Below are 71407 nucleotides of genomic sequence, written 5' to 3' on the forward strand. Positions count from 1 at the left end.
TCTGCTGTTTCAAAGTCGAGTTCCAAACCTAAGACCCTTTCGGGGGAGGGGGGGCCAGATCAAAATTATTTTAAATATGTAATAATACTCACCCTTTCTCTGTATGTGTGTCCTTTAAGACTCTCACTCTCTGGGGAGTTATCCAGAAGCTCCTGATATGTGGGGAAAGAATCACCAGTGGGATGTGTGCTTCTGTATTCTTGTGTTTTACTGTTTTCCTCAGCTTTAATTTCTAATATGATAAATATTGATAGATATAACCCACATAACCAAAAAGCTCAATAAGTTTTAGGAGTGTAGAGGGATCATTAAGACCAAACACTGGAGAACCAGGGGCCCAGATGAACCTCTAATTGGCAACAGTGACTAAGTGGCTAATTGGAGACATGCGTGGGGGCTGCTCAAGGAGGGGGAGGAAATGAGGGAGGGTTGAAGGGAAGAAAGAGCACAGGAAGGGGAACCAGGAGGATGGGAGGAGATGGGGGTAGGCATGGAACAACGAGAAGGAGCGAGAAGGGAGAAGGGGGACATAGGAAGGGGAGGGATGGTGGACAGATGGAGGAAGCAGGGAGCCAACCCTTGTTGAAAATAAGCCAAAGACTGAGGACGGTGCTTTATGTATTTCAGTGCCGTCCCTCCACACGCCAGTGAGCTGAGGCTGAGAGGGCTTCAGATATCACGTAGGCTAGAACTGGTAGAGCTGGGTCGGAACCTAGGTGCACATCGTTTGGGCCCACGCTGTCCCCCTCTAACTTGCAGCAGAGTCCGGGTATCAGCACTGCCCCCTGCTTGCTCGCTGGCCAAGCAGCCATGAGAGTCTGGGATCCAAACCCCTTTATGACCTTTCGCCACCTTTAGGATGGAGGGAAGGTGCAGAGGAGGTCACAGGATGGAAGAGGGGAGTGGGTATGGAGGGCCTGCCTCTGGCTCATGGCAGGGTAGGGCTGGCAGCCGGGCCCCACGTCCGTGATGCCGGCCGCCCACTCCAAAGCAGCTGCCTTGATTTTGGTTCACAGGGATTTCCCATAAATGCCCATCACTGCAGCCCTCCTTACCTGACCCCCGTTCCTGCCCATGCTTGGTCTTCCCTGGCTGCGCACACCTGAGAGTGCGTCTGTGTGGACCCTCCACCATAGCTGGTTTGGTAGGTTTGCCCCCAAGTCCTCCAAAAAAAAGAAAAACTGACTACAAAACTCCACTCAGCGTTATTTTCAATATGCAAAATAAAATTTATTACCTGGAGTTACCCTTGGAGTCTCCACATGGTGTGGCATATTACAAACCAAGTGTTTCACGGATAAATACTAAACAACACCCACTGTGAAATCAAATGCTTCCAGGGGAGGTGGCTTACTGCCCATGGGGATAAGTGAGTGTTCTAGGGAATACTTCACAGGTTTTTTTTTTTTTTTCCCGTAGCTTTTTTTGATTGGAAAGTTATAGGACTGTTTTTGCACATATACTGAAGATGCTCTCTGCTTCTCCAAACATCTAACCTTGAATTTGCTTCCCTTTAGTCTTGGTGGGTGACTTTTCTTCTGTCCTGTCTTCCTTCACTATTGGAAAGTCCAGATCAGAGTGCAGAGACACTAAAGGGTCTGTAGGGGAGAGGAAGACCAGGAGCAAACTCTGGGACCTCCTGGGAGTGGAGCTGGGGAATCCTGTGAGAGGCACCCTGGGACCTGATTCCTTCAGCAGCTGGCTGGAATTGGGGAGATCCTGTGCCCATTTCCTCGAGCCCCTGCCCAGCCTGGAATCCACCGGGGGAGAGGAGAGGAATGGCTGAAAAATGGACCCTTTGGACCAACTTCCTCCTTCCCTCTGGGCTCTCTGGAGTTAAGCAGGGGCCTTGTACATTTCTCTCTCTATCCCAGGGCGCGCTGTGTAGTAAAACCCTCATTAAAACGTTTGCTTGGGCTGGATCTAATCACCATATTTACTTAAAAGAACTGATGGAAAAGCTAGCCTGGTTTTTTATTTTTTTTTTTGAGGGACTTGCCCATTAGGATACCTGCACAAGTCATTCTGAGGGTGGGCCAGGGAACACGTCCTGATGTTTGCAGGAGGCCAGCCAGGTCTAGGCCTGTCTGCTGACCAGGCCCTGCGGCAGCTCTGGACGGTCTCTCTGAGCTGCAGGGCCTGGAGCTGGGCCCACAGGGCCAGAACCACAATGAGGAGTGGGGGCAGGCTGGAGCAGGGCCCAGAGAGGAGACTGGATGATCCAGGACTTATGGGCACCCTAGGAGCCCAGAACACCCACAGGGCAGGCCTCAACCAGGGAAGACTTCCAGTGTGTGAGCTGACCTGCTATTTCTCCAAGGAATGCATGCTATCTTCATGAACAAGGAGTTTTCTAAAACGAAGAATAAGCCTCAATGCCTTAAAAATGAGGAAAAGAAGGGATCTTAAAACAAAAACACTTGATGTCTTCCAGGAGGAAATGCTGATTTTCAAATAAAGACAAGTAGTTTGTGTGTTATTTTTTTCTCCATAGAAGAGAAGCAAAGACATTATCACCTGGGACCTATCAACTAATTCATGTAATTATATTTTCAATGCAATAAATATGAATATGCTTCATATGGATATGATCTACGATGACACTTGTAGTATCCTGAGTGGATACTACTAATTCTAATACATCTAATACTATGAACAGGTTTTTAAATAGGTTTACTGTCTGTGTTCCCACACAGAAAGGTTTTGCTCTGAGGAGCCTTTGTGTCACAAACAGCATTCAGCTTTTCACTCAAATGACAGGAAATATCCCGTCCAAGGGAGCCGTCACATCATCACGGAAGTCCTAAAGCAAACATCCCATCTACTCTATGTGCATCTCTCCTCTATTTGTGACATTCACACAGAAGGAAATATTTGACGTGAAAAAGACAATGCGAGACTGAAAAAGAGACTTTTAAAATAAAAACATATTTTCAAAAGGGATTGTGTCTGATTATGTTCAGAATTTGAATTTTCTTTTATCACAGACCCCTCAACATGGTCTGCCTCGTGTGGTCCGTTAAGGTCAGCACTTCTAGAGGAAAGTTCCAGAAGGCACAGGGCACCCTGAGAGGAATCAGATTTTAGAGTGCTCTGAAAACAAATGTGGTTCAAGGAAGTACTAGGGGATTTATTAAATGCTGAATCCGTGTGGTAATAGAACGCGTGGAGACCATATAATTAGAATAACCTTAAAAATGGATACATTTTAAAAAGTGTTCAAAATGCAAAACACTGGACTTGAAGGTGTTCTAGTGCTGAAGGCCCACACCAGGATCTTTCCAGGGGTGGTCGTTTTAAAAGTAATATCGGTCCGGGCTCCTTTAAGCTACATTGCAATAACCCTCAGGTTCTCTAGAAGAAGATCTATTTCCATTTGGCGGTTTCAAATTCTACCCTCAGATGCCAATGTGTGCATTGTGAGGAGATGATTAGGCCCAGACCTGCAAAGCCACAAAGAGATAATTGTTAGTCCCTTTAGTTAAGGACCTGTGAAACTTGAGTTTAAAAAGATAAAATCAAGGTCAATCTCACACATACACCCCAAAATGAAGCACACACATTTCTTGGATGGTAACACCTTACTCCTGGCTACTCAAAGGTGCCTCTTCGGCCCTGCCTCTTCCCCTAGCTCTGCTCAGTCATCCACGGGATATCTGCGGGTGACACAGGCTGAGTACCAAAACCAAAACCATCTGTACTCACAAACATCCTTGAGTCATTCACGTGACTTTACTAACTCAGGAAACTCTTGCCCTGGAAGAGGAGCTCACAGATAATTTTGTTGTTTATTTCAGGAACCTCACAGAAATCCTTGGTTTATCCCAAGATTAGACCACTCAACTACTCTCTTCAGAAAAGACACTCACTTCTCAGGCATACACAGAGCATCACAAATGATGGTTACTTTTCAAGACTGTCTTCAAAATCCTCTCCCTCCCCCAACTATGTGTCCAGCAATCTTTTTTTTTTTTTTTTTTAAGATTTTATTTATTTATTTGAGAGAGAGAGCATGAAAGGAGAGAGTTCAGCGGGAGAGGCAGACTCCCTGCTAAGCAGGCAGCCTGATGTGGGACTTGATCCTAGGACTCCAGGATCATGACCTGAGCCGAAGACAGTCACTCAACCAACTGAGCCACCCAGGCATCCCTGTGTCCAGCAATCTGAAAACTACTGTGCCACAAATTTGTCTAAGCCTAATTCAATCCCTCCAACTGGTTAAATCAGACCCCCTCCCCAAACCTCATAAACATCTCTCTCTGCTTTCCCCTTCTGAGATGCCACTGAGACTGTCAAGTTTGTGCTCTGTCCCCAGTGAGGTAAGAAATACACTTAGCTTTGCTTTATGAACAGGCATTTTGGAGGCATTTCTGGGGAGCCAACAGCCAACAAAGTCATAGAGCTCTTTGAGAATCTGATGAAAGCCATGAGGGCACTTTCTCCAGAAAAATGGATATAGGAAATGTGAGTGACCTATAATTTCAGGGGCTTCACGGATTCCCTAAAGCCCCTCTGTGGGTCTCACAAAAGTATGTCACCACGGAATAGGAATGTCCCACCATTGGGAGTGAGATAGGCACCCTGTGGTTTGCCAAAAGCTAGAGTCAGCAGAATCCTACTTTCAGGATCAAAGGGGGCTGTTTGGATCACCTGGCCCCATTATTACCTCAATTACATGCTGATACATGGTTGTTTCAACCTATGCTTCAATACCTGCACTGATGGGGGACTCACGGCCTCTCCAGGGCAACGCATCCCTTCTGTGGCCACAGACAGAGCTGAAATTAGAGCTCTGTCTAGCTGATGTCACCCAGGCTGACTCTGAGCCTCTGCTTTAAGGAAGGCCAATCACTCCTCTCACACACACAGTCAAATAACAGAATTTCTCTTACTCTTAGGGTATGATCCCATGATCCTGAGCAAAAAGCAGTCCCATCAGGGGAGACTCGGAGAGTACTAATGCGGTTTTCATGTCCGAACAGGATGGAGACTCGGGACCCCTTCAGAACATCCCAGACATTGATGGTATAATCATTGTATCCAGCGAACAGCAGGCGCCCTCAAAGCAGGAGGATAGGATGGTTACTGAGCCAGTTCTTCCCATCCATTTTTCTTTTTGTGACGTTCACTCACACAATCGGCAGTCGCTTGCTCATTCATTCAGCCCACTGTGACTTAGTGCCCCCTGTGTGCCAGGCACTGTGCTTTGTCCTGGGGCTTCAGAGAAGAGAGCCCAGTCGCTGCCCCTCGAGGAGGGTGCTGGGGGGCAGGCAGGCAGATACGTGAAGGGACACACGGTAGCCCATGGAAGAGGGACGGCAGTGGAAGTGCTTAGCTGTGTGAAATGCTATGAGATCACGGAGGAAGGAGGCTCGAGGAGGGCACTGCACAAACGTGATAGGAGTTGGCTCTTGGGGGCTGAGGAGGAGTTCGCCAGGCAGAGAAGGGAGGCAAGAGAGGCTGTAGGCAGCGGTAGCAGCATGCAGGCAGAAAAGCACAGATTTAGACTGGGGGGGCTGGGTCTGGGGAAACTGGTCCTGTCAGAGCAGTCTTAACTTTTACTAGCAGCCTCCCCAGCAGTGAGGGCAGAGAGGCCATGAGCTTCCAGGCATTACGAAAGGGTCTCTTGCTCCCCTCCTCTGGAAAAGTCCCTTTTCAGGGATGAAGGGGAGGCCAGCAGGCTGAGGAGGAAAGCCTGGGAAGGGCCCCCGCAGATGTGAAGCTATGTGCATCACTGAAGAACAGCAGTAGGCGGCTCAGCCTTCATTTCCCATAAAATGAAGGGGGTGGGGAGGCTGCTTCGGGTAGGGTGACGTGGGGCAAGGGATCATGGAGGAAAACCGGGGCAGACGCAGACTGCTTAATCTGCTGGCTCATGGGGAGTTCCGCTGAGGGAAAGCTTGATCAAGAGCTGGGTTTCGTTTAGGTCCCGGCATACGGTTTCTGAAAGAAAATCTTACCACTGAGGGAGAAGTCCACACTGGATGCTCCAAATATGATACTGTCTTTGGAGTAGACGGCGACTTCCCTGTCTGCCCGGAGGTCGTAGAGGCGACACTGGGGTGACAAAGAAGACAAAGAAACACTTATTTCTTCTTCTTTTTTAAAAATTTATTTATTTGACAGAGATCACAAGTAGGCAGAGAGGCAGGCAGACAGAGAGGGGGAAGCAGGCTTCCTTCCCACTGAGCAGAAAGCCCGATGTGGGGCTGGATCCCAGGACCCTGAGATCATGACCGGAGCCGAAGGCAGAGGCTTAACTCACTGAGCCACCCAGGCGCCCCAAGCAGCACTTATTTTTGGCTCTGGGTTGGGGAAGAGAGGAGCACGGGGCTATTGGCAGGGGCTGCTGGCTTGTGAAGTTTGGGGGATGAGGGAAATACCTCGAGTTTTCTCCCCTAGTATTTTCTCCCTTCATCCCAACTCTCAGTACTCTGCACAGATCAGTGGATATTCAAAGAAACAGCAAATACAGAAGATTTTGGGGGATACAAAAACAAAAATGAAACTCCTCTTTGTCTTCTGAGAAAGGATACACATTCATTGTAGAAACTACAGAAAAACTCAGAAATGCCCAAAGAAGGAAACAAAAATCACCCTAAATCCTAGTACTGACTAACATCTAGGCTATTTCCATCAGTTTTACTTCCATTTGATGTTTGTCTTTACATGGAGTGGATATTTCACAAAGACTTCTATTAACATCAGGTTATGAGCATTAAATAATCTTCAGAAACACATGACTACCATGGTTGTTGAATATTCCTTATGCAGATATATTAAATCTGTTTAGCCATACCCTCTTAAGAGTTTTGCTTGTGTCTCCTTTACAAATAAAATTTTGATGACTGTTCTTACATATCTCTGATGTTTTCTTCAGAATAGTTAAGGAACAGAATCCCTCAGAATAAAATTGTTTTAAGAAACAGTATGACTGAGGGCGCCTGGGTGGCTCAGTGGTTTAAAGCCTCTGCCTTCAGCTCAGGTCATGATCTCAGGGTCCTGGGATCGAGCCCCACATCGGGATCTCTGCCCAGCGGGAAACCGCTTCCTCCTCTCTCTCTCTGCCTGCCTCTCTGCCTACTTGTGATCTCTGTCAAATAAATAAATAAAATCTTAAAAAAAAAAAAAAAAGAAAAGAAATAGTATGACCAGATCAAAGGGAGGTATATTTTGAAAGCTCTTGGATCATATGGCCAGACTGTTTTTCAGAAGGATGGAACCAAAAGGCCTAACTCTTTAACCACATCATGTCCACAATGTAGCATTTCACGTCTAATCCTTAAGCTTGCAGTTATTGGATTACAGGTGATCTGAAAATGTTTTCAGGTGTTTATTTGCCATTTTGGATTTCCTACTTTGTAAACAGTCTAGATTTTATCAAACTCTTTCAAAAAATTGGAGTGTGTATCTTAGTGATGATGCAGCCTCATTCATATCTAAAGGATTTCAATTTGGTCTGTCATATAGATGGCAAGAACTTTTCATAGATGTATGCTCTTATATTTTGTTATACGTTCTTTGGCAGATGGAAGTTTTACATTTTCATTTTTTAAAAAAGATCTTATTAATTTGGTATTTGTCTTCTCTCTGGCAAACCCTGAACCAACCACTTTCCCCAGGCTGCCTGGGGAGGTATAGGAAAAGGAACACATAGGGCATGGAAGAAATAATAAGTACTAAATATTTACTTACAGCAGTATTTCTTAACAGGAAAAAACACCCTGAATCTAAACTTTCAAAAATTAACTAGTTAAGTACATACTAGCCCGTCTATAACATGGAATACTATTCAATTGCTAAGAAAATAAAATATAGATTGGCTACACTGGCATCGGAAAATGTTCATAGTCTATTGCTAAGTGAAAACAAATTATAAAGCATTTTGTTTTAAAATAAAAAAGAGAGGAATTCATCCAGCTGTGACTTTACTTGGGTTGGGAGATTAAGATATTTAATCTCCTACCCAAGTTTTCCTCAATGAATTCACTTTATTATGGTAATCAGAAAAACATTTATTTTGAAAAATAAAATTAAACCACTACATTTCTCTTTCAAATAGGAAAAGTTCTCATAATTTAGAAGCATACCGTAGCATCATCTGATCCTGAAGCAAAGGCATCTCCACTTGGGTAGTACCTGCAGAGAGATAGTTTGGATAGAAAGCACTTTATCTAGAGTGGTGATTCTCAATCCTGGATGCCCGTCAGAATCATCTGGAAATCACCGGGAAAGTAGTCCCATGCTGGGCTTGTGGAATCAGAGTTGGCATCTCCACTGTGACATAAGAACCACTCATTATAGAGGTCAGAAGGGGAGGCTGATCTGGTTGGCCCACTGGCCTCTAGTTTTCTTTCCTGTAAGTAGGGGACAGTGACAATGGCTTTGCAGAGTTTTGGTGAGGAGTGACTGAGATAATGTGTGTATTTGCACCAGGCACTGAACACAGAGCGGGCTGCCTGTAACAGTAGTTTCCACTGATCTGGGACTTGGCTCAGCTCTGGGATAAGAAGTGATTATCTGCATAGACACTGGGGTTGCAAAGACAAAGCCTCATGCAGATCTCTTCATGGACCACTGCAAGTCTCCATGTGATACTTCTGGCAAAGGGCTTCCCCTTGCCCAGCCTCAATTTCCTTATTTGAAAAGTGAGGATGATAATGCATTTTCCCTGTTGTAAAGACTGAATAAGATAATATGGGCAAAGAACTTGGCATGGCCAGATGGAAAGCATTCAGCAAATTATACTTATTACTGTTATGTTCATTCTCTTCTCGGTTATCAGGCTTCAGAGGGAGAGAGGAGTCTACCCTGAGACCGAACGGATGTTGGAGAAAGAGGGATTGGGGTAAGGGCAACAGCACAGGTGAGAGAATGTGCATTTTAAGGAGTGAGTATATAGAGGTTTAATTTATTTTTGTGGCTTTATATTCTATCCCGCATCTTACCAACTTCACTTAATATCTGTATTAATTTCCTTTGATTTTTCTAAGTAATTATTGCACATTTGTCAACAGCTACAGTCTTTTTCCTTTTTCACTATCCTACAATTGAGGGCAAGGACCTAGAAATTCTTACTAACATTTCTACTGCTAATGTAAATAAGCACTGCTACCTTATTCTTCCTTTTACGGGGAACAGGTCTATTGTCTTTCCCACTAAGTATAATGAAGATTCTTGGATGATTATATTTCAAATACTGTCTTAATAATGCCATTTTCCAAATTTACATGTCAAGTCCTTGCCTCTCTCGGGAACCAGTTCATAGATCCTGCTACCTACTCAATTTCTACTTGTGTATATAATAGGCATCTCAAATGTAACCATCCCAAAACAGAGCTCTGGAATGCATGTGCGACAACTGCCTCCTACCTCTAATTCCTCTAGCCTTCTCTGTCTTAGTAAATGGATCACTGCTTACTGCCCCTTATAAAAGCTTTGTGTTCCCAAGCTCAGGGTTCTTCTTCTGTAATGGAACCTCTCCATTTCACCCCGTGGAATTGGGGCTCAGGCAACCGGCACAAAAATGCTGATACTCTGGCTGCTGCCATTGCTAGGAGTAATAAACTGTCCTTCATCTTGAACCCAAGAGTCTCATGTCTTCTACCAGCAGCTATGAAACTGTGGCAGTCTAACTTGATAGCTTGTAGCTAGGGTAGAATCTCAGAATCCTCACAATTCTGGACATTTCTGTCTCCACGCTGTCTTTAGTTCCAGCCACTATTACCTTTTTCTTGGACTCATGCAACTTTCTAATTGGCCATCATACTTCCATTCTTGCTTCCCCACAATCTGTTCTCCAAACAGCAGCCAGAGGGATCTCTCAAGGGCAAAACAGAGACGATGTCAACCACCCCTCAAACTGGCCTTTGGTTAGGTCCCTCCACATCTCATCTTAACCCAGCTCTCTGCAAGCCTGGCTCTTTCAAACATCGTTTTCTCAGAGAGGACTTCCCTGACTATCCTAAGCAATAACCCACCCCATCCCATCCGCCTGTTTTACTTTGCACATAGCACCATCTTAAATCAAACTGTACATTTATTTGTTTGTGCTTTGTCTTATCTCCTGCAAGAAAGTAGGGACCTTGTGTATCTTGTTCACAAAGTTCCTGGAACAATGTCTAGCATATACATCTCAATAAATATTTGCTGAATAAATGAATGAGAAATACTGACTCTGCTTAGGGAGGATAATAACACTTACTCTAAGTGCCACTGAATTAAGTATCTCCAAGAGATCTGCAGCGCTGTTCAGGGTTACCACAAATCAGCCTTTCTTGCTGGGGGGACCTCCCTCAGCCAAGTGAGATGAGCCTGGAGGTGGTTCCTGGGCTGAGCATTATTACCCCATGCCAGGGACTGCCCGCAGAACAAGGAAGTTACTTGAACATTCTACTCACTGACCGGACACTGTTGATGTCAGATTCGTGTGTTTCAAAGGCCTGCACGCACTGGCCGGAGCGCATGTCCCACACCATGGCTTTCTTGTCACATCCCTACAAATGCAAAGTTACCCAGAGTTATGGTCACTGCAAGGCCTGTCTGCAGTCGGGCATGAGCTCTCGTTACGTAACAGAGCCCTTTACCTCCCATGGGTAAATGGCTCACAACATGCTTTTCTGAGACTAGCATCACCTAAGGCTGCTTTCTTCAACCAATAATCCCTGAGAATGTGAGATTGTCTTGAGGTGTGGGGAGCAAGAAAAGGCTCCTGGCTGTCCCCTTCAGCGTGTTTTCTTCTTTTGCACCTTTCCAAGTGTGGGTGCAAACCCTCCAGAGCCTCCTTGCTCCCCCCTGGGCATTTCTCTTTGTTCTGTCCTTCCCTTCCTCCCTCCTCTTCATTTCTGCCTCCCTAAGCCCAGGGGGGAAGGGCAGGCACACACTGGGTGCACAGTGGGGCCACCCCGCGTCTCAGGTGTATAGGACAGCCGGAGGCAGAGGGAGTGCCCCAGGAGCCGCTGGGTCATCTATGCCTCTGCTGCGCAGGTTGGCTGGGGGTCATGACCTTGCCAGCAGCAAGATGCGGGTCTCCAGCAGGTCGCTGTCCTGGGCTTTCATCTCGCCATCTGTAAACCCTCTCTCTGGGTTGCTGACGTGACCCAGGGGATCCTAAACATGAGGTTTTCACATTATACTGTCCTGGCTCCAGGAGCATTTGACACATTCTTGCTGAGCAATGCTGTTATTGAACTTGGGTAGGAAAATGTGAACTCTTAAATAGAAGACGTAAAGGCTTAAAACTGGTGTTCGAGTTGCTGGTTTCAACCTCAGAGAGAAGAGAGGGATGAAGCACCACAACTAGTACCTCAGAAGCCCCGCAGTGGGGGTTCAGCACTCCAATCATCTTTAATGAGAATGCAGACAAAGCAGGTGGGAGCGTCTTCTCTTCTTCTGAGGACACTAAGTCAAACGGAGTTTAGTGCTCTGAAGGAGACAGTATAATCTACAGTGCTATCAACTATTTGAAAAGGCAGTGGAGTTGAGGAGGCACAGATACAGCTATTCGAAGGCCCAGAAATGAAACATACACAGGTGGGGCCAAATACCCAAGAAGAAACTGGGGTTCCTGCTGGTTACAGGCCACACAGTCCCTGCCTAATGCCCAGCACCAAGACGCTGGCAGCTCGGAGCCAAGGGCCCTTGCATCCTCCAGCTGCAAAGGACACGTGATGGTGTGTCCAGGGCCTCCTCTCCCCCCTCTCCTGACTAAAGTGAGACAGGACTTGAGCCAAATCAGCCGGCTCAGTTCCCCACTCTTATTCCTGGCCGTCCACAGAAACACTCGCCCCTGACATCTGTCTGACCCGCTGTTGGCTCCTCCACCTAATATATTCCACAGCATATCCTGGGGCCGTGGAGTACTGGTCTGCATCATGCCCAATTTATAGATGAGGAAATGGAGTCAGAGAGCAAAGCCGTGACCACAGCATCCTAGTCTAGTGCTCCTGTGTGCCACCATGGGCTTGTGTCTGACCCTGAGCCTTCAGATGCTCTGTTCCCTGTGCACTGGGGTGGGAGGGTGCTGGTGATGCGCAGGGCTGGGGCAGGAGAGTGTCTCGCGAGCCCCAAGCCCTGATCACACCACAATGCTGCCTCACCTCAGCAGCCATCTGACCAGCTTGGTACCCTTATGGCTCATCTCCAATGCTCTCAGCTGCTAACTCTGCTGTTTATTTGAGGAATAACATTTTCAGGGCACCTGAGTGGCTCAGTTCGTTGAGCGACTGCCTTTGGCTCCCGTCATGATCCTGGAGTCCCTGGGTTGAGTCCCGCATAGAAGAAGGGTCTTCTCTTCTCTCTGACACTCCCCTTTCTCCTGCTCTCTCTCTCTCTCAAATAAATAAATAAAATCTAAAAAAGCCCTAAACGTGTTCAAATGCAGCAGATATGCACCTCAAGTCACAGCATTCGCATGAGGAGAACATTCCAGATCCCTCTGCAGACTGAATGTCAGCAGAAGAACAGAAGACCCTCACAGCCCCTCCCCATAACCGCCCACCACTTGCTGCCCTTGCTGTGGGAGCAGGGGATGTGACAGAGAGCTGAGGACAATTCCTCCCAGAGAAATGTCTGGTCAACTCCCTTCTATGACAAGAATTGCCACCATCACCCTCCCAAGGAGAGGAAGGACCCCGAGGGATTTTGCTTGGGCCTTTACCCCAGACACGAAGGTGTTGCCCGTTTCTGAGGGGGCCAGGTCTAAGCAGAGCACGTCAGCCCCATGTCCGTGGAAACTCTGCAGCAGCTGCCCGCTCTCCACGTCCCACAGTGCACACGTCCCATCGCCGCTCGCTGTCAGGATCTGTCCCCAGAGAAGGGCGGGAAAAACACTGGCATCAGGATCTGTGCTGGGGGAAAGTCACTCAGATGCTGAAAGCTGACTGAGGAGAAGGAGGCTCTTGGAACACACACACGGATACATGCCTTGCTATACCTGGATTCAAGCACAGACGTATTTCTCCTGTCCTATGAAAACAAAGTCCCTTTGCAACATGCTCACTGTCCTCGAGATGTGTGTTTATGTGTCTGTCTCCAGGGGCACAAAGTCGAGCAGAGCCTCTGTGCCATATCCACAGAGCTCTGTGACGGCCCGGGGTCATGGAGGGAGTGCTCCGTGAACGTCTGGGGGAACAGAACTGGCGCAGCCCTCATGAGCAGGCCAGACATCTCAAGTGCTTCTCAGATCTTAACATGCTCCCCAGCCATGGGGCTGCCTGCTAATATCGCACCTGGGCTGGGGCCTGGGACCATCCCACCCCCTCGCCCTGCTCACCCCCCAGCCCTCACAAACCCTCACCTGGTAGCAGTGAGGAGCACTGCACCCCACCAGGCAGCATTTTGTGAGATACGTGCCCCTGTGGCTGCTTCTCCTCAGAGCAGGGCCTAGATGGTCCTAGGGCCCCCCCAAGAGGGCCACATGCATGCCCTCACAGACTCAACAAGCCTCTGCTGGGTGCTGACGACATTCAGCTGCCCTGCTAGTAGGCATTAATTAGGGTTTGCACAAAGACTGTGTCTTGGTCCCGGCTCTCCACTCTCCTGGAGCACAGTTGAACAGAACTGGCATTACTAAGACCTAACACCAACCAAATTCCCTGCCCCTGTGTTGAACCATTCCGAGCCCAGGCACACTCTCCTGGTGTTCTGTGAGGCAATACTGAGAACACGTGAAAACAATCTAGCGGCTTGCTTCAGGACACACCTGCTCCTGCAAGATAAGACTGTGAACCAACAAAACAACTTATTTACCAAGACAAACAGCTTGCTCATCCAGACTCACTTTAAAGAACTTCATCTTGTGGGGCTCCCTGATCCAAAGCTAGTAATGTTGTAGCCAGTTTCCTGCCTCAAGACACCCACCTTAAAAATCACTCAGCCTGGACCCCCAAACCCTCCAAGTACCCTTCCTTGATTTCTTCATTTTGAGATGCTATGGGATTCTGGCAAGTTGGGGTTCTCCTTTGCTGCAGGTCTAAGAAGGTTTTGCTGGAGGAATGCCTGGGTGGCTCAGTGGGTTAAAGCCTCTGCCTTCAGCTCGGGTCCTGGTCTCAGGGTCCTGAGATTGAGCCCCATGTTGGGCTCTCTGCTCAGTGGGGAGCCTGCTTCCTTCTCTCTCTCTGCCTGCCTCTCTGCCTACTTGTGATCTCTCTCTCAAATAAATAAATAAAATATTTTGAAAAAATAAAGGTTTTGCTGGACAGCAAGTTTTTTCCGAGGATCTCAGCAGACAAGACTGTGATGACTCATGATCAAGTGAGAAGCGCTGAGATCCGGGTGGGCCCATGGGAGGGACCACAGACCCACCCCAGCAACATCTGAGCGGCTCTCCAAGGATGAGTGAGTGCTGGCTGGGTGAAGGCCCACCTCAGTGGGAAAGGAGAAGTGTGAGGACTTTAGCCTGTAGGCCAGACTGAGTGGGGGATGGGAGGGGGTAAGCTTCCAAGGGAGATAAGATCAAGGGCAGATTTTAGGAAAACGTGTCTAAGGTCTGTGCAGCCACCCCTCAAGCTGCTTCTGTAAACTGACAAGTACAAAGGCCACACAGACAGTGAGAGGAACGCTGTGATGCCTGGGGGAAAGCATGGTGAGTGGAGTTAGGGTCACAGTAGGTGGTGGGTGGGTGTCTATGTGTGTGTGTGTGTGTGTGCCCACGCGCACCCACGGCTTGGGCTTAGGCTTAGGCTGAGCACAGCGCCCTGTGTCTGGGGGAAAGGCAGCGGAGATGCAGGTCTCACAGCCTCTGGGACCCAGCTGACCATACTGCAGAGCCCAGGCGGCCCGTCCCGAGCAGCCATGGGCTGGGGGATCCACAAGGGCTAAAAAGCTCTAGACGCACAGCCTCCTGATGCCCCAGCTTCCTGCTGCTCCCAGGGTCTGGATGAGGTGATAAGACCGCACAGGAAGGGGCTCTTGTGGCATCACAGCAAATACCACGGGGCCCTCTGTGGGTGGAGATTACCAAGGAAAGGAAATGAGCGAGTGCTGGGCTTAGGGACTGCAAGCCTTCAGTGCACCCATGGACCGTCCTGTACCTCCAAATTCCTCCTGCTGCTGGTTTTCTCTTCTCTTCCCTCCTGTTCTTGCCCCTTCTCTTTTACACGCTGGGCCTAGCACTTATAAAGAATCTCCTTTTCTCTGCAGGAGGGAAACCACATTATACCCAGGGGACTCTACTCCCACCCTGGCCTGGTGCCTAGCTGGCTGCAGCATGTCGGAGTGTGTTTCTTCCCAGACAGTCTGGGGAGGCCCAGACTCTCCTTGCAGCTAGGAGAAGCGGCTTTGGAGCTCCTCCCTGGAGCCAGAGCTGCTTGAGCTCCAGAGAGCTTAGGGCTCTCTGGCACAGTCCAAGGCCCTCCTCAGAGCTCCCACTCATGGGCAACTCTCAAATGTGGGGACTCTCTGAGGCTGCAAAGCTCCTGCCGCTGTTTGTGGGGGTCTCCACGCTTGGTTTCCTTCAGGTGGCCCGGTTCACCCAACAAGATGACCTAGGCTGGTAGAAGTTAGTTTATGAACACACAAGACTTGGACTGGGTCTTAATTTCTGTACTTATATTTTATAATATGCTGTAATTCCCTTCAATCTCTCCAAGCCCACACCTATTCCTGTCCTAACACTTACAAAGGGCCAGTAATCTCCCATCTTTTTTGGGACACCCAAACAATCTGCTTTAAATGATTACCTCAGTCTAGCTCTTTAATTTGCATATTTTCGGGGCACCTGGGTGGCTCAGTGGGTTAAAGCCTCTGCCTTCTGCTCAGGTCATGATCCCAGGGTCCTGGGATCGAGCTCTGCATTGGGCTCTCTGCTCAGCGTGGAGCCTGCTTCCTCCCTCTCTCCCTACCTCTCTGCCTACTTATGATCTCTGTCAAATGAATTAAAAAAAAAAAAAATCTTAAAAAAAAAACTGCAGATTTTCCATGCCATATTCTTCAACCAAAGAGATGACTATTTTTTAAAAGTTACAAGTAAGTTCTTCATAGTAAAAAATATTTTAAAAATACTTTTAATATTTTTGTGATCTTCACTACAATATAAGTAAAAATTGAAATTAAAAACCAAACACTCAATCACGATAAATGCACGAAACAGAACCTCTTACTCGCGGTCAGTCATTTATTCTGGAATGTAGGGATTTTGTAGGTTAAACACCAGTCTTCTGCCAGCCTCTTGACTTTTTTTTTCCATCCTTGATCACCAGAATGGAAGGAAGCTCAAGGTTCATTAAGGTATCCCAACCAGGCCATGCATCAGAATCACCTAGGAAGCTGTGAGATACTATTAACATAATAAAGTAATAAAACCTAACATTTATTGATATTTACCAGGGGCTGTACTATTTTACACAAATCATCTCACTGAATCCTCAGAAAACCTTATGAGAGAGGAATTTACTACCATTCTCTCCTGAAGGTGAGAAAAAGAAAACAGAATAAAACTTTGTTTGGGACTGACCAGCTAGGATACAGTGAAGCCGAGATTTGATCCCAGCAGTCTGACGCCAAGCCAAGACCTTTGCCCTGCTCTGTTTCCCAGACCACATCCCCGCGGAAGTGGCCCGCAGGACCTTCTCTACCCGGGGCTGGCGGCTTATTTGGAGGAAAGCACTTTCTCCTTCACAGGTGCCCCTTTGATTTCCACCTCCAGCACCTGCGGCAACACAGAGGTGGTGGGTAGGGAGGGGGTGGTGATGGGACCTCACCAGAGGGACTTCAGATGTCTGAAGACTCACTGTTCTTGCATCCCTCTGAGCCTTCCTTCATCCACACTAAATGTCCTCTGTTACTTTGTTCTCAGCCCCAAAGACGGCGGGTTCTGGCACCACAGCCAGGCCGGGCCACAGCGCCCCCTACTGAACAGGTCTGTGAGAATCCTGGTGGCCAACGACGGGTGCAAACACTGCGTGTTTCCAAGTCCCAACACCCCTCTACTCAGCAATTAAACAGTTACCCAGTCCTCTGGTCTCCCTGTCGCCTGCCTCACCTCCCCTTCCGACCCTAGTGAGATGAAAACACAGTGGGCCACGGAAGGCTTTCATCTTACTCAGAAGCTCTCCTGCTTAAAAGAAACCCAAATCTGACCTAGCGTCTGCAATGGCTGAGGCCAGACTCAAGGGCCCTGTGATTCGGCCCTGCCCACCTCTCAGGCTGCATGTCTCCCTCTGGGGTGCCCTCACACTTCCCTGGCCACAGACCCTCCCTCCAAGGCTGGCTCAGGCAGCCCTTTGCAGCAAGTTGGAGACCCCCCCTCCCATTCCCAGCTCTCAGCTTCCCCCGCTGTTCAGTCCAGACAGTTTCCGTGAAGGTCCTGAGAACAGAGCCTGAGTGTGAGCAAGTCCACCCCCGGAACTGGTGGTATCTGACAACGTGGGTGGTGGGCACCTACGAAGATTTGCTAAGTAGGCATGAATGAATAAGCCAAAGATCTTTTTATGATGTGTTAAGAAACTTAGTCAAAGGGTTGAAGTTGTAATGTTTTCGCCTTGTAGTTTATTCAAAGTGGGATCAGGCTTACTAGTGAAAGACTTTTTTTTTTGCTATTTGAGAAAACACAAGTGTGAGGTGTATAAAATGCACAACTCTGAAGGTGTATAAAATGCACAACTCTGAAGCACAGCAGCTTTACACACGTAAGCACATGCAGACTCAGACTGCAGGATAGGAATTTCCACACCCTCAGAAGGCTCTCTGTTCCACTCCCACGACCACCAAGTTAATTAGAGGAGGATGTTTTATGTGGTATGCATTATCTCAGCTCTGTCATTAATCAATGGCCCTGACTTTCCCCATTTTTGATTTATTAAAAATAATAATGATAACCAATGAAAAACAACAGGAGGGCCCTCTTAGAGCCAGCTGCTAGAGCATATCTCTCCTTACATACTTAATACTTAACATTGCACGAGACAGGCTTTCAAACAGACTGTAACAAGAGACAAAGAAGGGCACTACATAATGACAAAGGGAAAAATCCAATAGGAAGATAGAATGATTGTAAATATCGATGCACCTCACATAGGAGCACCTAAATACATAAAGGAACTATTAACAGACACAAAGGAAGAAACTGACAGAAGTTTAATAATAATATGGGGCTTCAACACTCCACGTACATCAATGGATAGATCATTTAGACAGAAAACGAACAAGGAGATAGTGGCTTTGAGTGACACATTGAGCCAGATGAACTCAACATATATTTAGAATATTCCATCCCCAAACAGTGGGATACACATTGTTTTCAAGTACACAAAGAACGTTCTCCAGAATGGATCACACGTTAGGCCACAAAACAAGTCTCAGTAAATTAAAAAAGACTGAAATCATACCATTCATCTTTTTAAGCATCACAGCTAAGCACAATCACAAGAAAATACCTCGGAGGAATACAAACTACCCGGAGGCTGAATAACAGGCCACTAAATAACAGATGGGTCAACTAAGAAATCAAGGAGGAAATAAAAATACATGGAGACAAGTGAAAACAAAAACCTAAAGTCCAAAATCGTTAGGATGTGGCAAAAATGTCCCCTAAGAGGTCCAGTTATAGCAAAATAGGTGTACCTCAAGAAGCAAGAAATATCTTGAATAAACAACCCAACCTTATACCTAAAGGAGCTAGAAAAAGACCAAAGGCCAAAGCCAGTAGAAGGAAATAATAAAGATTAGAGAAGAAATAAATGACAGAGAGACTAAAAAAAAAAAAAACCACACACACACAATAGAGCACATTGATGAAACTAGGAGCTGGTTCTCTGAAAAGATCAACAAAATTGACAAACCTTTAGGCAGACTCATCAAAAAAGAAAAGAAAGAACTCAAATAATATCAGAAATGAAGGAGAAAAAAATAAAAGCTGACACTAGAGAAACACAAAGGATTATAAGACGATATTATGAAAAATTATATGCCATATCCAAATTGGATAATCTAGAAGAAATAGATAACTTTGTAGAAACACATAACCTTCCAAAACAGAATCAAGAAGAGATAGAAAATTTGAACAGATGGGTTACTAGCAATGAAATTGAATTTGTAATTTTACTTTTTTTTTTAAGATTTTATTTATTTATTTGACAGAGAGAGATCACAAATAGGCAGAAAGGCAGGCAGGGTGTGGGGGAAGCAGGCTCCCCGCTGAGCAGAGAGCCCGATGCAGGGCTCGATCCCAGGACCTGAGATCATGACCTGAGCCGAAGGCAGAGGCTTAACCCACTGAGCCACCCAGGCACACCTTGAGTCAGTAATTAAAAAAAAAAAACTCCTGAAAGACAAAAGTCCAGGACTAGATGGCTTCACAGGTCAATTCTACCAAATACTTAAAGTAGAGTTAATACCTATTGAATCAAATTGTTCCAAAAAATAGAGAAAGGAAAGCTCCCAAATTCATTTAACAAAACCAGCATTTTACCAAATATACTAAAGACACTCCAAAAGAAGAGTACTACAGAAGAGTACTCTGATGAACATAGATACAAAAATCCTCAACAAAATATAAACAAACTGCATTTAACAATACATTAAAAAAAATCATTCACCACGATCAAATAGATATTTATTCCAGAGATGCAGGGTGGTTCAATATTCACAAACCAACATGATACATCACATTAACGAGAAAAAGGATTAAAAACCTTATAATCATCTCAGTAGATGCAGAAAAAGCATTGGACAAGATTCAACATCTATTCATGATAAAAACTCCCAAAGAAGTAGATTTAGAGAGAACATACCTCAACATAATAGATAATAAAGGCCATAAGTGAAAACTCACAGCTAACATCATAGTCAATGGGGACAAACTGAGAGCTTTTTCTCTATGATCAGGAAGAAGACAATCCATTCTCACCACTTTTACTCAACATAGTACTGGGAGTCTTAGCCACAGCAACCAGTCAAGAAAAAGAAAGAAAAGTCATCCAAATTGGTAAGGAAGAAGTTAAAGTGTCACTATTTACAGATGACTTGAGAGTATATAGAAAACCCTAAGGATTCCAGCAAAGAAACTACTAGAACTTATAAATGAATTCAGTGATGCTGCAGGATAAAAAATGAATACACAGAAATAAGTTGCATTTCTATACACTAATAATGAAGCAGCAGAATGAGAAATTAAGAAAATAATCCCATTTACAATTGCACCAAAAAGAAGAAAATACCTATGAATAAATTTAACCAAGGAGGTTGAAAGACCTGTATTCTGAAAACTATAAAACATCAATGAAAGAAACTGAAGACAACACAAACAAATGGGAAGATAGTCCATGTTCCAGAACCAATATTGTTAAAATGTCCATACTACCCAAAGCACGATTTAATACTCCCTACTAAAACACCAACAACATTTTTCACAGAACTAGAACAAACAATCCTACACTTGTATGGAACCACAAAAGACACCAAACAGCCAAAGCAATCTTGAGAAAGAAGAACAAAGCTGAAGGTATTCAATCCCAGCTTTCAAGATATACTACAAAGCTGTAGTAATCAAAGCATTATGGTACTAGTACAAAAACAGACACACAGATCAATGGAACAGAGTAGAGAGCTCAGAAATAAATCCATGCTCTTATGAATTAATCGACCAGGAAAGGAAGCAAGAAATATCTAATGGAAAGAAGACAGTGTCTTCAACAAATGGTGCTGGGAAAACTGGACAGCTACATGCAAAAGAATGAAACTGGGCCACTTTCTTAGACCACACACAAAAAGTAAACTCAAAATGGATTAGAGACTTAACATGAGAACTGAAGCCATAAAATTCCTAGAAGAAAACATAGGCAATCATTTCTTTGACATTGCTGTATAAACATTGTTCTAAGTATGTCTCTTCTGCTAAGGGAAACAAAAACAAAATCAAACTATTGGGATTACACCAAAATAAAAGGCTTTTGCACAGAGAAGGAAACCATCAACAAAACAGAAAGATAACCTACTGAATGGGAAAAGATATTTGCATATGACATATCTAATAAGGGGTTAATATCCCCAATTCAGAAAGAACTTATACAACCCAACACCAAAAGAGGTAAATAATCTAAGTTAAAAATGGCAGAGGACTTGAATAGACATTTTTCCAAAGAAAACATAGAGATGGCCAAAAGAAACATGAAAAGATGCTCAACATTATTCATTATCAGGGAAATGCAAAGGAAAATTACAGTGAGATATCACCTCACAACTGTCAGAATGGCTAGTACCAAAACATAAGAAAGAATAAGTGTTGGCCAGGATGTGGAGAAAAAGAATCCTCTTGTACTGTTAAGGGGAATGCAAATTTTGGTTCCTCAAAAGTTAAAAACAGAACTACCCTATGATCCGGTAATTTTACTAGTGGGTATTTTACCCAAAGGAAATAAAAATGCTAATTAAGAAAGATGTGTGTACCCCACTGTTTATTGCAACATTATTTATCATAGCCAAATTATGGAAGCAACCCAGGTGTCCATCCATAGATGAACGGATAAAGAAGATGTGGTATACAGATCAGATATAGATATAGATAGAAAGATACACACACACACACACACACACACACACACACACACAGGAATATTATTCAGCCATAAAAAAGAACGAGATTTTGCCATTTGCAAAAATGTGGATGGAGCTACAGATTATAAAGCTAATAAGTGAGATAAGTCAAAGAAAGCCAAATAACAAGATTTCACCCACATGAGGAATTTAAGAAACAAAACAAAGAAAAAAAAAAAGAGAGACAAATCAAAAAGCAGACTCTTAATACAAAGAATACATTGATGGTTGCCAGAGGGGAGGGATGGGTGAAATAGTAAAGGGGATTATAGATGAATAGCACATTTATCACAACGAGCAGTGAGAAGTGCATAGAACTGTTTACTCATATTGTGTGTGTGAAACTAACAGAACACTGTATGTTCACTATACTTGAATAAGATGATGATGATGATGATGATGATGATAATGATACTAATAATAGGGGGATACTGCAAAGCTTCCTCTCCTTGCCACCCCTCCTTGATCCTCTGTCACTTCCCTTGCTCCCCGACAGGCTGAGAGCCACCACACGGCCGTTTACTGACCTGCATGTCTGAGTTGGTGAAGCTGCAGGCTGACAGGTAGTTGGTGTGCATAGCGACGGACTTCTTTTTGGCAGCCATGTTTTCATTTTTGTCAAACGTCAGTGGATACACAGAACACTTATTATCCAAACCACTAGCATGGAAAGAAAGAAGTGTCAAATGCTAATATAAGGCAACAGGATACAAGTACACATTCTCCTTCAGGCAAACTTTTCAAAATGTTTTCCTTTGGCCACATCTTGTGTTGTAAACTTTTCCCCCCAACCTGGAAGATTTTCAAATGTACCGCAAAATTGAAAGAAAAATGGTACAGTGAGCACCCAGATCCCTTCACCTTCACCTACATTCACTAACTTTGTCTTTTGTCATATTTGTGGGAGCAAACTCTGAACCCATTTGAAGGTAGATGTAGACATGACATGTTACACCTAAAGACTTCAATTTGTAAATTTACATCTTCTTAAAAAAAAAAAAAAGAAGAACATTCTCCTAGGTAGACACTAGATCACTATCACATCTGAGAAAACAAACACAGATTCCCTAACAGTATAATCAACCATCTGTATTCAATCTTCCCCAGTTGTCCCCAGGATCCAGTGCCCCATCAAGGTTCACACACGGCATTCGGTTTGTTGTTTTTTTTTTTTAATATTTTTATTTATTTATGTATGTATTTGACAGACAGATCACAAGTAGGCAGAGAGGCAGACGGAGAGAGAGAGGAGAAAGCAGGATCCCTGCTGAGCAGAGAGCCCGATGTGGGACTCGATCCCAGGACCCTGAGATCACCACCTGAGCTGAAGGCAGAGGCTTTAACCCGCTGAGCGACCCAGGCGCCCCAGGCATTCGGTTTTTATAGCTTTTTTGAGATCTTTTAATTTAGAAAAGAACTTCCACCTCTGTTTTAGTTGTTCAAACAAGAGATCTTAGGCCAACGGTCTTGTAGAATGTCACATATCCTGGACTCGTCACATTGTTTCACAATGGTTATGTTCAAGTATAACATTTTCGGCACTACTAGTATACAGGTGATACTGTGTATTCTTTCTCTTTCTCCTGCTTCACTTCAGGAGGTTTGCGATGCCTACTGTCTCCAGACTGGTGATGCTGACTTTGATCACTTGGTCAAAGTGGGGAGCACGACATCACAGCACGGCAAATGTGACTTGCTTGTAATTAGTAACTAGGGTTTGCCACTTCAAGACCATGTGAAGATCCTGCTTCCCAACAACCTTTCACACAATGATGTTAGAATGATTATCTTGTTTGAATCAAATGTTATTTTAGGAGAACAAAATGGTGACCTTCCGATTCGATCATGCCTTCTGCATTTACTAGCTAATGTTTTTCGGTAAATAAAAATCCCCCCCCTTACTGTATATACCTGTAGATTCTTTTTTTCTCTTCAACTCTGTTATGAGCCATTACTATCACTATCCCAAGTGAGGCTCACATTGTCCCATATTTGGACAGTGGAGGGCCCCTTCAAGCAGCTCCTGTTTCTGTTGGGTATGACCCCACTGATCCCTGCATGTTTCCTTGCTTTCTGGAACAAGAAAATATCCTAGGCTCACTTTATCCTTTTCCTGCCCCAGACCTACAATCAGCCTTACTCCAAGGAGCCCTGCTTCCTTTTAGTGGACAATGACATTGGGGGGGGGCACTCTCTTCTGATGCCCTGGGGATGCTAGGGGAAACCTTAGCTTTTCCAACTGCTCAAGGGGGCAGGTGTGGACTTGGGATGCCTCTTACCATATTATTCATAAGCTTGTGGGTGAAAACAATTTCCAGTTAGGCTGTGGCATTGCACCAACATGCTCAGTTAAGTTTTTTTTTTTTTTTAAGATTTTATTTGAGAGTAAGAAAGAGAGCACGAGTAGGGGAGGGGCAGAAGTGAGAGGGAAAGGGAGAGAGACAATCTCTCAAGCAGACTCAGCCCGAGACAGGACTTGATCCTACAACCCTGAGATTGTGACCCCAGCCAAAACCAAGAGCCGGATGCTCAACTGACTGAGCCACCCAGGAGCCCCTGCTCAGTATAGTTTTGGATGCTCTTTCCTCGTTCACTGGACCCCATATTTTAAACATTTGTTAATATTACACCAATATTTATACCTTGAACTCCCTTTGCTTCTTTTTCCTAACAAGGTGCAAGGCAGCCGGTGCAGTCAGTCCCTGACCGTCTACCATGCACCAGGGCCAGGAGACAGATACAACAGAGAGGAAGGCACGAGCCGTTCCTCCTCTCTGAGGAGGCTGTCACCACAAACCTGTCTTCCTGGGCCTTGTAAAATTACTCTCTTCACTGCTTGGCCCCTGCGCTCATGGAAATCTTCCCACTGGGTTCAAACAAGAAATAGATAACAGAACCATTCTCCAAACTACTAAAGACACTGTTCACACGCCACCTGGGTGGCTCAGTTGGTTAAGCAGCGGACTCTTGATTTTGGGTCAGGTCACAATCTCAGGGTCAGGAGACGGAGCCCTGCCTGCATCAGGCTCTGCGCACAGCAGGGAGTCTGTTTGAGGTTCTCTCCCTCTGCCCCTCCCCCCACTCGCTCATTTTCTCTAAAAAAATAAAAACAAACAAACAAAAATAAAGACACTGTTCACTATGTTATTATATCCATTGCATATTGCGGAAGGAGCTACTCGATATATTGAAATACAAACCCAGCTAGTGGATATCTGAGTATCAAGTATTGAGAAATGATGTAACTTCTTCAGCTCTATGCATCTGCTAACATTAATGCCCAGTTAGAAACATACTACCCAGAATTTTAAAAAAATATAGAGAGTATTTATTATTCCTAATGAGTAAGAACTGATCTTCCCTAAAGAGAGGTCAGCTTTTGCCCTCAGCTGCTGGGAGGTCATCTTTGAGCCTCTAGAATGGCCCCACTGATGGGAGAGCAGACTTGGCTCAAAGATTGTTCAACAGTGTGATTTATGATGGGGCTTTAGGGTATGCACTGTGAGTTCTGACCTCCCCACAGGACCCAGAAACTAAAGGTATTAGCCTAAACCTCTAGGACACACTGGAGACTGAGGGTCAGCTACATGGGCCGTACGTGATTGAGTCCCAGGAAAAACTCTGGACCCCAAAGACTCAGGCAAATGTCCCTGGTTGCTAATCCTCTGTATCGTCACGCACGGTGGCCAGAAGGAGGTGATGCCATCCGTGACGCCATAGGGAGGGGACGACTGAAACTCCAGGTTTAGACCTGGCCTGGACTCTGTCCTGAGTACCTCTTCCTTTGGTTGGTTCTAATTTGTATCCCTGCACTGTGAGAAAACTGTCAACCTAGGCAGACAGTTCTGTGGTTGTTCTAGCAAATTATCAAACCTGAGGGTGATTGTGGGGACTCCCAAGTTTGTGGCTGAGAGCCAAAATGACAAGTTTTGTGGGGATGGTGCCTTCTTTTTTTGGTGGGGGGGATGGTGCCTTCTAACTATACAGCTGGCCGAACTCCTTTACACTTATCTTATTGTGCGTGTGTATGTATACACACACACAAAATAAATGTATTTACACACAGCATATACACAAATACATATATACCTATATATATCATGTGTGTATGTCTGTCTCGTATTGTGCTTACCTCATATCCTGGCAAGAAGTAAATGGGAATGGATTTTATATAAACATTACCATTCAGTTATAAAATGGCAATACAACCTACTTTTGCATTATTTAAAAAAAATTAGAAAATATGAAATACATGTATGTGAACATGGGTTCCAAAGGCACACGGGGTCTAGGCAAGTGGAAAGTGAATGAAAAGATGCCCCGGGGGCACTTGGGTGGCTCAGTGGATTAAGCCTCTGCCTTAGGCTCAGGGTGATCTCAGGGTCCTAGGATCAAGTCCCACATCGGGCTCTCTGCTCAGCAGGGAGCCTGCTTCTCCCTCTCTCTGCCTGCCTCTCTGCGTACTTGTGATCTCTCTCTGTCAAATAAATAAATAAAATCTTAAAAAAAAAAAAAAAAAAAGATGCCCCAAATGGCCCTTCAAAGGGAGGGATGTTGAGGATGACCATTGGTGTGACTCTGGCTGGAGAAGGCTCCAAACTTTTTGCTTAGAGGCCGAGGGTTTTCATTTTTGAATAATTTCCTTTGATGGACACATTATTCCTCCCTACGACTCCCTTTCTTTGCTTTATTTTAGATAATGCTACAGTAAATATTACTGCTCATGTGGCTCTTCTATATTTTGGATCACTCCTTTCAAGCAAGTTGTTAAGATGTGTGGAATCACTAGATCGAAGGTCATAAATTTTTCAAGGCTTCCAATACACCTCACCAACATGTTCTCCAAAATGTTTACAGCAATTTATAGTCCCAGCTGACAGCATTTGAGAATAGAGGAGGCAGGTTTAAAACTTAAGCTCCTGTCAGTCTGTAATGAAAGTAAGTATGAAAGAGAGTTTCGTAGTTTCTTTTTTGACGGAGTTCAGGGAGGAATTTAACACGCTGCCTAACCAATGAACAAAAACAGTAAGTTCGGGTTGCTTGCTTGTGTTTGCCCATCGAACGGTGTTTTGTGGCAGACGGGAGATCAGAAAAGCTGCTTGACCCCTACTTACCCACATGCAATGGCGCATCCGGACGGGGCATACGCACAGGCCATCACCCACGTGCAGGGCATGGTGACGGCGTGCTCCTGAAACAGAGAACGTGAGCCTCACAGAGGGAACGAGCAGCACTCCTACACAAACATATTAAGGTGTGGAGCCCAACGTGGGGCTTGATCTCACGACTCATGAGATCGTGACCTGAGCGGAAACGAAGTCGGATGCTCCACCCACTGAGCCACCCAGGTGCCCCGACTTCTTTCTTAGTGTGATACTCCCCTTGTTCTTCCGAACGAATATTGGGGCTCACTTTCTGTGAAAGGTCTGTCGGAATTTCACTTCAGTTATACGCTTTACCTTATTTACTCAGATTCTCCCTATTTTCAAAATCTACTCGTAAATGATCCTTACATATATGCTGTGTTTGCTGCCCTGTGAGTCTCCAAGGGCCTCTGTCCCCTGTGGGTCCTGACACCTTCCTGGGAAGGTCAGAACGAAAGCGGGCGAGGGCAGGGTGATCTTGAGAGACCCCATAACGTGGGAGTGATGAGACCTAGAGGTAGCAGTTCCTGCTCCTGGCTGGTGGTTGTGTCACCCACATTCTCCTGCATGCGGACAGGGAACAAAGCCACAATGCAAAAACTTCTGCGTCCGTGGGCTTTTTTCCCTGAGAGACATAGGCCCCGGGTCCTGGCTCCAACACCAGCAACATCCAAGCAGGATGACTACCTGCCCACCCTCAGTCTCTCCCCGTCGGTGAAGGGAGAGGACGGGACTAGATGGTTTCAGTACCTTTCAGTGCTGGTCTTCTTTCCTGTTATGATCCTCTGTGTTTTTGTGGGGGAAACACGGGCCCTGATACTGCTCACAGAAATTCTGTCACTCTCAGTTACAGCCTTTCGGATGCCTAGAATAACCCACGGCAGCAAACGGCCACTCCAAGCACAAGGTGCCACAGGCCCCGTTCCTTATAAGTAATGGCTATGTTCCCTGTCAGGGGCCACAGTGGCAACACCACGGCTCCCCAGGAATCAGGCAGTGTGTGCTCTATGACATCCTAGGGCTTTTAAACAGAAGAAACAAAACCACACACACTCTTGAAGACACTAAGGCGCGCTGGCTGAAGGAGAGGACTCCATGGAGGGAGGTGCTGGAGAGGAAACCCCCAACAAACTGCTAAGCTGCCATCTTTACTATTTCCCAGGGGCCTGATCATGAGGGACTCTGCTCCAGAAGATGGTTCTGGGCCCCCCTTGATCAGGCTGTGTGCACCTGTCTGCGACAACACTTACTAAACACGTTCCCTCATGCAGAATGTGGATGCTGCTGGGTTTGAGGCACACAGAGGTCTCTTTGTCTCATATGGTGAAAGAGAAGACCTTCCCCATATAAATGACAGAACTACTATGGAATACATAGCAGTTGTTACGGTAAAAGGCAACACAAGGCAGGCTTGTGAGCACACCTCCACAGAGATTTTCGCCTTTCTCTCTAGTTAAGAGTCTAAATGTAGGTCAGATTTGGAGCTGAGCATGCCCAGGCCCGACTTGCAGGCTATCACTGGCGAGTCGGTTCAACTCCCTGCATCCTCAGCTTCCCCCTGCCTCTGCTGTCTGCTCATGTCCACGGTGCTACAGAGTCCGGTCAAAGACACCTGGGAGGCTCAGTGGTTAAGCATCTGCCTTTGGCTTAGGTCATGATCTCAGGGTCCTGGGATTGAGCCCCGCACTGGGCTCCCTGCTCAGTGGGGAGTCTGCTTCTCCCTCTCTCACTCCCCCTGCTTGTGTTCCCACTCATGCTGTGTCTCTGTCAAATAAATGAATAAAAATGTAAAAAAAAAAAAAAAAAAAGACACAGAGGGCAGAGAAGGCTGGGGGCTCAGGAACCTCCTACCAGCCCTCAGGAGAAAAATAATATATGCATATGTGAATGTGCTGAGTTTTCCAGGCCAGGCCCTTTCTGGCGTGTTAGTGCCCTCTTTGGGGGCTCTGTGTGCTCCTTCCTGGGGGAGGGGTTTCAGCTCAGGATGGAGATGGACACAGCCATGGGCTACTGAGCTGTCCCAACACAAGATGGGCTTTCCTGGGGTTTCCAACCCCAGACAGGCAGCCGAGGAGCTGGATGACCATGCCTGGGGGGATCCTGGGGTTTCCAACCCCAGACAGGCAGCCGAGGAGCTGGATGACCATGCCTGGGGGGATCCTGGGGTTTCCAACCCCAGACAGGCAGCCGAGGAGCTGGATGACCATGCCTGGGGGGATCCTGGGGTTTCCAACCCCAGACAGGCAGCCGAGGAGCTGGATGACCATGCCTGGGGGGATCTGGCGGGGAAGAGGACAGGGCTGGGGCTCTGAGGTGCTGCTCAAAGCCCCAGGGACAACCTCTTACCTTGTTAGTAGTGAAGGAATCCCACACAATCACCTTCCCATCCTGGAGGGAAAAGAGTCAACAGCTTAGGAGTTGTCAGCCAGTCCTGACAGGGAGCTGCTGAGAACGCTCGGGAGAGCTGTGTCTGGCTGGGCAGCGTGCAGGAGACCTCAGAACCTCCAGCCAATCTCTGAACCACAGGGAGGGAATGAGGGGCTGAACTGTCCAGCCCGATTACAGGCTCAGTTCTCAATGGGACACTGCTTGTGGAATACAAAGCAATGCTCAGAGACTTCTAGACCATTTAGAAACCAAGCACTGATTGTTGGTATCTTGTCATCGCCCACACGTCCTGACAAGAAGCTAGACAGGGGTGAGACAGACCCGAAATTACCTCGAGGCACTTGCCAGGGTACTTCCTCCCTCCCCACCCCTACCAGCCATCCTGGCTTCTGTGCCCCATGCTCCCCGCTCTCTGGGCCAGAGCTTTACCAGCACGCATTCCAATCTGGGCTGCGCAGGCCTGATATCAGTGTCACTTCCCCACCCAGACGTTTCACATCTGTGCTGAGAACAATGTGCAACTCCAGTCTGTCACGGTGGGGCCCCTCCGCAGAGCACTCGCTGCCAAGGGTGGGCTCAGGGCTGGCGAGGCTACTTTCACCGTGACGGCTGTTGCAGTCACACTGGGGCTGTCGGAGGTCACCACAAAGTCGTGTCTGTGTCATACAAACCCACACGAGCCCTGGTCCCTACAGGGCAGCCACCTGCCCGGCATGTGGTGTGCGGGTCCTCTGGGCCCCCTGACTCTGCCTGACAGAGGAAGAAGATGGCCGGGTCAGCCGCCTCCACGGCATGCTTGGTTTTTGTAATCACTGAAGCTGTTTGGCATTAAATGTGAACAATGATGTAAGGGTGGTGGGGAGAGATGCCACTCAGGGACACAAGCAAGGTCTGACTATCCAAAGTGACATGGTTGCTTTCCTTGCACGATCCACTGGAAGACTTCCGTATTCTTGCTGCATGTGGCTAAAAGGCCCAGGAAAAAAGTCGAAGTGGGCCATTTGGGCCCCCCCCCTCACCTGGAGCCTGGCTCTCCGTGTGCTGTCTGAGCTGGCCTTCCTTCTGGAGGCTTCCTCCCCAACACTGCCTGCCTGCCAGCCCCACTGCCCACCCACTGTGTGCTCTGGAGAGAAGAAGGCACCCAAGAGGCTAAAATCAGCCATGACACCAAAAGTGGGCCTCTCCAGAAGCCCAGATTTATACACCAGGGGCCTGTGAACCTGGAGAGACCACCTCCACCCCAAGCCCGACCCCACGCAGTCAGGCTAATTAATCTCCTGCCTGCGAAGAGAGAAGGGCTGCTCTGAGTCACTCCGTCTGCTCCAGAATGTTCCTGCTGTTTCCAGCCTCCTCCCACGCCCACCCCGCTTCTCGTCTTCTCGCAGCAGAGCGGGATGGATGCGGCGTGTCAGCAACGTCCCTCCTCCCTCTCTAATAAGAACAGCATGTGCGTGACAGAAAAATCCAATATCTATTGTACTTTGAAGGACAAAAAAATGTCAAAAAGGCTAGGTAGCAACATGTGTATCTTGATAACCACTTGGTTAAAAAAAAAAAAAAGTCTGGAAAGAAATGCTCTGAAATAGTAATATGGTTGGGACAGGGTGGTGGGAGTAAAATGGCTTCTTTGTTCTCTTTTTCAGGGTTTCTTTAACACGGTAACATACGTAAGAGATAAATGTTTTATGAACTTAAAGAAAGCAAGTACAACATGACACATTTGATCTATAGGTAATACAGGAGATTATGAACACCTGTCCTTACCAAACACAACTTGACACAGATATTGGAGGGTGTGGATTATTTAGATCACGTACAGTTTTTATATTTAAAAGGGCTATTAAAAACCCCAAAATTGTCCTTTGGAAAATCTGGGCTGAAAGTAGGAACGGTGAGAGGGGAGACCAAACTGGCCATAAAAATAGAAGACTTCAGTTTATAATTTTATACTTCAATGCATGTTACATCAAAATAGACATAAAAGGGACCACGCAGTGATCACCAGACTCCTGAGAGTCACACTTTTGTAGAGGCCCCTCCCTCATGTCAGGGTTGGAAAACAGCAGGAGTGAAGGAATGTCACCTTTGACGGCCTGGCTTCGGCCTCCTTCTCCCCCTCTTGCTCTGGGGAAGGCTGGCTACCATCTCGTGAGCAGCGCTGTGGAAAGGTCTACATGGTGAAGAAGGAGGGCCTCCAGTCGATGAGCCATTTTGGAAATGAGTTTCTGCCCTAGTGGAGCTGTGCCGTGACCTCAGCCCTGACCAACATCTTAACTGTAACCCCATGACGGACTCTGAGCCAGAACCATCCATGGGACACTATATCAAAAATTAATGATGTACGTACTGGTGACTAACATAACATAAAAAAAAAAAAACCCACCCAGATAAGCCACCCTTATCTGGCTCTCAGAAACCATGTGAAATAATATTTGTTGTTTTAAGTTGCTGAATTTGGAGGTAATTTGTGATGCAGCAATAGATAAAACTAGTACGTAAGATGTAGAAGAGACTATGTCAACTACATAAAATGAATGAAAAATTATACTTTACAAAATACGTATCTTAAATTTATTCTTTAAGGCATAAAAAGAGTTTAGGAACTCTTAAACTAAAAGAAGCCACAAGCACGTATGTCCTCAATTTGGGGGGGAAATGCCCCACTATCTAAAAAATGAATTTCATTCCCAAATATAGCCCTGAAGTATGCTCAGGAAAAAATAATTCTGAATGGCTTCTCAGATACAGTTTACATTTCAGTTATTACCATAAACTCTGAATCCACCCAAATCAGTGACATTCTACAGTCTGCAAGAGAATGCTGCACTATGCTAACTCACGTCCTGTGGAGAATAAGCAGAGGGATTGAGAGCAGACAGGGTTTTTTGAAAAGGAAAGTTCTCTTTCTTCTTCAGTGATCAAGTCAGACCCTTGCGCGCCCTCCCAGAGCAGATGCCACCTACCTGGGAGGAGCTCACGATCCTCCTCTTATCTTTGCACCAGTCCATGCAGAGAACCTTGTTCCCATGGCCTTTGAGGGTCCTCCTGGTCTTCATGACAAACTGCCCCAGAGCTTCCACCCGCTCAGCCACCTGGTGCACTAGAAGGACAGGCTACAATCAGTTCCGTCACCAACGACTGGATTCTGAGCCATACGCCGGCAAAGGGATGACATGGGTCTTTGGGGCTACAGTTTGATTCTCCTGGTTTGGTTTGGTTTTACTATTATGCCTTCATAACTCTCTTTTAAACTCAGGAGAGGGTAGAGACAACACTGTCATTCTCGCTTTGTGTTTAATACCCCACATCTTTCAGAGCACGTCTATCTTTGTGTGCTGAGGGATCAGCAAGATGACCTCATCTACAGAGACAATGTGCCTTCCACCACACAGATTCTCCTGTTGAAGGGCCATAGCTCTGCAAGGTGGGCAGGATGAGCAGCAGAGCGAGACCACTGTCCCCATTTAACAGGTGAGGAGACTGAGGCTCACAGGGTTCTTTGGCTACAACAAGTTCAGACAGCCAACTGGGAGAGAAGCTGGGGCTTTCAGTTCTTTTACCCACCTTTCCGATCACAAGGGAAAGTGACTTTACAAGAACTGTCCCATTAGGTGGCGAAACGTGCACCCACGCTGCTGTTCGGCAGGCACTGTGACTTCTGGCTGAAGCCCCTGTACCTAGCACAGGCTTGGGATGTGTTGGGGGTCTGGTTACGTGCTGCAGGCAAGAATGGATGAGGGAGCCACCACATGGTATGCCCCCGGGGTTACTGAAAACTTCCGGTGCCAATAAAGATCAGTATTCTACAAGTCTAAACACGTGACCTACAGGGGCAACCCACACCAGGGAGGAGCTCCAAAAAGGAATCTCTCAGGGGCTGGGCCCAGGCCTCTCTTGAGCCTGTCACTGAGGAGTCCCAGAAGGAACCACGTTCCCATGAAGAGACCGTCATGTCCCAGCCCCACATCCAGAGATGAGGAGACTGAGGCTGGGGGACCCCATGGCTTCGACCCCTTGTGCAGTGCCCTTCTGGTTAGAGGCTGTGCCAGAAGGAAAAACTGGGGCCTCAAATGGCTCCCCTCCACTTCTCCTTCCTCCAACTCTCCCAGCTGGGCCTTTCCCCCAGGCAGGTGAGAAGGAGGGAAAGGGGCATCCGAGACAAGGGACAGGCCCAGGAAAGGTGTGGTGTCTCAGCACAGCGGCGCAGCACGGTGGTTGGGGCACATGCTGGGAAGTGCCACCTCCCTCATGGAAATGGGGCAAGAAGGGCCGGACTAGGCTGTGGTTTAAGCCTCTGACAACAGCACGACTTCTCAGAAATCCTCCCTCCCTCCCCTCGGTCTCTCTACACACTGCATTGTCTATTTCCTAAAAACAAGGAACTCTGACAGAGCCACACAGCACATTATCAAAGTCAGAACATAAACACCGAAGTGATGCTACATCCAATCTGCAGACCTTACTGAGTTACTCTCCATTGTCCCAATAATATCTTTACAGAAAAGAAAATCCAAGAACCATGGGCTGCCCTCAATGGTCATGTTTCTTTAGCTTCCGGTTAGAGTTTTCCAGCGTGGGCTTGTCTGCCGCCTGCTCACGATCAGACGCTGGCAACGCGTGTTTGGAAGGATCGCCACAGACGGACACCGAGTCCCCACCAGTGCGCCCCGTCAGGAGGCACCTGTCGTCCCTGGGTCCCCTCACTGGCACTGTACACGCTGACCATTCGGTTGAGGTGGTGTCCGCCGGGTTTCTTCACTGGAGAGTTACCATTTTGCTTTTTGTAACGAAACTGTCACTCTTCAAACTCCAATACCCTCGTTTCAACATCTGTTCATGATTCTTGCCTGAATGGGTGATGATGATGGTGGGCAAGTGATTCTCCTAATTCCATCATTCCTTCTGCATTTTTAGCTGTCTTACTAATAAAAGGAGCCTCCCCTCTTCTTCAGTGTATTTATTCACCCATTCATATTAGAGGGACTCATGGATTCTTACCTTATTCAAGGGGTTATAATCCCTCAGCATTATTATTTATTTTAACACTCAACTAGTCACTGATTTGCTCCGTGGGACCCCTGTCAAGCAGGTGCCCCGACCTTCTGACATGTCCCTATTGTTCTCTAAGCATTTTTTAAAAAAGATTTTATTTATTTATTTGACACAGAGAGAGAGAGAGACAGTGACAGAGGGAACACAAGCAGGGGGAGTGGGAGAGGCAGACGCGGGCTTCCTGCTGAGCAGGGAGCCCAGTGTGGAACTCCATCCCAGAACCCTGGGATTATGACGTGAAGGCCGATGCGGGGCTCGATCCCAGGACCCTGGGATCATGACCTGAGCCGAAGGCAGAGGCCTCAACCCACTGAGCCACCCAGACACCCCAAAACATTGCATTCTTTATTGCCACAAATGGCACAGCAGTTTTTTACAGATACATTCTTAAAAAAACACTGAATATAGTTTAAAGATGGTGACTTTTCTAAATTCTTATAGGCCATTTATACAAGTCTGTACCAGCTCAGAGCTGTGAGCACATTTTATCTGGTGTTTTGTTTGGAAACTTCACATTGATATCATTGCTTCTTTCCCCAATTCAGCATGGGGACAACCAGAGCTATTTTATGTCCCTCTCATGAAAATAAAAAAAATTAATGAATTAAAAAGATGACTCACCCAATCGATATGGGGCCTTCCTTATCTAATGTGAGCCTGACCACATCCTGGCTACTAATAATTTTTTTCTCACTGCATTTTCCTTTCCATATATAGGTTTACTCTAAACCCATTCCATCCCATCTCTATCTGGTAAATCTCACATGTGTTAAATTGAAGAGTTACAGCTTGAATGAGGTCTCTAGAACCCTGAGTACCTGCCGGGTATAGAAAAGAATAAGACAGTCCCTGCTCTTCCCGAGCTCATGGTCTGCAGGGGGCAGATCGCAGCTGTAGTGAGGTAACAGAGGTGGTGGGGAGCCCAGGGTAACCCGGCTGACTCTGCCGGCAGCTGTGCCATTAGGAGGGGACGTCACAGGTACCTGGTTTTGAAGGATCCATGGGAACTGGAGTAAGGAAAGGGGAGGCTGAATCAGCTTCCAAATTTTGCACCAATAAACGGTCTTTGATGGCCACTATTTGGTGGAAGATCTAAGGAACCGAGGATGAAAAATTATCTAAAGCTAATTCTAAAAAATTCATTTTGCAACCCAAGTGTCCATTGATAGAGGAATGGATTAAGAAGATGTGATACACACACACACACACACACACACACAATATGGCATACTTCTTGTAGAAGAATGAGATCTTATCATTTGTGACAGTGAAATAAGTCAGAGAAAGACAAATCCATATGACTTCACTTATATTTGAAATCTAAAAAACAAAACAAATGCAGAAGCAGACCCATAAATACGGAGAGAAGACTGAGGGTTGCCAGAGGGGAGGAGGTGGGGGATGGGCAAAATGGGGGAAGAAGAGAGGGAGGTACGGGGTTCCAGTTATGGAATGAATAAGTCATGGGGACAATGGGGGGATGGGAACCTGGGTGATGGGCATTAAGGAGGGCACACGTGGTGTGAGGAGCCCTGGGTGTTATACTCAACTGATGAGTTATTGGATGTGATATCTGAAACTAATGATGTACTATAAGTTGGCTAATTGAATTTAAATAAAAAAAGAAAAAATACTAAGTCACGGGGATAAAATGGGATAACAGCATAGAGAGTACAGTCAGTGATATTGTATAGAGCTGTTTGGGGACAGATGGTAGCTACTCTTGTGAGCAGAGCATAACCTACAGAGTTATCAAATCACTGCTGTACACCTGAAACTAATGTAACACTGTATGTCAGCTAGATTCAATTAAAAAATACAAATGAAAAAATTAAAAAATGGATCCTCTCTGATTCTACCCCTGGACTGAATGGGGTGAGATATAAAAACCCTCAAACACTTGGATGGAAGGAAAACATCTGCAATCACATGACTTCCTGTGTGCTTGAGATTTTGGAATTGCTCCAAAACATACATTTGCTAGACACAGAAAAAAAATCTCCCCAGAATTCCCTAATTAAAAGCTGGAGAGGCTAAGCAATGGTGCAGTCTTTCAGACGGAGTACTACATGCCTCCATACAGTAAAATCAAAATATTGACGTTAAACAGAATGGCAAAATGATACGGGGAGCTATGGAATCCATTGTGTTAATTTAAAATTGGGCTCAAACTCTGAATCTAGGACAATCCCAAGTATGCTCACAAATAATTAGCACAAACATAAAATCATAAGTTATGAAATACATCAAAATATTCAAAGTGGCTACCTCTGGGTGGTGGGGTTATGAATGGCTTGTTTGCTCCTAGATTTCTAGATTTGTTATAGTGGGCCTTGGTTTATTATGATGGTACCCTAGAGATACTTGTGTGAGCTAGCTTGTTGCAATTATGGACACAGAGCCGAAGCAAGGGGAGAGATGAAAGGCAGGTTCGCTGCAGGCAGCATGGGCGAGAGCAGCAGCGAGAAGATTAGTTTGTAGGGAAACTCACATCCAGCCTCAGGCTGCACAGCATAGTTCCTTAAAACTTGGAAAAAGCCAGTCAATGTATTTGCTTCAGACTAATCCAGAAATTGGTTTTCCTTCGTTTCTCCTTAAACCATAAAACCAGAATAGTCCAAGGCTGCTATTATCATATAGCCTTTGAGAACAAAACCTTTCACAAAGTTACACTGATAAGAGATAGAAAAGTGAATAAACAGCATCTGATGGTAAGTCCTGTGACTTGCCCAAATTTCCTCTAGATATGTACTCAAGAAATTACATACATCTTCTTTGAGTGGCTTTGTTCCTATGCTAGATTAGAATCTGCCCTCAAAGAGGCTGGAAATCTGGAAGAAGCCCCCCACAGCCCCGACAAGGCTACCATACATGCTGCCTGACATAAACACAGCGTGCCTCCTGCCCTTCCTGGCTCACTCTTCTGTTTAATTTCAAGTTAAGGACTCTTTAAAGTTGAACTCTCATCTTTGTTCTTGATCTTGACTCTCATTCCAGTTCTCATTTTTTATTATCAAAGCAGGAAGTGCACAGATGGCTCTACAGTGAAAAGTACCTCTACCTCCCCTCACTCCCCTGGACTCCCTCTAGAGAAAACAAATTTCTCATGCATCCTGCCACAAATTCTCAAGCATCCCTTGTTTAAGCTAATGAGGTCATCTTACACTGTTTTGTACTTTTTCAATTTCATATTGAGACCTTTTCATACACATACATGGATTTTTTTTCCTTTTTAATGTAAATCTCCATTGCCTGAGAGACGGCCTAGCAGGGTGAGAAGGAGAGCTAATATGAGGAGCCCAAACCCTGGCATCTACCCCAACCCCCATTTTCCCTTAGAGTAGCTGCAGAAGCTTAAGGCATTCCCTTTATGCTTCCCTGGATCTCAACAGTCTCCTCATCCATAAGGTTACGGAGAGGAGGGGAAGGAAACTTTTTGTGCCCGAGGACTGAGGCTGAAGCAAGTCACCCTTCTAGTTTTGAGAACTGTGGGACTGGACTTCCAAAGATCTCCATGTCCTAATCCTTGGAACCTGTAACTATGTTACTTTACATGGCAAAGGGGGCTTTGTAGATATGATTATGTTAAGGATCTTGAGGCGGGATGATTACCCTGATTTATACAGGTGGGTCCACTGTAATCATAAGGGTCCTTATGAGAGGGAGGCAGGCAGATCAGGGTCAACGAAGGTGATGACAGAAAGGTCAGAGGAAAAAAAAAAAAAAGAAAAAAAAAAAAAAAAAAAAAAAAAAAGAAAGGTCAGAGGGTGTGGGGCCACAAGCCAAGGATTGCAGGCAGCCTCCAGAGGCTGGAAAAGGCAAGAAAGAACCTCTCCCCTAAAGGTTCCAGAAGGAATGTGACCCTGAAGACCCACTATAGACTTCTGATGTCCAGAACAGTAGAAGAGTAAATTTATGTTGCTTTAAGCCCCTATGTTTAGGGAAATTTCTACAACAGCAAGAGGAAGCTAATATAAGCTATAACTTCATGATTCTAAAATGTCTTACAATCAAGGAAGGAAACACTTACCCATGGTAGAAGGTAAGCAGAAGGCAGGGGAAACATCCCGAAACATCCTGTAAGGGGAAACATCTAGGGAGGAGGAAGCTCTGAAGGAATAAGGTGAAAGGCAGGGGCCCAAGGCCCCGGGCTATGGAGTTTCATGTAGGCTGGCTTCCCCTTGGGACCCATATAAGCCATTTCCTCTATTTAATGGTGGCCAAAGTTCTGACTTCTATCCATATGGAGACAGACCTTTCCACTGTGAGTCCACAATTCAGCCCTGGCTTCTGAGGGTACTGCATCCTTGGCAGGGTGGGGGTTCTGTGTTGAAAAGCTCTACCTTGACTATCTCTCTGCCTTAAGGCCATTTCCCAAGTCAAGGAAAAGGCTGAGAGGTTCCCTGCAGGCAGTCTGCCCTGCTGAGGACCTCCTCTGCACAGAGCCCAAAGGGACTAGGCACAGAGCTGAAGTGAGGCTGGGCTGGAGTTCTGACTGCCTGGGCTGGAATCCTGGTCCCACCACTTACTGGCTGCAGTCCCCTGGCAAGTCCCTTCACTCAGTTTCCTCATCTGTAACATGCAGAAGTCAGAAGACCGACCTCAGAGGCACCCACCCCACACAGACAGCATCATCGACAGCATCTGTACAATGCAGGAACTGGCAGAGTGAAATGAGGCAGACTTTGCCCAGTGCCTCCCAATTGCTGTTCCCTACCGCTCATTGACAACAGAAGCCCAGCTTTATCTGGGGATGACAATGTGTCCAGTTCACTTCTCCCTTTCCCAGTCTTCCTTGCAATAACTATGTGACCTACTTCTGGCCAATAAAGTACAAAATCTGTTGGGAGAAAGGAGGCTTTGGGGAAAACTTCTGCTATCCTGATAAGAAGGAAAACAAGAGGCTGGAGCCCACATTGCCCCTTCTTGCCCTGGAGACAGAGGTTATGTTTGGAGCTGTGGCAGTCATAGTATAATCATGGGGCTAATGCCAGTGTTTTCAGGGTGATGGAGAAGAAAGCCTGGAGTCTGGGTCCTAGATGGCACACTAGGCAGCTGAACCAAAGCTAGTGGTCATTGACACTTCTTCCTGTGATATATGGAAAATAACTCCCAATTTGCTTTATTTGGGGTTTATGGTTCATTGTAGCTGGACACATCCCTAAATGATAAGCAGTTTAGCATGTCTCTGATTTAAAGAAGTCCCCTTGGAAAGAAAGCACACTCTATAGAATCACATCATCTGCTTCTATCAGGTGATTTTCAAAGAAAGGCATCAGGCGCTCAACGACCTAGCATGAACCCCATGTTTCTTCTCCAAATAGATTTTAAAAGGGGTGGCACCAGATAGAAATGGTAGGAGCCTGAGGGGTGCCTGAGGGTACCATGGCGGGGGTGTGGTGTGGGGGGAGGCTGTGCTCAGCAAAGGGGAGCTGCCACCCTCGGAGCTGAAAAGCAGATAAAGCCACTTCCCCAAGCCTGGCCCTGAGCCCAAACTCTGCTGAGGACAAACCATCTGACGGTAAAGAGAAGCGGATCCCACCAAGAGTCATTTAACCTGGCTATTTAATTGCTGGCTCATAAAAATCACAGAGCCGTTTCTGAATTATGGTGGTGGTCAATAATTAAGTTTATTTAAGACTGGCATTGCTCTTTTATGCCAAACGCACCGCATCCATTCAAAAGCTTCTTTTGCTTTTTTTTTCTTTTGCTCCCCCCCCCCCCCTTTCGCTTTTCCCTTTTGCTTCTTCTCCTCTGCCTTTTTCCCTCATCTGGTTCTCCACACCCCCTCGCCCAAGGAAAGGGGGCAGAGTGGAAAAACGAGCCTGGTTCCTCGTAAAAGCAAAACTAAGAAAAGGCTCCACAGTGATGGAGAAAGCTAAATGATGGAAAAACAAAACGGGAGTTTACCCTAGGCCGCGCCCACCAAGGCTCCGACGTCGGCTACGGCCGACACCCCCCTCCACCCGGCTCCGGCAGGAAGGCAACCAGTTCGCAGCTCCCAGGCAGGTGATGGAGGGAACTGGTCCCAAGATCCTTCAGGGGGTAGGGTGGGAGGTAAGAACAGCGGCCAGGGGCTGCTACCACAGGCGCCCCCGCCCAGAGGCGGAACGGCCTCCGCTAGCGGAGGGTGGGGTGTGTGCTCTGCAAGGTGTCCCGCGTCTCCGAGGGCCTCCCCGCTCCGGCCCCACGGCCGCGCACCCCCGGGCTCCGGGCCGCGACCCGCGCCTCACCTGGCGCCCGGGAACCGGGGGCCCGTCCCTGGCGCCGGCGCAGGCCTGGCTCCCTCCGCGGGAGGCCCAGCGCCCACCCCCAGCCCCCGCCAGCCGCGCTCCCCCGGGGGCCGGTCTGGTTCCCTCCGCCCGCCTCCCGGCGCGCAGCCCCCGCCCCGGCCCGCACTCACGCTCCACGTCGTGCAGCTTGGCCCGCTCCTCCTCCAGTTTGCCCTTGAGGCTCTCGGCCTCGCTCTTCAGCGACGCCAGGGTCTGGTTCTCGTGCAGCCCGTCGGTTGCCATCTTCGCGGCGGGGAGGGAAGCGGAGAGCCGGGATGCGGGTGAGCGGGCGACCGAGGCCTGGGCTGCGAGCGTGCGGGAGCGGCCCCGCGCAGCTCCACCGCCGTCTCCCCGAGCGCGGCCCCGCCCTCTGGCGCTGACGCGGCGGCTGCGAGCCGGGCTGCGGCTGCCGACTCCCCCCTCCGCCCGCCACACGGGCGGGCCCCGGCGCCCCCTCCGCCGCCCCCCTCCCCCGCCCTGAAACCTGCAGCACGCTGGCGCTGTGCCCAGGGCCATGCCCTCGGTGCTGCTGCTGCGCACACCACCCGGGAGAAGCCGGGAGTATCGTGCCCATTTTACCGGTGGGGAAACCGAGGCTCAGTGATGGTAACGTGACTTGCCGGAGGACACGCACCTGATGAAGGACCAAACTGGGATTCCAACCCAGGACTGCCCGGCTGCTGGGAGCCAGTGAAGTCCCGCTGACACGGCCTTCCTACTCTCCCCTTCCCCTGCACCGGTCTCCCCTCAGTGGGCCTTGATAGGCTGCCCAGTGGCTGCGCCTGCAGAGTGGATGAGCGATGACTGCCCAACGAGGCCCAGCCCGCACCGCTCATACACTGATACCGTCCTCACCTGGGTGCCGCTCCCCACAACGGATGGGAAACGTTCCTCCTTTGTTGACTTAAATATACAAAAATAAAGCGAAATCTGGCTTCTGAGAAGCTGTAGAGACTTTGCGGCATTAGGAAGCGCACTCTTGGTTTTGCTTTTCCTCTCTTCACATAGGGAATTAAGTTCCTGGCCTGGGGTCAGCAAAACGAGGTGCTGGCAGAGCCGGGGTTAGTATACAGGGGTCCAGACCCGGGTCCGTGATCTCAGATGTGTCCCTTCTGAGGCAGCTTCCTCCACCCCAGAATGAAAGGTTACTAGGGGCAATAAATTTAGTGGGTATTTAGGGGTAACTAGGGAATTTAGTGATGTCATGGCAGGCTCAAGCGTCTCTTTTTCCAAGTCCCCGGCAGTGCCAGGCACTGTTCCAAGCACTTTACATTAGTAAATTGCAGTGATCATCCTGAATGGATACTGTTGTCCCCATTTTACAAACGAGGACACGGAGGCACGGGTTAAGTGATCTGCTTGAGTCACACCTTGAGAAAGAGGCGAAGGCAGAATTTGGACTGAGGCAATGTGGCTTCTTCGGGCTACCTGCCTTCTGGACTTCAGTGGGGAGGATCCAAACCATGGCTTCTCCCTTTTCCTCTATCCATGACCTGGTGTGTATATGTGTGTGTGCGTGCGCGCGCAAAATGAGAAGGCTAATTTAAGGTTGTAAATTCCAGAGCAAACATTCCCAAGAGGATTTGGGGGGCTATCCTCACCCCTTACTCCCTGAACAATCTAGCCTCAACTTGTCCTGGGCAGCTCTTTACCAAAGAAAAGTTGGAAGGAATCTGTATTCATCTATACATGGTGGTCTAGGAGGTTAGATTCTGAGCTCCTCAGTTTCCTTATCTGAAAAATCTACTTCATTGGGCTGTTACAAGACTTAAGTAAGGTAATGTGAGTGAATCTCTTAGCAGACTTCTCCATCATAGCTTGTGTGTATTAACTGCCAGCTAGCTCCCCTTTCCCTTTCCATCAGTGTAGTTTTATTCATCATTTATCCTCAGTATTTAGCATAGTAATTGGTGATGGTAGGTCCTCAGTTAATGTTAGTTTATGAAGTGGATGTATTAAACAGAATATGTAAAATATATAATTAAAATGAAACAAATATGAAATGTCAATATATAAATATAAATGCTTTAGATACATGCAACTACTTATAAAAGCAAAAATATGAACTGTGCTTCAGAGTCTGTAAAGCAAAAGTTCAAGATAGCACCAGTCCCATCTAGGTCATACTGCCTGAGGATAAACCCTGGCTGTGTTGTGTGGCTTCAGGTGATTAACTTCTCTGTGTCTCAGGCTCCTTAACTGTGACTGGATAACACCTCCCCAGAAAGGCCTCATCGGGGTGACCACGCAGCACGTTCAGAGCTGTGCCTGACACAAACTGTTTGCTCATTATTATTAAGGCTCCCTGATACACTTGAGCAATTCGCCCGAAGTAATTCAAATGAGACACTAGGTCATGGGAGGTACTTCTCAGCAGAGTCACCTCAGGCCTAGCAAAACAGCATCCTCTCATCACATCCTCAGTGACCCCTTGTGGCCCATCCTGGGATGTGTGCCTGCTCGAGGTCTGCCTGCCTGTGACCTGGGGTGAGCGGAGCTTCACACTGGGGTGTGCCCTTCTCTGGAGGTCCTCTCTCTAAAACAAACCCCAAACATCCTCCATTCTAGAGGTCCTACCATCTAGAGATAAGGTCATGTGACTTCTTAACAGATGGCAAAGTTTGCAAAGTGCCTTTCTGTACTTTGGTTTTAACTCCTTTTTCTAAGTAAGGAAGAAGGAGATCAGAAAAGTTGAGGTCCTCTACATTTCAGCAGGAGTGGAGTTACAGCGTTTCGCCTATTCATGAAAAGGGCCTGGGATGGGGGGGCGCTACACAAATGCAACCCGGGTGGAAATTTACTGTCAGTCTTTGGATGTCTCCTCAGCCACAAGAGGGTGTCCGAATATTTGGGAACCCCCAAGTGCTTGTGGAGATAGCCTGTGACAGTTTTCTGGAAAAGCTCTCCAGGCGGAGTCTCTGCCCTGGGGAGAATGTTCGATGCTACAGGATGTGACAACAGGGACTCTGGGCTCCCAGTATCCACAGAAGAAACTGTTTAAAAAAGATTTTAAAAATAGCTAAGATTAATAAGTAGCACTGCTCCAGGATGGCAGGGCCCCAGAAAGCAGGTTTATTTTAAGAACCAAATGTCATCAGTCTGATGATGTACAGAGCCACGTTTAGAACACAGTGCGCTGTGGATAGAAGCCCGTTACACTGAGCCTGAATCTTGTGATGTCACGATTATGACGCTGTACCAAAGCCTGTGTGTCTCTCCGGGCTGTTTACTTTCCGTTAGCTTTACGAGAATAATTTTTTAAATGTAATTACTGTCAGGGGTTACAGTGGGACCAAGAGGATGAATACTGAGTTTTCCTCTTCAGTTGGATAAAATGTAAAAATCCTCTTTCCTCTTTTTGGCAGATGGTTTTAAAACTGTTGATAATGAGGCATTTCCAATTGGGATTTTGGAGAAAAGTACTTTACCACTTTTGACCAGCTGGGGGCTCTGCTGAGCTGTATTACTGAGCCCGGCTCTGCACATCCGCTCAGGGCTAATTTCTAGGGCTTCCGCCATGCTATGGGCATGCTACAAAGCCACCTCTAGTAAGGACTGATTTATGTTCTTTGAAAAATGTAAGGATTTATATTCAGTCCCTGGCCCTCAGCATCTTAGGCCTAAGGAGCACATTTCCTTGAACTTAATTTTGCTTTCTACAGAGGCCCTGGAGGGTCCAGTCTTCAGCAGAGCTGGAAATCTGGATCATGGCCTTCGGAGAGGCACTTTCAGGCTGTCTGTTTGCCAGAGTCTATTTTAGCTTGGTTACTTGTCAAGCAGACAGAAAGCAAAAGCAAAAAGCATTAGCCCTAAAAAAGTAGTAATAGCTAAAACACTCATTGAGCACGGCCTCTGCTGGGTACTGTTTTAAATGCTTTATCAAATGAACTCACTGAATTCTCATAAAGCCCTATGAGATAGATGTCATTGTTCCTATTTTACATATTTGAAAACTGACCTCCTAAGTCAGAACGCAAGGAACATAACCACGATTTGAACCCCAGAGGTCAGAGGGTTCACACCTTGAAATCCCCACATTATGCTGCATCATTCAGCCCAAGAGTGTTCAAAATGTCTGTGTGAATAAACCGATGGGATGGTGACTCATCTGTCACAGGACCCTGATATTAGCCATCATTTTAAAACAATATAACTACCCGAATTCTTTTAAAGTGGCACTTACGATTTCTGCACATGTTGAACAGTAGCTGAGCTGTTGAGATTTCTTGAAAACTGGTCTCAGAGCCCGTTGTTTGAAACATTTGTCACAGGAGCCAAATACATTAACGAGAAAGGTCTGATCGCACATCTTTAATCCAAAATGAAACTGAAAAAGAGAGAGAGAGAAAAGGACGTTTGTGCAGGAGAAAAGCCAACAGAAACAGTTTTTTAAACTGCATCTTCCTTTGATCACAATGGTTGCTCAGACTTCTACATGTGGGATAAAGTATATGCAGTCAATTTATAACCTTTGATTTATTACAACACACTGGGTCAACACCAGCTCGTTTATTTAATCAGTAAGAAAGCATCAGAATAGGTTTTCTGGGGTTACCATTTAACTGGCTATTTTGGCAGCAACACCAACACAGTTGATTTTTGCAGCCCCGTATTAATCCTGTGGCGCTCCACAGTGGAAAGTGTCATTATAATGGATATTATAATTTAAAACCTAAAAAAAAATTCTTTCCCTAAAGGTAAACTTTTGGAGGGAAGATGAGAGTCAGAAAGTGGTAGAACCTGATTTCAACCAATACCCCAAGGCTGAGTAAACATAGTGTTGGTTCTCTGCAAGGGACACATTCCATTTATTAAACACTGGACAGCCACAGACCCAGGGCCCCTATCTGTTCATCCAGAAGTCAACCGACAGGTCCAGGCCACTGAAGGGAGGGCAAACACAGAAGCAAAACCATCTGGTGGCTGAGGGTGCTGGCTCTGGCTGTCCAGACCCTGGCTCCACTTCTTAAGCAGGTTACTTGAGCTTCTGTGGATCTTTGCTAATCAATCACATGGGGATCTTAACATCTACCGTAACAGGAGAAATCACCAGGGGATTTATGAAAGGCAGTGCATAAAGCTTAGCTCAAGGCTGGAATATAATGGATGTGAAGCTGCGCTGTGAGTGGCTGTGGGGGCAGCAGCAGCAGCAGCAGCAGCAGCAGCGGGAAGGAGGGGCGGGGGATGAGGCTGGAGATGTGGGAAATGCAGAAGTGAGCCTATGGCCACATTTAAGGCAGAACGTGATGAAGGCCTTACATAAAGCAATGCTGTAGGATGGTTTCGGGCCATGCTTGAGAAGAGGGAGCTAGACTTGCTGACGTGGGGGGATAAGGAGAGGGAGAGGTCCATGAAGCCTGCTGGGTTTCTGTTTGGGAGGCTAGGTGTTGCGGTGTCACTGCTGGAGATAAGGGCGGCAGGGGACAACCATCACAGCCGAGCCAATTTAATAGGTGTTTCAAAGAATGGACCACATCAAGGTTCAAAGAAATGACCCCCTGAGTATAAGGAGGTTTGGGCCACTGGTCTGAACATTTCAACAGAGCCAAATTGGAGAGGAATGTATTTGTAGGGCAGGTGGCAGTGGGGACACCTCAAAGGGGAAATGTCTGCCATGCAGAGGTCACCCTGGGACTGGATGAAGAATGGGGAGAACGAACTGGGGTGAACTCCTACAGCAAAGGGGCAGCTGATAGTAGTTCTTGAGATCTCTATGTGACAGAGAAGGAGAGGGCCATCCCGTAAGGATGAGAGATCAGAAGAGAGCCAGCCACCGATCACCACGGAGCGCTTGGCCCTGACTGCTCACAGCCACCCCAGGAAGGAAGCAGATATCCGTGTCGTAGCTGGGGAAATAACTCAGGATTAAGTAAGTTCGAGGTCAGCAGTGGAGCCTGAATCTGTGTGTAGTGGGACTCCACAACCCTTCTCGTGAAGCTGGTGCAGTCAGGATGCTCTGCCTTTTCATAAAATATGAGTTAAAGAAGGCTGCCCCCTGGAGCCTAGCCTTTGGCGAGGATGCAGTAATGCTGTCCCCCACTGCCCAGGCCTGCCAGTCCCAAGGTCACGCTGAGGACTCCAAGTAATAGCATTAGGAACGTGAGCCATGGTTTTTTCAACAAGGGAGCAACGTCATGCGAGCGGATTATTCCAGCATTTGTGCTTCCAGAAGTAGGTCAGAGAGAGAATGCACAGCAGGAAAATCAACTAGGGTAAGACGTTGTTATCGTGATCTGGGGAAGAGGAAATGAGCTCTGGACAGAGCTGGGGGAATGGAAGATGAGAGGAACTGTGGGAACTGAGTGGAGCAGGAATCCCAGGATGGCCAGGAGTTGCGAGAGAGCAAGAAAAAGGGAAGGAAAGAAAATGCCAGTATTCCAAATCTGGGGAGAGACACTGTTCTCCTTCCCAGACTGAATTTTAAGCTTTTTCAAATGATAAGGCTGTACATGTTTATTAGAACTGGAAACAGAAGGACAGGAAGAAGGAAAATTAATCACATGCATGCCCTATACTAACAAACTGATTGCTGTTAACATTTTGTTTTCTTCTAGTGTTTTCATGAACATATGTTTACACTTTAAAAAAATCAGAATTGTATGCAATACATAATTTTGAACTTCAGTTGTTTGCTTACTAGTGTTTTTGTCTACATGTGCCATAGCGTATTCTTAGAAAACATCATTTTCTCACGGAGACCATAAGCTTTGAGACATATCAACCTTAAATCATTTCACATGGCTAGCATTTTGGATCTGATTGGTTAAGCATGGGCAAGCTACAAACTAAATTTGATATATTACAGTATTGAAAACTATAAATTTTATACATGGGCATTGTGAGTCTGGAAAAATCAAAAAGGCATAAGGAAGAAGACAATCACCTATAATTCCACTGCCCGGAAAGACTCCTGGTCCTCATTTTGGCATATGCAAGAGTAGATTTTATATTTTTTATATACTGATGTTTTTCATTTAGCATTTATATCATGGCCAGATTTAATTGTAGTGCGTTCTACCATCCTTATTGTCAATAATCCTTTTTATAATGAGGGAACTTTTAACAGCTAGAACAAATGCTTCACTGAGCATTTTGACAAGATAAAAATGTCCCATTTTAACAAGCCTTGGCATGAAGTTGTTCTGCAATAGTCCACAGAACTTCTCAGACCTACCCCTAAGCCCAAGCCAAACATATCAATTTCCTTGATATGTTTCATCTAAATAAATAATTTAAAAATTACCCCCCAAAATCCACCACCTCATATTTATTTTTAAGAGTTCAGACCTTGGGGCACCTGAGTGGCTCAGTTGGTTAAGCGTCCGCCTTTGGATCAGGTCATGATCCCAGGGTTGTGGATTGAGGCCAGTGTTGGGCTCCATGCTCTGCAGGAAGCCTGCTTCTCCCTCTCTCACTCCCCCTGCTTGTGTTCCCTCTCTCACTGTGTCTCTTTCTGTCAGATAAGAAAATAAAATCTTAACAAATAAATAAAAGTAGAAGACTGCAAACCAAAGACAGAAAGACAGGCGTGAAAGTCCCTACGACTTGCTCTGTGTTCTCTCCCCATATTTAGAATTGCTGCATATTCTTCTAGACTTTTTTGACATCATAGTTAAAACTTGTGAGTTACACAAATATGGCTATTAGCTATTTGCTTTTTTAATCCAATTTATTCTGTTAGTCCTTACAGATCTGTTTTTTGATAATAGTTTTAATATTACTCTATACCATGTAGTATCATGATTTATTAAACCAACCTCTTATTATTGGATATATAAGATATCTCCAGTTTTTACTTTTAGAATAATGCTTCACTGACCCAGTTGAAAATGGGTAAAAAGCCCCGCATGCTTTGCTGCTGGGAATGTAAAATGGTGCGGCTGCTGAGGAAACCGGTTGGCAGTTACATAAAGGGTTGAACAGAGTAGTCACTGTATCACCCAGCAAATCCACTCGTAGGTTCATGTGCCCATGATAACAGAAAATTCATGCTCACATGAAAACTTACACATGAATGTTTATAGCAGCATTTAAGCTTAAAGTGCAAACAACTCAAATCTGTCAATCGATAAATGGGTAAACAAAATGTGGTATATCCATACAGTAAAATGTTATCTGACAATAGGAAAGAATGAAATTCTGATCCATACTACAACATGGATGAACCTTGAGCCCATTCTGCTAAGTGAAATAAGTCAGACACAAAAGGCCACTAACTGCCACTCAATTTCTATGAAATGTCCAGGATAGGCAAATCTGTACAGACGGAAGGTAAGTGAGAGGTTGCCCGTAAGTAGAAGAATGGGGTGTGATTGCCTAGTGGGTGTGGCGTTTCTTGTCTGGGGTGAGGGAAGTGCTGTAGAATTAGATAATGCATATCATTGTGTTTATATTAAAAACCACTGAAATGTATGCTTTAAAATGCTAAGTTTTGGGGTGTCTGGGTGGCTCAGTCAGTTAAGCATCTGGCTTTTGATTTCAGCTCAGGTTCTGATCTCAGGGGGGTGGAATCGAGCCCCACATCAGACTCTGTGCTCAGTAGGGAGTCTACTTGAGATTCTCTGTCCCTCTCCTTCTGACCTTCCCCACTGTGTGCCCCCTTTCTCAATCCTTTAAAATAAATAAAAATTTAAAATAGATAAAATGCTGAGTTTTATGTTATGTGCATTATCTCATTAAAAATTAGTTTTTAAATACAAGACTCTGAACAGACACTTCACAAATGCAGACATTCATATGCTCACTAAACATATAATGCTCAATATCATTAGTCATGTAAGAAATGTAAATGAGAACCACACTGCTATACCAATGTTTATGTACTGGAATATCTAAAATGCAAAAGACTGACCATTTGAAGTGTGGGCAAGGTGTGGTGAAGTGGTCTTGTCGACGGGAATATAAATTGGTATGTCCACTTTGGAAAACTGGTTGATAAGACCTACTAAAGCTACACATATATATAACCTGGGAGCTGGCACTTCTACTCCTGGATGTATACTCATCAGAAACAAATACTTCTATTCTCAAAGAAAAAAAGAAAAGAAAAGAAAAACTAATTTCATAGCAGCTTTATTCACAATAACTCCAAACTGGAAAAACCCAAATGTTCATCAACAGATTAGATAACTTGTGATGTGTAATAAAAAGAATAAACTTTTGACACACATGACAATGTAGATAAATTACACAGACTTATGACTATATGATGTTTGTATCAAAACATCTTCCTATTTCAGGAGCACCTTAGCTCAGGACATGGTTTCGGGGTCTTGGGATCCAACCCAGTAAAGAGCTCCAAGCTCAGCAGGTGGGGACGCTGCGGGGGTGGGTCTGCTTGGGATTCTCTTTCTCTCTCTCTCCCTCTGCACCTCTTCCCCTCTACTCCTCCCCATGGCTCATGTGCCCACATGTTTTCGCTAAAATGAATAAATTTTTTTTTAAGATTTTTAAAAAGATTTTATTTATTTATTTGACAGAGAGAGAGAGAGCACAAGCAGAGGGAGTGACAGGAAGAGGGAGAGGGAGAAGCAGTCTCCCCTACTAAGCAGGAAACCCGATGTGGGGCTTGATGCCAGGACTCTGGGATCATGACCTGGGATGAAGGCAGATGCTTGACTGACTGACCCACCCAGGTGCCCCTTAAAAGATTTTATTTATTTGGCAGACAAAGATCACAGGTAGGCAGAGCGGCAGGCCGAGGCAGAGAGAGAAGCAGGCTCGTCACTAAGCAGAGAGCCCGATGCGGGCCTCAGTCCCATGGCCCTGAGATCACGACCCAAGTCAAAAGCAGATGCTTAGTCGACGGAGCCAGGCAGGCGCCTGAAAATGAACAAATCTTTAACACAACAACAACAACACTCTTCCTCTTCCATAAGCTGCATTCTGAGACTTATACTGACATGTAAAGTGTTACCTGGATCAATTTTTAAAGCTGATTGTATGACTTTACAGATGCCTGTTTTTTTCCACCCGAATGCCAACACTAAATATATTTTTAAAACAAAACACCTATTATTTCAAAAGAAACGCATATAGGTCGTAGAACAATTAGAAGATGCAGATTACCCACCACTACCGCGGTTCACCTGCGCTCCCTCCTCATGAGCGCCCAGTCAACACCTTGGTGTGTGCACACAGAACACGTACGTGAGCATGCAGGAAAACCCGAGTATGCTAATATATGGTTAGCACATACCTACCTTCCACAGAGTCAGCACTCGGAGTGCCCAGCTGAGAAGTCAGAGTTGTAGCTCCAAGGTGAAGGCGAGAAAGCAGAAGCTGTACCTCTAATCTCCTTATCTGGGCGTCGTGGCTCAGAGGCTTTGACCCTTCCCACGGGCAGTCACTGCCCGTGGCAAACTTCTGCCCATCCACAGCAGATGCCCTTGAAACTTCTGCTGACCTGCTTCTTGAGCCCAGTTCTCTGACCTCTGCAGGAGGCAGCCTGGGCAGGCTGGAGCCTCATGAATGCATGGTCTGCTTCACTGAGCCATGCTGACCTTCGCCCCAACTGTCCATCAGCAACTTCCGCCTGCTTGTCCTCATCGCACCAGCTCCTCTCATCTCGGAAGTTCCGCCCACCATCCGATTCGTGGGACGGATGGAGAGGGGGGAGGTGTGCCCTTCCCCTTCCCCATGCATACATTTCTCAGCCCTGCAGGCCCCCTTGTCTTGTTCCCAGACAAGATTTGCTCCTTCCCAAGGCTGACCCCCAGTCCTGCCCTCTAATAGGACCTTGCTCCTGCAGCTCTGTCTCATCTCGCCAGCATTAACATGAGCGCGGGGAAGAATAAGATGTGAACCTGCTCTCCAGGAGCTTCCAGGGTAGCAAAGGAGATAGACACTGTCACTGGCTGATAGCCCAGGGGGAGTGTTGCAAAACAGTCACAAACCCTGACCTATGGGAACCAAAAGGGAAGGGTGATGAGGAGCAGAGAAAGGCACGGAGAAGGGCACAGGTGCTGATCAGAAACCCAGCCAAGTGTCTGCCAATGGCTCCTCAATTCCCTCACCATTTGGGAGCCCATGGAGACAGCCTGAGCCAGAATTTAGGGCATATTTGCTTTCCCTCTAAAAATGTTTATATATATTTTACAGGGTATTATGAATCCATAAAAAGATATCAACATCTTCAAGTATTCAATCCTTAAAAAAAGGCACAAACCTTGTGCACCTAAGAAAAATGTAGTCTCCTAGCAATTGAAAGAACCTGACCTGGGACACCTGGGTGGCTCAGTCCTGTAAGTGCCCGACTCTCAGCCTCACCTCAGGTCTTGATCTCAGGGTTGTGAGTCTGGGCCCCAAACTGGGTGTGGAGCCTCAAAACAAAACAAAACAAAACAAAAACCAAACCTGACCCAATTCATTTGGTAATTTATTTTATTGATTAAAATACTTAAAAGTTCTACTTTTCATTTCTTCCTATACAATGTATCTAAGTGAACTAAATCATTTATAATATGAAAAGACATAATCACCTATCAGGGCGACATTGCTTCATCATCATATATTATTTCCACCCCTAAGATATATGTCCGTGTTAGAGAATCACAACCACAGCCTGGGAATCTGTCAGAAGCAGAGGGCTGGTTGGGATCCTCGGAATGGCGCCCAGGAGCACTGGGGCCACTGGCCATATATGCTAGCAGGGCTGGTCAAATGACATTGTGTGCTCTGAAAGGAAGGAAAGAAAAGGTTTGGGGGAGGTGTGTGTGTGTGGGGGGGGTGGTGGACAAGGGATAGTCCGTCTCCACAAAACTTGGGAAATGCTGGTTTATCCTAAGGAGGAATTGACATAATTCTTCAGTTATTTTTATGGGAAAATTTTTAAGAACATATTTGAATGCTGAAAAGATAGAGAAAATCATTTAAGTTGTCTTTTAAGCTTAGTTTTGAAAAACATTATATGAACTATGAGAAAGTATGGCAAGTGTGTTGGCAGATAATAGTTAAAGAAATGTTCTTTTAGAAGAGATGATAAATGGGCATGAATTAATCTTACTAATAGATTCGTTTTAGAATATATGTATATAAAATACTTCATATGATTCATCTCAGATTGAATATTCTCTTACAAACTAGAGTAACCTGAAATTATAAATGTTTTTGCATGCAGGAGCATTTTTAATAAAAAGTGAATGAACCCCAACCCCCCGACCTCGGGGCAGGAGGCCTGGGGTCAGAGGACTTTTGACAGGATCTTGTGGCCAAATGGGATTATTTCCTGGAGGACGCAGCCCTGGACCCCACCTGCGGCTTCATAACTGTACCAGGGCCTCACAAAAACATTAGAATACTTAGGAGACACAGGGCTCCCGGATCCTATGCCCTCTGGGTGGGGGAGTCCTGTCCCAAGACAGATCTAGAAAATACGGGCCTTCCAGGAATCCCAGTAAAAGCTGGCTGTGCTTCTGAAGGTAGACGTGGCCTTTCCAACCCCAGCTAGTGTGTGTTAATTCTTACAGAATGACAGTGGTGACACCATCACCGGGAGCAAGAGAAGATGTGGCCCATCTTGGAGAATTCTTACGTTCTTCCTTACATCACATTCCAAAGCATTTCCAGTTCCAATAATAATCCACATCCCTCATTTTCGCTCTTCATGTAGCCTCTGAGGGAAAAGTACACTTACTCTCTTTTCTCCTGCTATAACCTATTGAGAAAGCCTAGCTTAAAACTGCTGGGGATCTGAATCATTTCCAGAGCATGTGGAGAGGGGGTAAAAGGAAATGTAACTTGAAAGAGATATTTTGTATCCAACATCAGCTGGGATGAATCCGCCCGGTTATTTAGGAGAGCCTGAAATTAAAACCAGAGGAAAAATGAATAAAGAAACCAGTGCATTCTGCTTTATGATTGTCTAGAAGTCTAGAGAGAGGAAAACACAACTCCACCATCGCTGAAAAGCTCCTTTCAAAATCATGTCAGCGAATGCACAAAAAAGCCTTTTAACAACACATTCCCTTGGTGAAATGATCTATGCAGGATTTCCAATCAGCTCTCATGAATATTTACTTACGTGCTCTGTTTCACCTCAGAAGTTAATTTCCCACAGGATGGACTGACTGTAAATGGATCTGTTTTCTATTCTTACTCATTCTTGTGGCATAATTCTAAGGCCAGACATGAGTAGATCTATAGTATTAAATCTTTCTAACAGTTATCCTTTTTTATAGTTCAGTAATTTGTAAACTTTTTTATCTCAACACTCCTTTATACTCTTTAAAGATTACTGAAGACCCCAAAGAGTTTTGTACATATGGGTAGAACTATTGATATTTACTATATTAGTAATTAAAACAATTTAAAATATTAATTCACTAGAGTAACAAGAACAAACCCAATGCATGTAAACATTTATTGAAAAGTAACTATTTTTTAAAACAAAACAAAAAAAAATAGTAGGAAGTTGTATTGTATTGTATTTTTGTAAATCTTTTTAATGTCTGACTTAATGATAGGTAAATATATCCGCTTCTGCATTCAACCTACAGTGAATAGAGGTTGAAAGTAGAGGAAAGTAGAGGTTGAAGTAGAGAAAGAAAAGTCTGCTTCACACATACATACTTGGAAAAAGGAAGCCTTTGCAGATCCCCTGAAAAGGTCTCAAGGACCTACAGGATCCTTGAATCAAACTTTGAGAAATGATACCTTAGTTGATTGGGGAAGACACTTTAGGGATTAAAATAAGAAAAGTGGTTATACATTTTTCCATTCAGCCTCTGCTCCCTTGCACAGTGCTGATAAGAAGACTGATAATAAACCAGACATGTTGAAGGAACACAGCAGGTAAATCATGGTTTTAGAGGCTAAAATGCGCCTGGTGCCTCAGTTGGCTAAGCGTCTGCCTTCAGCTCAGGTCATGAACACAGGGTCCTGGGATTGAGCCCCGCATTGGGCTTCCTGTTTAGTGGGGAGCCTCCTTCTCTCTCTCTCTCTGCTGCTCCCCTTGCTTGTGCTTTCTCAAATAAATAAATTAAATATTTTTAAAAATTCAAAAATTTAAAAAAAGAATAAAATGGGTATTTGACAGGGAAAATGCCTGCTGCTTTAAAAAATTTTTAAATTATTATTAACATATAATGTATTATTTGCTTCAGGGGTACAGGTCTGCGAATCATTAGTCTTACACAATTCACAGCACTTGCCATAGCACATACTCTCCCCAATGTCCATCACCCAGCCACCCCATCCCTTCCACCCCTCTCCCCTCCTGCAACCCTCAGTTTGTTTCCTGAGATTGAGAGTCTCTTACGGTTTGTCTTTCTCCCTGGTCCCATCTTCTTCATTTTCTCCTCCCTTCCCCCCTATGATACCCTGCTCTGCCTCTCAAGTTACTCATATCAGAGAGATCATGATAATTGTCTTTCTTTGATTTACTTATTTTGCTTAGCACAATACCCTCTAGTTCCATCCACGTTGTTGCAAATGGTAAGATTTTGGGTTTTTGATGGCTGCATAGTATTCCATTGTATATATACACATCTTCTTTATCCATTCCTGCTGCTTTTGCTAAGTGCCTTTTGTTTGCATGTTTGGTAAATGTGCTTTAATCTTAGATTTCTATAACATTAATTCAATATTCAATATTCAATTATTCATTAATTCATTTAACATATACTCCATGCCCAGTGTGGATCCAATGTGGGGCCTGAACTCACAACCCTCAGATCAAGACTTGAGCCGAGATCAAGAGTTGGACATTTAACTGACTGAGCCACCCAGGTGTCCCCTCAATTTCTTATACTGAAAATTAAAAGGTACATCCTTAAGGATCTTACCTGTACTTTACGAACAAAAGATGGAGTCACTCTTTTTTCAAAGTCATCTATAGGTGTGTATGAATTAAGGATCTTTATGATCTGCAAACAGCACATAAGATGGTGTTAGACCATGAAAAAGGACAAGTCTGTCCACGAAATAATGATTCTGATGGTTTGGGAACTGTTGGGAACCACATGTAGTTCTTCGATACTGTAAAGTGCCTCTAAGAACCATGTGTTCTGGCCTCCTTCCTTAACCCCTCCCCTCCCCCCATACATACACATTCGTGAGCTCAGAGGGCAGGGAATGTATCATAGGCACTTTTCTGTTTTTAAGTCCTAAGTTAGTATTGAATAAATGCTTATTAGATAAGAGGGTGGACCTTGGAGATACGTGTGCACCCCAAAGAGCACACCGAGACTCAGACACACCCGGTGGCTGGCTAAGCCAGAAAGGGTGACACCAATCACACAATCTGTTTTTGAAGATCAGGGACACATTCAGCAAGCTTGGTCACCTGCACAGCAGACAGTGAGGTACAGCGTTCATAGATCTCCTTGGCATCGCTGTCTGTGGTCTTCTTGACCTGAAGCAACCAGGCTGCCTGAGAGAGAGGTTCCAAAGTTTCCTTGGCCAAGCTGTTCTGCAAATTCTTATCTTTAAGCCATTCTTCTAAGTAGCTGATGTTGCACCTGGAGTAAAAGCGAGAGAAACAGTGAATAGTGGGTGATCTGTTGAGAACACTTCAGGGGAGGATGCCAAATCCCCCAGTGTGTCCTGAGAGGGTATCCGAGTTCACTGAGAGCTTTAGGACCATGGTCCAGCCGTTTCTTCATTTGTAACATGAGGGGGTTGGACCAAATGATTAGCTCTCATGATCCGTGGTTCTAAGGATCTTGATGGTCTGGGGTGAGGGCCATAGCAGCTCTAAACTTTGGGGAAAATATGAGCAAAAAGTGGTGACTGAAATAATTTATAAAGTGATCTATTAAAATAAGCTTAATAATGGATTTGAAAATCTACTAAAGGAAAAAAATCATAGTGATATTTGAAGATCTTGCATTGGTATAAAAAACTGCTTTCTTTTCCTAAATTGGCAGAAAATTTTCAATTGGTAGAAGGCTTTCATTTGGTCCACTGGGGTTTTTATTCTTGTTTCTGTCACTAATTATCATAAGTTTATAAGGTAAGAGGTATGAGTTTTAGTCCCACCAGTCTACTTTGTGAGTTTGGAAAGTTACTCAACCTCTATAGGTGAGTGAGAGTGTTGAGAACCCCCATTTATTGCTAGTGGGAATGTAAAATGGTAGAGCTGCTAAGGAAAACAGGTTGACAGTTCCCCAAAGTGTTAAACATAGAACTGCCATATGACCCAGCAATTCCACTCTTGGATATATACTCAAGAGAACTGAGAGCATGTCCACATAAAATATCGTGCATACACGTTCACTGCAGCGTAGCCAAAAAATGAAAACAACCCAAAACAACCCAACAACTGATGGATACACAAATTGTGGTATGTCCATACAGTGGGATATTATTCAGCAATAAAAAGGAATGAGGTATTGATACATGCTACCACATGGATGATCTTTGAGAATATTATGCTAAGGGAAAGAAGTCAGTCACAAAAGACAACACATTTTATGGTTCCATTTATAAAAGTGTCCAGAACAAGCAAACCTATAGAGAAAGAAAATATATTTGTGCTTGCCTCCCCTGAGGGAGAGGGGACTATGGATGTGGGATATGGTAGCGGATGAGTGCTGGTGCTAATGGGTATAAGAATTCTTTTTAGAGTGAGGGAAAGGTTTTAAAATTACATTATGGTGATTGTACAACTCTGTAAATATACCAAAACCCATTGAACTATACAAATATAGTTCATAGGATAGATAAAATTTACAATATGTAAATTATCTATCAATGAAGCTGGTTTTAAAAATTGAATTTTGGGGGCTCCTGGCTGGCTCTACTGGAAGAGCGTGCAACTTTTGATCTTGGGATCATGGGTTCAAGTTCCACGTTGGGTGTGGAAATTACTTAAATAAATAAACCTTTAAAAAAATGAGTGTTGGGCGCCTGGGTGGCTCAGTGGGTTAAGCCGCTGCCTTTGGCTCGGGTCATGATCTCAGAGTCCTGGGATCGAGTCCCGCATCGGGCTCTCTGCTCAGCAGAGAGCCTGCTTCTCTCTCTCTCTGCCTGCCTCTCCATCTACTTGTGATTTCTCTCTGTCAAATAAATAAATAAAATCTTAAAAAAAAAAAAAAATAAATAAATAAAAAAAATAAAAAAAAAAAAATGAGTGTTGAGGGCGCCTGGGTGGTTCAGTGGGTTAAGCCACTGCCTTCGGCTCAGGTCATGATCTCAGGGTCCTGGGACTGAGTCCCGCATTGGGCTCTCTGCTCAGCGGGGAGCCTTCCTTCTCTCTCTCTCTCTGCCTGCTGCCTCTCTGCCTACTTGTGATCTCTCTCTGTCAAATAAATAAATAAAATCTTTAAAAAAAAATGAGTGTTGAACCAGGTGATCTCTAAGGGCATTCCTAGCTTGGGCCTTCTAAATTAGCAACTCCCTACATGGGTCTTCTCTTTGACTCTAACACTGTGACAATAATGCTGAGTTGGTATATTCCAAAGGGATGTAATGAGTGTGAGATACTATTTCTTGTACTGGTTTCCTGCCTTTTTTGCACTGGCAATTTGGTTCCACTAGTTTGAGTTCTCATTACAATGGATTCCTATTGGGCCTCCCATCTTATCCCTTCTAATTCGTCCTACTTAATCCTGCCACAGTCCCTCCTTAATATGGATGTTGAGCATGTTAATTCTCCCACTAAAAAATCAGTGGTGGAACATAATCCAGTAATTATACCCAAAGTATTGGGTAAATACAGGGTATTTACCCAAAGACAATGAAAATGCTAATTCAAAAAGATATATGTACCCCTATGTTTATTGTAGCATTATTTATAATAGTCAAGATATGGAGGCAACCCTGGTGTCTCTCAATAGATGAAGAGATGAAGAAGGTGTGGTGTAGCTATACAATGGACTACTACTCAGCCATAAAAAAGAATGAGGTCTTGCCATTTGCAATAACATGGATTGCCCTAGAGGGTATAAGGCTGAGTGAAATAAGTCTGTTGAGGAAAGACCAGTAACGTATGATTTCATTCACATGTGAAACTTAAGAAACTAGACAAAGGGAAAAAGAAACCAAAAACCAGATTCTTTTTTTTTTTTTTTTTTTTAAAGATTTTATTTATTTATTCGACAGAGAGAGATCACAAGTAGGCAGAGAGGCAGGCAGAGAGAGAGAGAGAGAGGAGGAAGCAGGCTCCCTGCTGAGCAGAGAGCCCGATGCGGGACTCGATCCCAGGACCCTGAGATCATGACCTGAGCCGAAGGCAGCGGCCCAACCCACTGAGCCACCCAGGCGCCCCAAAAACCAGATTCTTAAATACAGAGAACAAACTGGTGGTTGCCAGAAGGGAGACGGGTAGGAGGAAGGGTGAAATAGATAAAGGGAATTATGAGCACACTTATCCTGATGAGCACCGAGTGATGTACAGAATTGCTGAATCATGCTTTTGTGTACCTGAAACTAATATAACACTGTAATGTTGATTATTCATCAGGTTTAGAAAAGCGGAAAAATCAGTGGTGGAGTTCTGGTTCTATGCAAGAACACACTCCACTTTGCCCTCCCATTGAATGCAGCTGTAAAAGCTTGATGGAATGCCTGAAGCTGCTACTTGAGGACTCTGGAAAGTAAATAGTACTAGGTAGGTTGGGGAAGAAGACCAGGATTTGAAGTATTGACAAATGGGTAGTGAATTTACTAGTTTTTTTCTGTCTACTATTCATTAGCCTGACCTCAAAGGAGCCTGAAACTCAGCAGTGGGTACTGATGGCAAAAAAGTCTTCCAGTCAGAGGCCTCTAGGTCTGTGTTGAGGAGCTGAAAAAAATTGTCTTAAAGCTCTTTAGAAAGGATAGAAGTCCTCTGCTTTTCTTCTTTCTACTTTTTCTTTCTTCTTTTTGTGCTTCAGCCCCAAACAATTTCATTGTGGTAGCAGTGTGGCCATGGGGTCCAGTAGGAAGCTAAAACTCTGAGGGAGGAAAACCTTCTCCAAATGGAGCAACTGTGGTTCAAGAGAATGGGGTGAACCCCCATTATTCATTTCTGCCACCACTTAGTCCCAGACGAAGATATTTGTAGCAAGTACACCACACAGTGAGTTAAGTAAACCCCCAGTTTTCTGTCTAGAGGACCAAAGAGGGGATTCTCGGGAATCTGGAAAGTATCAGGGGTGTTTTGGAGATGGAGGAGTTTGGGAAAACAACCCTTTAAAGTTGTTCATGAACTCCTTGGTGCAACCTTGGGCCCATGCACGGATCTGACCCTCAATAGCACACATAGGCTTTAAGGACTAAACAATGGGACAGAGCACCACCCAAGTTTCAGACTGACCATGGTGTGTCACACGTGAGACAGAACCAAACAGCATAACAAAAGCTTTGAGAACTGACACAGGGGTCACAAGTCACAAATGATGGTCAGAACTCGCAGCCTGAACTCAAATACTCAAATGGGTTATCTGATAAAAATATCAACATTCTCCATAAGACTGAAAGACCCAAAGTCTCAGTATAATACTAGAAGTGTCCAGGAGATGATTCAAAATTACTTGGCTTATGAAGAACCAAGAAAGTCTCAATTTACATCAAACAAGAAAATCAATAGATGTTAATTCTGAAATGACACAGAGATTTTAAAGAAGCTATCATAAAAATGCTCCAAAAAGTAAAGACAAACTATCTTGAAATAAATGAAACAACAGAAAGTCTCAGAAAAGAAAAGGATGATACAAAGAAAAACCAAACAAAAACTTTACAACTGAAAAATATAATAACAAAAATAAAAGAATTCTTTTAATGGGTTCAACAGCAGAATAGAGATGCCAGAGGAAACAGTTAGTCAAGAGAGAGAATTCGGGGGCGCTTGGGTGGCTCAGTGGGTTAAAGCCTCTGCTTTCGGCTCAGGTCATGATCCCAGGGTCCTGGCATTGAGCCCCGCATCGGGCTCTCTGCTCAGCAGGGAGCCTGCTTCTTCCTCTCTCTCTGCCTGCCTCTCTGCCTACTTGTGATCTCTGTCTGTCAAATAAATAAAATCTTAAAAAAAAAGAGAGAGAGAGAGAGAGAGAGAATTCGATCTAAAGAATGAAAACAGAGGGAAAATAAATTAAATAAACAACTTTAGGGACTCATGGGACCATAATGAAAGGCTTAGCATTCATGTTATTGAAGTTCCAGGGGAAAGGAGAAATTATGGTGCAGACAAAATACTTGAAGAAATGGCTGAAAAGGGGGCACCTGGCTGCCTCAGTTGGTTAAGCATCTGCCTTCAGCTCAGGTCATGATCCCAGGGTCCTGGGATTAAGTTCCACATAGGGCTTCCTGCTCAGTGGGGAGCCTGCTTCTCTCTCTCCCTCTTCCTCTGCTGTTCTTTCGCTTTCTCTGCCTCTTTCAAATAAAAAAATAAAATCTTAAAAAAAAAAAAAAAAGGAATGAAATGAAATGACTGAAAAGGTCCCAGATTTAGTGAGATGGGCAAGCTTACAGATTCAAAAAGCTCAGGGAATTTCAAAGAGGTTAAACTCAAAGAAATCCACACCCAGACATATCCTAATTAAACTGTGGAAAATCAAAGACCAAAAAATCTTGTACGCAATCTGAGAAAAACTGTGCATTACTTGTAGGGAAAAGCAATTCAAATATCCTTGCATTTCTCATCAGAAACCATGGAAAAATGTTTCACATTTTTAAAGCGATGAAAAAAAATGGAATGCAAACAAAAATTCTATATCTCACCAAAATATACTTCAGGAATGAAAGTGAAATGAAGACATTTTCAGGTGAAAGAAAACTAAGTATTGGCACTGAACTTGCTGTGTAAGGATTACCAAAAGAATGCCTTCAGGCAGAAAGGAAATGGTATCAAAATGAGATTTGGGGGAAAAAATAAGACTTGCTACATTAGGAATGAAGGAGTAACAGAAACGGAGTAAACATGTGGGCAAATATAATAGACAGTTCTTCTATTGAGTTTCTTAAAATATATTAGCTGGTTTAAAATGAAAATTATAACATTATCTGGCAGAGTTTTTGATATCTGTAGATACAATACATAAGACAACTATAACATAAAGGGGAAAGGGGCCTATGTGATGGTAAGCATCTTATATTTCACTTGACATGGTTAAGATAATGATTCTAAATAGACTAAAAGGGGCACCTGCGTGGCTCAGTCAGTTAAGCATCTGAATCTTGATTTCACTCAGGTCTTGATTTCAGGGTGGTGAGTTCAAGCCCCATGTTGGGCATGGAGCTTACTTCGAAATAACTAACTAAATAGACTGAAAATTCAGTATATATTCTTTAATTCCTAGAACACTAAAAAATACAAAGATAGAGTAAAAACACAGTAGATAAATTTTTAGAGGGGGGAGGGGCAGAAGGAGAGAGAGAGATAGAATGTTTTAAGCAGACTCCATGCCCAGCATAGAATAGAACCTGAATACCTGAAACTCTGTATCTACTGAACAACGCCTCCCTCTTCCTCTCTCTCCTCAGTCCTGGGCAACAATCATTCTATATTCTGTTTCCAAGGGTGTGACTGACAGAATACATTTTTTGATCATATGGAATTAAACCAAAAGTCAGTAATAGAAAGGGAGCAAGAAAGTCTCTGAAAGCTTGTAACTTTTTTTTAAAAGATTTTATTTATTTGCTGAGAGAGAGGGATAGAGAGAGCATGAATGGTAGGGAGGGGGAGAGGGAGAGACAGAAATAGACACACAGGGCTTGATCCCAGGACCCCAAGATCATGACCTGGGCTGAAGGCAGAGGCTTAACTGACTGGGCCACCCAGATGCCCCTGAACAACATACTTCTAAGTAGTCCACAGGTCAAAGAGTAAGACTCCAAGAAAACTAGAAACTATTTTCAATTAAAAAAAAAAAATGAAAAACAACATCTCGGAATTTGTGGGATAAAGTTAGTGCTTAAAGAGAAATTTTTGGCATTAAATGCTTATGTTAGAAAAGAGAGGTCTCGAAGTCAATAACCAATGCTTCTACCTTAAGAAACAAGAAAAAAAAGAGCAAAAATACATCCAAAGCAAGCAGAAGGAATGATATAATAAAGACAGTAACAGAAATCAATTAAATTTTCTAAAAAAGAGAAAAATCAATGAAAGCCAAAGCTGGTTATTTGAAAGGATCAGTAAAATTGATTAACAACCCCTGGCAAGACAGATCAAGATAAAAAGAGAAGACACAGATCACCAATTCAGGAATGGAAGTGAGGGGATATCACTCTAAATTCTGCAGAAAGTAAAACAATATGGAAATATTATTTGTAGCTCCATGCACATAAACTCAACAACTTAGATGAAGGGCACTGATTCCTTAAAGAAGCTCATTGAAGATGAGATATATAACCTGAATACTCCTACAGCTATTGAAGAATTTGAATTCAGAGTTGAAAGCCTTCTGGGAAAAAAAAAAAAGCCAAAAAGCCTGTGGTGGCTGCGACCACTGAGGGACTGACACGTGCGTTGCTCAGGCCCGTGTTCCACTTTCTCGATGTAACCAACCTGGCCCTCCATTTGAAGGGAGCTATTAATACCCTACCAGCAGTTTTCTGTCATGAAGCTTGTGCTCATTCCTCTAAGCCTGGGTCTGCTGAAATTCTGCCTGTGCTTTCAGACCCAAACCAATGCCTTTCCCGTTCTTCCCCAGGTCCCTTAGTCCAGCAAGCCATGCATGTCCTTGGGCACATTACTCTGGTCCCTGACAGAACTGTCTGTCTCCCCGTGCCCTGTGAAGGCTTTCACTGAAGATCGCTGGACAAATCAGCCACAGCGAAACTTGCTGCAAAAATGCTACTGCAGAGACTGTGGGATAAAGTTTCATGTGAAACCTTATTTTTTATAACTCATGACTAGGAACAAAAAATAATTGGGAAAATATTTACCTCTTCCCTGGGAACACCTGGCTTACCATACTCATGAGACCAGAGAGCTGACCATGTTTGGCTTTTTGTCCCATCAGCCAGGAAGCCCAGAAACAGTTTTCAGGCGACTCTGTCCAATGTTTATGGTTTTTCCCTTTGTTCTTGATCTTCTACTTGTATTCAGGCTTTATTATTTTGTGGCTTGTGTGTTTTCATTGTAAAGCCACCTCAAATCCTCATGGGCCTTGCTCATGGCAGGAGCTTAATAAATACCTGGATAAACGAGCCTCTGTGAAATGCATGTGCTCCTCAGAGCACCACACCATAAGGGAATTACTTCTCAGATGGTCGCTGTCAACTGGTGAACCAAGAAAGCACTGAGCACCTATGGGGACAGATGTGGCCTCTCCTCTGAGCAGCTGTCACGGGATCCAGGCGCATCCATCTTGTTTATGACTGACCTCACTCGTGGAGAACCCACAGAAGGAAAGAGAATTGCTTATCCAGGGCTGTAATGACACGTTGAGGTTTATGGGTTTCCTCTAAATAGGGTTGAATCCTACCTCAGAGGCCCACAGGGCTTCTGCCTGGAGCTTGGGAAAAAAATAGAACCTTTTCCTTTCCCAAGGAAGAGAAGAAGATCCACAAAGCCCTTCAGAATCCTCTTTCTTATCTGAAAACCACAACCTGGTGTCATGGGAATCTGCCAGCCTGGTTTATGGGAATGTCTAAGTTCAAGTTTCATTAATGCTAACACGGTTTAATAGATGCCTTGTTTACTTCTTGGCTCAAGAGGCTTCCTTTGCTCCCTACCCTGACATCACTGTTGTCAACACGATCTCAACTTCTCATGCCACATACATGTATCAAATCCCTGTGCAAATCATAGAAATCGTAACTATATACCCTATTTCTAGTCACTCAATAGTGCTAACTCTAACAAGAGTTCAGGGTTTGTGTTTCCTCAACTAAGAGATCAGGAAAAGTTGACACACCTCAAAACTGTGTCTCACCATGTCCTCAGGACATTGGTTTTGCTGCTCCCCAAACAAACCCCTGCTGAATCTAGACAGAGCTTCCTCCTAGAGCCTGAGGGAGGCTCCTCATTCAGCTCTCCCTCTGTGCCTTTGCCTGCCTCATTTCCCCTGCCTGGAATGTTCTTCTCCCTGTCCGATCACTCAGTGCATAGCTCTCAGGCCTCACTTGTCTATCCACCACGACCTCTCTTCTCTGCATCCTTGTCTGTGACTTCACCATAATTGCCTTGAATGGTCATTTGACTATTTTGAGGTTCTTGAGGGCAGGGATCTAGCTGCTCTTTCCTTCATTTCCCGTGTCCTCAGCTGCCAACAGTGCGAGTCACAGAGGTGGCAGTCAGTAAACGCCAGTTGAGTGTCTGACAAGCACCCAGTGCCAGGATTTAAAATACACAGTTACTAGTTACTAGTCTTTAACCACCAAAGGAAGGCCCTGGGCCTGAGTGCCAAGCTAGCTTGGTGCAGAGTGATGACCGGGGGTTGGGGCTACCACCAGACCACAGACCTCCTCAAGTTTCTAAGAGTCCTCTTGCACGCCCCTACCCCAGCAGCACAGCTCACACGGAGGGGCAGCAGACATTAAGGGTGTAAGGGCCTACTTAGCCAGAGGGAGCCATTTTGTGTTTATGCAGTGAACTTAGATTGACCCTGCACCTCCCAGAGGTTCAACTTACTTGCAAAGCACAGATACAAGGGTGGGTCAGGCCAGGTGGAGACATTCAATCAGTGGGGCATGCATATATCTACTAAGGTAAATTGAAATTCAATTGGCCACCTGTGTGTGACCTAATATGACTGTGCAGTTTATTCTGTGTGTTGCTGATGTAGCATGACTCTGCAGGTTTTTTTGTGTGTTGCAATCTCATTGGCCACTTGTGTATAGCCAGGCTCAACCACCTCTATAAAAGTTAGTCTGTGAGGCTGGGAGGGGTCGCCTCTTTGTAAGAGACATCCCCGACCCGTTGGTTTGGCGCCAACCGGTTGGTTTGATTCTCGATGCTTGGTGCGAAATAAAGCTTTGCTTGACCTTCCCTTTGTTATCAGTCTCGCTCCTTTGATTACGGACCCTAACAAAGGGCATTCTTCCCAGCTGCCTCTGGGTACGGGTGAAGGCTTATGGGTTTTACCTGATCTGCATCCCTTTTCTGCAGGAGCACATGTCTTTGCGCAGGAAGAGGCTGTTCAGGGTGACGGCCCCGATCAAGAAGAAGAGCTGCTTCACAGCCTGCCTCACCAGCTCAGGGTCCAGGCCATTCTGGCACATGGTGCTGTAGAAGTAGCTCAGCTGCTGCAGGACGGAGGTCATCGTGTAGGCGTCCGTGTCATCTATGCTGGAGGACCGCTTCCGGAAGCCGGTGGGCTTCAGGCCAGAAATGCCCTGCAGGCTCTCGTATTCCAGCATGCCCTGCACTAGAGAGAACACAAGCATGTCTCGCTCACACAGTGGGCACGACCAGAGAACGTTTCCCGTGGCTCTCCTGGGTCTGTTCCAGGAGGTGGCACATTTTCTGCAGGAGTTAGCAGTGGACACAGCTGTGATAGGGGAAGCGAGATGATCAAGGACTGGGGAGCCCCAGAGGGAGGAGGTGCATGGCACTTTACAACAGCTTGGAGTCCTTCTTCTTTCAACTTTACAGGAGAGGGAGCAGGTTAACATGATAACTGATGGTCTGGAACCATTTAAAGCCAGAGTATTTAAATTTCAGAAAACTGAAGAAAGTATATAAGAATTTGAGTGGGACTTTAGGATTTCAAAAATGCTTAGTGATGACCTAGGATTAGCTACATAAGTAGTAGCAGGTCTCCCTAGTCTTATCCTTCAGGGTGAATCACCATTACAGGCAGGAAACTAAGAACTATGTACTTTTTAAAAAATATTTTTAAAATTTATTTGACAGAGAGATCACAAGCAGGCAGAGAGGCAGACAGAGAGAGAGGGAGAAGCAGGCTCCCTGCTGAGCAGAGAGCCCGACGCGGGGCTCGATCCCAGGACCCTGAGATCATGACCTGAGCCGAAGGCAGTGGCTTAACCCACTGAGCCACCCAGGCACCCTAAGAACTATGTACTTTTATATAGGTCATCATTTCAAGCAATTAAAAAGAATTAAAAAGTAGACATTTACATAATTAAATTTTTCTGGGTTTAAAATTATATTCTTTGTCATTGCATAGCTTATACTGGATTTATTTCATTATTTTATTTTTTAAAAAGATTTTATTTATATATTACAGAGAGAGATAGTGAAAGAAGGAACACAAGCAAGGGAGAGCCAGAGAGGGAGAAGCAGGCTCCCTGCTGAGTGGAGAGCCCGACACAGGATTCGATCCCAGGACCCTGGAATCATGACCTGAGCCAAAGGCAGAGGCTTAACAACTGAGCCACCCAGGCAGCCCTGGATTTCTTTTTTTAAGGTCTCAGGGTGACCATAAATATCTTTTGGTCATCAATTCTTTTCTTACCTATTATTGGTTGAATGTTGTTTTCCATTACAACAATGAACTGATGATAGATTCGTATCGCCACATCACTAAGAATCTGTCTGTATTCTGAGAGGTCAAAGTTGTTCAAGCAATTCTTATTCTGATGTGGACTATTAAGCTTCATGAATTCCTGAAAGTAATGTGAGCATATAAATATTAGAATGATACAGACATGTAGGAAATTAAATCACTACCTCTATTAAGGACAGTCCAATAAGCGTCTATACTTTAAAACCCAGCTTCTGATTGTATGAAATGAGCTCTGCATGTCTGTAGTGCCGCTTACTCTCTATAACTGTCGCCATATTGCCTCCTCACCCTACAAATAGGCACCCCCCACCCCCTGCCCTGCACCTATACCATACAGTGCAGAACAAATCCCATGGAAGCTCATCAAAAAAGACGGCAAAGCCACAAAGGAAACACACACCTGTAAGAGGCCAGGAGATGCAATACAAGAGATTCATGACTTAATTATTATAGAGCACAGATCAACCTGAAATATTTTAAAATGTGTGTTATGGACTAAATATTTATGATGTCAGAGCCCTCTCCTCCAGTGTGGCTGTATTTGAAGATGGAGCCTGTGACCAGGTTATTCAGATCAAATGAGGTCCTTAGTATGAGGCCCTAATCTGATAGGATTAGTATCCCTTTAAGAAGAGACACTAGGGGGCACCTGGGTGGCTCAGTCAGTTAAGCATCTGCCTTAGGCTAGGGTCATGATCCCAGGTTTCCAGGATCCATATGGGATGGGGGGTCCCTGCTCAGCAAGGAGCCTGCTTCTCTCTCTCCAGCTCCCCTGTGCTTGTGTTCCCTCTCTCACTGTCTTTGTCATAAATAAATAAAATCTTAAAAAAAAATAAAAGAAGAAGAAAAGACACTAGAAAGCTCAGTCTGTCTTCTTCCACACCTCGTGCCCCAAGGAGAGGCTGTGGGAGGGCGCAGCAGTGAGAAGAACACGCCAGAACAGAGCTCTCAGCAGGAACTAGCCATGCTGGTAGGCTGGTTGAGGGTCAGACTTTGGGCCCCTAGAACTGTGAGAAAGTACATTTCTATGGTTTAAAAGCCTTCTAGTCTGTGGTATTTTGTGATAACAGCCCAACCAGATTAATATGATATGTCCAACATGTTCAAAGAGGTAAAAGAAAAAGAAAGCATTAAGAAGAGGATATAATGATAAGAGGCAGAGGTGAAAAAGAACCATTGAAATAGAAATGAAAATATGGCAGTTAAAAAAAAAGCATTCAAACAGGGAAAAGAATGCTGTAGACATGGCGGAGGGGGCAAAGAAAGGGTCAAAAGATAAATGGTGTCGAATAATATCCTCTTCCATTAATGTCTCACACATGCCAGTTTGTCTTAAATGGACTGGGCTGTGCCCCCAGCTCCTTTTGTTATTCATTTTAGTCAGAGATTGGATTATATTTACTTACTTTTCTTCTTGTTCTATAGTACTAGTAGAATTACTTTTATATTTTATTTTACTTTTCCTTCATTGGGACAATTAATTATCCACCCAGAAGAAGGTATGAGGTAATTATCTCACACATCATGGGATAAATAATCACACCAGTTCTGGATAGATAAAAGCATAACTGTGAGCTCTAAATTTGAATTATAGAAGTTTAGAAGAAAGTGAGAGAAGTTCATGGTCTCAGGCAGGGAAGAATTTCCTGAAGACACTAAAACACATATCATAAAAGAGTAGGATTGGTATACCAAAATTCAGAAATTGTGTATAATGGACTCCATAAAAAAAATTATAAGACAAACCATGGTTTATTCATGATATGTAAAGATCTCCTACAAATAAGTCAGAAAAAAAATTGTCTCTAAAGAAAATGGAGACGGATGTCAGTAGACAATTTAAACAGAAACCCAAATGACCAATGAGCACATGGAGTAACTCCTTTTTTTTTTTTTTTTAAGATTTTATTTACTTATTTGACAGACAGAGCTCACAATTAGGCAGAGAGGCAGACAGAGAGAGAGAGAGGAGGAAGCAAGCTTCCTGCTGAGCAGAGAGCCCGACACAGGGCTCGATCCCAGGACCCCAGGATCATGACCCGAGCCAAAGGCTGAGGCTTTAACCCACTGAGCCACCCAGGCGCCCCTCTCTTTTTTTTTTTTTTTTAAAGAAAAGATTTATTTTATTAAAATATTTATTTTACTTATTTTAGAGAACATGGGAGTAGGGAAAAGGGCAGGAGAGAGAAATAAAATCTCCAACAGGCTCCCGGTTGAGCATGGAGCCCTACGTGGGCTTCATCTCTTAACTCTGAGATCATGACCTGAGTGGAAACCAAGAGTCAGACACTCAACAACTGAGCTACCCAGGTGCCCCTCCATGGAGTGAGTCCTCACCTCACTAGTGATCAAGTAATTGCAAATTAAGTCAACAAGGTATTATTTTATACCAATGAGATTGGCAAATAATTAAAATGCCTGTCAATATCAAGTGTTGGTGAAGGGATGACACTGGAAACTTCATACACAGCTGGTGGGACCATTAATGGTACAAACATCTGAGAGAGCAGTGAAAACCCTGAAAACTACCTTATTATTTTAGGTCAGTGACATTTTAGTCTGTGAACACTTGAAGGTGGAGAATTCCTTTCTGTTGGGAGCAGAGCCGGAATGGCAAAGAATGTACATACAGATTGTGGAGGAATGATCAGAATCCTGAAGAGAAAAGAGCTCCAAAGAAACATAACAGTCATGTTAGTCTAAAGATTGGATTTTAGAGTCATGATACTGAAAACTTCAGAATGTCACAACCAGAAACAAACTTAAAAATCATCTTACTTTATTATTATTATGATGCTTTTATTAATTATTATTATTTTAAAGATTTTATTTATTTGAGAGAAGGGGGAGGGGCAGAGGAGAGGGAGAAGCAGACTCCCTGCTGAACAGGGCTCATTCCAGGATTGAGGGATGGTGACCTAAGCCGAAAGCTTATCTGACTGAACTACCCAGGGACCCTGACCTCATTAATTTAAAACTCAAGGAAAACTGAGACCCAGTATCATGCCCAAGGTCCAGGCCTCTTGCTAAGTCTTTCTGACTGTGACTTCTGTCTGACCAGTGATGTGAAGTTGGCCTCCTGGCTGAGAAGGAGATGGGGAAGCCATCTGGAGCAGAGGCTACCCCGGAGCTGGGGATGTCCCCAATTGCTGTGGTGAGCTCTTGCTCATGAGGAAGTTAGAGACCAGCAGTCTGCACAGAACACAGAACAGGCAAGTGTCCCTACCTCTTCTCCACTGTACTGCTTCAGGCAGTTGAGGAAATGACACGTATTGGAAAGCCAAAAAGACAGCATCTCAAAATCGTTTACATGTTCCTTAAAAGCAAAAACAAACAAACAAACAAACCAAGAAAGACAAAGTTGGATCTGGTGACTCCTGGTGCCTTTGAGCCAAGATCACATGAATCTTACCAATTTGGTCAATTCATGGCTTTTGATCAGAATGAATTCTTCTTTTATTCACCAAAGACTTTACTCAATTTATACTATAATGATAAACTTTTATGTTTATTTAGCAGGTTCTGGTTTGCAAAGTATTTCTGATGATGAAACTTCCTGGTAAAGTTAAGTCGGGATCCTCGCTTTCCAGAGCTCACGTTCTGACTGGGAAGAACGTTGTTCGTAACATCACATACGCAAGACATAATTAAATGGGTGCTGAGCTCCTGCACAGTGGTCCTAGGCTAGACTCCCAACGCTCAGGATGCAAGGATGCTGGTGAAAAGAGGGCAGCTGAGAAAGTCTCCTACGAGCGGGGAAAATGCTGTCCTTGAAGGAAAGGGCTGGAGGGACAAGAGCTCAGAATTGAGGACTCTGCTGGGGAGAGTAGCTCTGCTTGTGGGGCAGCGGGAAGAGGCACAGAGAAGGTTAAGAGGTACCGTGGTCAGAGGTAAGCAGAAAACTGGGAAAGTCCCGGGATTTGAAGGACAAAGTAGGAGTGTTTCAGAGAGGAGGGCCTAGTGGTTCCATCCACGGGAGGAGGATAAAAAAGAAGGGAAAACCATTGGATTTAGCAAGAGGAATCATTGGTGATCTTTCTGTGGAGTGACAGGAGCAGAAGCCAGACTGCCGGAACCGGGGGAGCCTGCTAGTTGTGAGCACCTCAGCAGTCAGGGCGGGGGTGGATGGAAAAGCATAGAGACTGTGGGGTATGTGGGCAGGTCCTGGCCACACAAAGGCAGAGGCCAGGGAGTCACTGGGGAAACGGAGACAGGAGATGCTGGTGAGAAAGGATTTATACTCTTCATGCCTGCATCTTTTAGTTTCTAAATATTTAAATATTCCAGAGCAGCAAAATGAGGCAAATACTGTGTGCCTATAGCCTAGAAATGCACATGTGCCCTAAAACCCATGGGTGCCCCTTCCAAGAGCCCTCTGGTGGCTCTCGTGAATATAGCGACCAGGAAGCACTCAACAACAGACAAGTGTTAATTCTCTACTCCTAACTCCTGCTGAATGATGAATCCTCACAGCAGGGGACTCTCACCTCCTGAGCAGGTAGTGGTGATGGGGCTGGTGATTACCAGGTTGTAGCCTTGGAGGTAAGGCCTTGAGGTCTATGTGCTAATCTTTAGCCTTGGGGATCCCTGGCGGAGCTTGTCTTTTCCAGACAGCTTGGCTTCTTTCCTTGGGTGGGCCTCGGGCTTGCCTGAGGAGTCCCGTGGCTCACCAAAGACGAGAGGTGAAGGA

At 45.2% G+C, this 71407-nt stretch overlaps 2 protein-coding genes across 5 annotated transcripts in view; both read right to left on the bottom strand.

Annotated features, from left to right (window-relative positions):
- Positions 1-1194: 1194 nt before the first annotated feature.
- GNB5 (G protein subunit beta 5) lies at positions 1195-44801 on the bottom strand. Of its 2 annotated transcripts, none has more exons than XM_059181575.1 (12): positions 44571-44801; positions 40519-40630; positions 32027-32163; positions 29022-29063; positions 26646-26722; positions 22059-22191; positions 12659-12802; positions 10405-10496; positions 8091-8139; positions 5961-6057; positions 4893-5059; positions 1195-3443 (listed from the first exon to the last, which is right to left on the bottom strand). In XM_059181575.1, the coding sequence occupies exons 1-12, from the start codon at positions 44694-44696 to the stop codon at positions 3432-3434; spliced, it is 1188 nt and encodes a 395-aa protein (XP_059037558.1). In that variant the 5' UTR covers positions 44697-44801; the 3' UTR covers positions 1195-3431. The 2 variants fall into 2 exon arrangements, with proteins under 2 accessions (XP_059037558.1, XP_059037559.1); XM_059181576.1 differs by lacking the exon at positions 44571-44801 and adding an exon at positions 41022-41040.
- A 6950-nt stretch (positions 44802-51751) lies between these two features.
- MYO5C (myosin VC) overlaps positions 51752-71407 on the bottom strand; it is a 92112-nt gene continuing 72456 nt past the window's right edge. For all 3 annotated transcript variants that reach the window (XM_059181574.1, XM_059181572.1, XM_059181573.1), the window contains 6 exons: positions 69944-70033; positions 66667-66817; positions 65334-65616; positions 55671-55845; positions 55171-55251; positions 51752-53188 (listed from right to left, as the gene is read on the bottom strand). In XM_059181574.1, coding sequence (XP_059037557.1) covers positions 53036-53188; positions 55171-55251; positions 55671-55845; positions 65334-65616; positions 66667-66817; positions 69944-70033 — 933 coding nt within the window. In that variant the 3' untranslated portion in view covers positions 51752-53035. The remainder of the gene's footprint in view (positions 53189-55170; positions 55252-55670; positions 55846-65333; positions 65617-66666; positions 66818-69943; positions 70034-71407) is intronic.

The sequence above is a fragment of the Mustela lutreola genome, chromosome 7 (assembly GCF_030435805.1).
Source record: "Mustela lutreola isolate mMusLut2 chromosome 7, mMusLut2.pri, whole genome shotgun sequence".
Taxonomy (NCBI): domain Eukaryota; kingdom Metazoa; phylum Chordata; class Mammalia; order Carnivora; family Mustelidae; genus Mustela; species Mustela lutreola.

What these genes read in the sequence shown, in the direction of transcription:
- GNB5 (XM_059181575.1), bottom strand. Translation starts at nt 44,696, where the DNA reads ATGTGCGATCAGACCTTTCTCGTTAATGTATTTGGCTCCTGTGACAAA. An exon ending in TCACCAACTCAGACATGCAG is followed by an intron (nt 12,803 to 22,058) that starts GTCAGTAAACGG and finishes CTCTGGGGACAG; the next exon opens with ATCCTGACAGCGAGCGGCGA. An exon ending in GCAACACCTTCGTGTCTGGG is followed by an intron (nt 10,497 to 12,658) that starts GTAAAGGCCCAA and finishes TTGCATTTGTAG; the next exon opens with GGATGTGACAAGAAAGCCAT.